The 72,089-nt window shown below is 37.9% G+C and overlaps 4 protein-coding genes across 10 annotated transcripts; 2 read left to right on the plus strand and 2 right to left on the minus strand.

Annotated features, from left to right (window-relative positions):
• Window positions 1-8,735: 8,735 nt before the first annotated feature.
• Window positions 8,736-15,582, minus strand: LOC110700152 (protein NUCLEAR FUSION DEFECTIVE 6, chloroplastic/mitochondrial-like). Of its 7 annotated transcripts, none has more exons than XR_002507144.1 (4): window positions 15,167-15,574; window positions 14,875-14,996; window positions 9,833-9,904; window positions 8,736-9,023 (listed from the first exon to the last, which is right to left on the minus strand). XR_002507144.1 is itself a non-coding variant. In XM_021877655.1 (4 exons), exons 1-3 carry the CDS (start codon window positions 15,307-15,309, stop codon window positions 9,478-9,480), a joined length of 273 nt encoding a protein of 90 aa, XP_021733347.1. In that variant the 5' UTR covers window positions 15,310-15,577; the 3' UTR covers window positions 8,736-9,023; window positions 9,435-9,477. The 7 variants fall into 7 exon arrangements, 6 of the variants coding, with proteins under 6 accessions (XP_021733347.1, XP_021733345.1, XP_021733342.1 ...); XM_021877655.1 differs by lacking the exon at window positions 9,833-9,904 and adding an exon at window positions 9,435-9,485 and having other exon boundaries at window positions 15,167-15,577; XM_021877652.1 differs by lacking the exons at window positions 8,736-9,023; window positions 9,833-9,904 and adding exons at window positions 12,864-13,241; window positions 13,530-13,585 and having other exon boundaries at window positions 15,167-15,576.
• Window positions 15,583-16,764: 1,182 nt separating this feature from the next.
• On the plus strand, window positions 16,765-32,008 carry LOC110700153 (26S proteasome non-ATPase regulatory subunit 2 homolog A-like). The gene is made up of 25 exons (XM_021877657.1): window positions 16,765-17,126; window positions 17,264-17,364; window positions 19,462-19,582; window positions 19,680-19,739; window positions 21,123-21,190; window positions 23,032-23,074; window positions 23,308-23,373; window positions 23,483-23,521; window positions 23,595-23,677; window positions 24,003-24,117; window positions 24,549-24,623; window positions 25,138-25,296; window positions 26,869-26,976; window positions 27,057-27,161; window positions 27,247-27,387; window positions 27,468-27,572; window positions 28,399-28,620; window positions 29,151-29,264; window positions 29,347-29,562; window positions 30,062-30,121; window positions 30,204-30,317; window positions 30,404-30,489; window positions 30,617-30,725; window positions 31,210-31,388; window positions 31,481-32,008. The coding sequence occupies exons 1-25, from the start codon at window positions 17,007-17,009 to the stop codon at window positions 31,554-31,556; spliced, it is 2,685 nt and encodes an 894-aa protein (XP_021733349.1). The 5' UTR covers window positions 16,765-17,006; the 3' UTR covers window positions 31,557-32,008.
• Window positions 32,009-32,570: 562 nt separating this feature from the next.
• LOC110700204 lies at window positions 32,571-33,251 on the plus strand. The gene has a single exon (XM_021877712.1). The coding sequence runs from the start codon at window positions 32,571-32,573 to the stop codon at window positions 33,249-33,251; it is 681 nt and encodes a 226-aa protein (XP_021733404.1).
• Window positions 33,252-50,783: 17,532 nt separating this feature from the next.
• LOC110700154 (protein E6-like) lies at window positions 50,784-52,220 on the minus strand. Its single transcript, XM_021877658.1, has one exon. The coding sequence runs from the start codon at window positions 52,115-52,117 to the stop codon at window positions 51,038-51,040; it is 1,080 nt and encodes a 359-aa protein (XP_021733350.1). The 5' UTR covers window positions 52,118-52,220; the 3' UTR covers window positions 50,784-51,037.
• Window positions 52,221-72,089: the final 19,869 nt, after the last annotated feature.

Genomic DNA, 72,089 nt, shown 5'->3' on the forward strand with positions numbered 1-72,089 from the left:
AGCTCAGTCGCCTGTATATAGGCGTCCGCCTCCATCCAGTGCCTCTTGGAGGGTAGCCACCTTCTTTTTGACGAGATCGAACTTGAAGGCCGACTCGTCCTTCAGACCTTTGAAAAAGTCTGTGTAAACTACCTCATCAGACAACCCTTGAATCTGAATTTTCATCAGATAGAAGCGCCTGATATATGAGCGCAGCCCCTCCTTCTCTCCCTGCTGTATGACACCTAAGTCAAGACTTGTCTTCTTTGCAGGGATATTCATTGAGAAGTTTGACGCGAACAGGTATGCCAACGTTTTAAAGTTATTGATGCATCCGGCTGGCAGGTTGCCGAACCATTGCTGGGCGACGCCCTTCAATGTGGCCGGGAAACATCTACACCAAGTAGCATCATCCAACCCTTGTAGATACATAAGGTTGGTGTATGCCATCAGGTGGTCCTCTGGGTTGGAGGTACCATCATAAGTGACTACCAACACATTCTTCACCTTGGCTGGCTGTGCGACCTCAGTTATTTCCTTGGAGAAAGCTGAAGGTTGTTCCCCAAGTTTGAGCAGTCGGGGCTGCCAATCCAAAGGCTGGATGTTGGGTGCCGCCTGCCCCCCGAAGAGGGTAGGCTGCATGTAATATGGTCCATACGGCATGTATGGTTGTTGAGGTACATACGGGGCCGCCGGGAACATCTAAGGACTAGAATGGGAGGACGGACCGCCTGTCTGGTCCTCATGGTTTGAATGAGAATACCTCAGCGAGGCATTCTGAAAACTGTCATTGAAGTTCGACGTGGAGGCCGACTCTGACAGTCGCATGTTCTTCTTTTGCTGGATTATCATCCGAGCATCGGAATATGTTTTCTTGGAGCCACCCGGCTGTATATGCCGGATGGCCTTCCTCTGCCCTGGCTCAGGGAACCGCAGTCCAGCCAGGTTTATCAAAGGCTTACGTCCCTCTCCTGGTTTAGGGTAAGGAGTGGCCTCTCGGTCTTTGACCAGCTTCTTCCTCCCAGAGTAAGAGGGTTTCTTGGTCGACTGTTCCTTGGTAGGAACAGCCGTCCGTTTATCAATGAGATCCTTTTATCTCCCCTTTGAAACTTGTCATGAGGGTAATGAGCTAATTTCTAGTGATGGGGGTGGAACGTTCGGCCGCCTGAGGCTGACCCGATGGCTGGCCGACTGTTTCACTGGGGCCTACCTGGTCAGTGTTTCGTTCCCTCCTTTTGTTGGGACGGATGCGCCGTGTCCTGAGTGACCCGTCAGGGGCCGTATGGGTGGCGACTTCATAGTCGTCATCCGTATCTTGGTCTGAGAAGACTTGGACGTCGGTCGTAGGCCGTTTCTCATTAAGAGGTGGTACAGGTTTTTGTGAAGTCATCTTTGAAGTACTCTCTCCACAGACGGCGCCAAATGTTTCGGGGTTTTTTGATATCCTTTGGGAGAGTTACAATTCCAAGACTAACCTCTGAACGCCTGTACCTGCAAAATAACGAAGACTCCGGTGGGTGGGAGCTCCGCCTCCGACGACCAAGTTAGAACGTGTTTGAGGAGTAAAGTGCGGAAAGTAAAGGGTCTCTCTCGGATTCCAAGAGAGGATCTGCAATGTGTAATTGCTCGATTTGGGGTGTCAGGTGTCTGACTGACTCTGATGTAGAGTTAATGTGTATGGAATTTTCTGAATAGATGTTCCCAGGAGGGAAGCATCTCCCTTTATAGGGTGTTGGAAAACGTGCCCAATACTAGGTTTTAATAAACCTAGGTCTGATTGGGCTTTGCCTGGAACTTTGGGCCGTAGGAGGCCACTTGCTTAGTTGGCAATTCTACCTGCCACGTGTCGTGGCCTGATTGGTCCACCTTGGACCTCTTACAAGGTGACACGTGGTGGACTCTGATTGGTCTACGTGGATGACACGTGGCAGGATATCATTGGTCCACGTGGCGGGAAAAAATCCCCTAATCAAGGATGGCATCCAGGTTGAGGCCGCCGACTCCTCTAACCACCTCCCTATTTTCAACGGAGATGGCTTTCAGCATGAACTTGGCCAGCTGTACAAGATCAAGCCTTTGAGAAGCATCTGCACATTCAACATTTTTTAAGTACTTGGTGTAAATTCGGCCAATAGACCGACTGCTTTCAGAGGTACTAGACTACTGCTGATTGAATTTGACCCTCAAAGGGTAAGGGAAAGGAAACAAGTCTTTGATACTTTCAGCAACCGTCTCCTTCTCCTTCTCCTTCTCCTTCTCTTTCCTAGGCCGACTGCCCTCAGGGACGGCTGGAGACTTGGGAGGATGGCTTCTCTCTGACCTACTGGCCACATGTTTCCTGGGTTTACCAAGAGTTGTCACGTCACCAGCCGCCTGTTTCCGAATCTTCGGATCAGGCTGTGAGTGAGGAGAGGGGTTGTTGGGGTCGCCCTACAACAAAAACCACAGAGTAAGAACCAGGCGACAACAAGTCAATCTTGGCTAATGAAGGCAAATGGAAAAGAAGTTCACCTTGTGTTCTTGTGAAGCAGGCGACTGTTCAGTTGGCCGCTTGCCTGGGATGGCCGAGTGGTATTGAGCAGCGTCTTTCTTCGATGCCGAGAGCTTCTCCATAGCTTTATCTACAAAACATGAATCAAATAGTTAGTTTGACACAAAATCAACCAAGTCTTACAAAACACCTGAACATACGGTCAACTACCTCTCGGCATCTCATCACTAAGGCCACAGGCGGCTAGATATGTCCCATCGTATAGCCAGTTATACTTGGGAATATAATTTTGAGGAATGAACTCCCTCGCCCCAGTCTCGGGGTTCGCTTGGATATCCACTTTGAAAAGGCCTTTGTTAAGGATCTCTTCTTTAGCTCTACGAGGAACAGGCGGCAGCTCAGTCTGCCTGTTAGGAAAGGTGGGTTCCTGTTCTACCTGTTAAAATTTTTATTCCTGATTATGTCAGGGCTGGAGACAATGTAGAAAGTGTTCCTCTAATCTTTCCACTTGTTCTCCTTCCCCAAAGTCATCATATAGCCCATGTGGCTAGACAACTAGTACCAGTCGGTCCCGCTTGTTTTTGGGGTCCGGCTGAGATAATGCATGTGGGCGAATGCTTCAAAGCTGGGGTCTACTTGGTGCATTTCACAGCCGGCAACATAGCCTAACATGTTGAACCAAGAGTTTGGGGCCAGCTGTCAGATACCCAGCTGGTATCCGTCCAGGATTCGCTCCATAGCTGGATGAAGAGGAAATCTTAGGCCAACCTTAATAGCCGCCTCATAGCAGCCAAAACATTTGTCCCCATAGCTGGACTTCTATGGCCAAACTACGGTGTCCTCAGCATCCGGCGTGCATAAGATATAACCATGCCCCATGACATGGTCAGCTCTGAAGCTCTCTATTTTGTCCGCCATCATTTTCCGCCTGCCTGCGGGAACATGATGATAGTAGGCGGCATATTGCTCTCGGTGGGTAGCAGACGGCTCCGCCCAATTTTCTCCGAATTCTACTGAGAGGGATTCATTCGTTGTCTCCAGCCGAGAGTGCCTTTCTCAGAGTCGTCAGAGAATTTGCTGGAAGTATTTGGCTCAAAGTCAGTGCCTGAGCTCTCGGACCTAGTGTCCGCCTAATGGGCTAGATCAATGATGAGTCTATTTTATATGTATTTTTATTCCCCGTCCCACGGTCATATTTGTGCTTATTTGAGCTCTACGGAGCTATTTTTATTACTAATATACGTTTTCTAGTGTTTTTGTAGAGTTGGTATTATTTTGTAGGAATTTGCAGAATGATGATAATTCCTGAGCTTATTGATCCACTACAAAGATATTAGAGTTTTATCGTACTTTATGATTGTATATTTAAAGCCCAAAATCGAGTTAAAGAAATTTAGTTCAGTGATTAAAGGCTCGAGATATTAAAAGAAGTCCAAAATTCCCACACAAAATACGGACTAAACAAGTGAAGAAACTTGGGCTAATAAACTCTAAAAGACCAAGTCCAAGAACAAAAAGGAAATGGAGCATTGAAGCCCAGCTCGTAGCTTCAGATGACCGGGCCCGATTGGGTGAGGCGTGGCCCGGTCTGGGCGGATTTCAGCACAGGCCACTTTAGCTATTTTCCTTCTTGGGCTTGTGCAATATTGGGCCTGCTGCCATGGGTTGTTTGATGATTTATTTGTTTTTGTCAATTAAGGTGGATTGTACCTAATTCACGGATGGAGAGTCCTAATTTTAGTGGAATTCCTTCTTTTCTTATAAAGGGGGTAGTAGTACGTAGAAGGGGGGAGTTTTTGACTTTTATATTAGTTTAGTTTTAGCTTTTGTTTTCTTTTCTTTTTCTTATCAAAGTTTATTATTATTATTTAGTTTTAACATTATTTCTTTGTTTTCTCTTTGGTTTAATTATTTTGATATTAGTTTATAATTATTGTTTTAATCATGCTTTCTTTATATGCTTTGCTTATTTTAGATTTAAATATGCGTGAGTAGTTTTATTTCTAGAGTTGTGGGGATCCGTGAATAATACGAAGGGGTAATTTATTATTGTCGATTATTGATGATTGGTCAATTTCCTATTAATTGATTTAATGCTATGCAATTAGATTTGCGCAGGTTTAATTGTATGAGTTTTACAATATTGATTCGAGATTCGAGAGATGAGAATTGATGTTTAGGCTTAGTTTCAATAGGCATGTTAATCTATTAATGGTTAGGTCGAGATTCGAGAGATGAGATTTAATACCAATAGATTAATTATGTGATAATAATACGTAACGACAGCCCTTTATAATCTGGTTAATTTATGCATTGATAATTGATTGTTATGTTTACCCTGGAGTATTATTTATTGGTGAACCTATACCCTAGAGCTCTTTATTATTGATTATTCCTTTGATTTATTTGCTTAGTCTTATTATTAGTTTAATCCATACAAATACAAATTGGTTACCTGATAATTTAGATTATAATAGTTAATTAGAAGTAAAAGAACATTGTTTCCCTGTGGATTCGACCCTACTTCCCTATCTATTTTAGTTAGAGGACTTAGGTAATTACTTTTGATTAGGTGATACGACTAGATCCTGTCAATCAACAAAGCCCGACATGTCATTTTGAACCTCCTCCCTTGATTCTTCTAAAATGGAATCACTAGGGGTGCTGGGGGCGCCAGGCGGCACGTCAAATAATTCACTGACAAGCGCATAGAAGGAGGAGCCGTCTGAGTTTGTCACCCTTGCAGTTCTCTTAGTTCTGGCCATGGTGTCCTGCACAGCACATAGACGGTCGGACTTGGGGCAGTTCGCAAGGGTGGTCCAACAAGGGGTATTCGGCACTCCTAGTTCTAGATTCAACCATCCCCGGTGACCGGCTGATCACTAACCTAGACCGTGTCGAGTGCTTTTGGGAAACCATTTTCAAAAAGAAAAAGAAACAAAGAGGAAGCACGAAAGAAAAACAGGCAGTTACCTTTAGTCTGTAAAGATGAAGGTGCTTGAAAAACCTGAAACAGCTGTAAGAGAAGGCGGTCAGCTAGCAAGCGACAGTCGTTCTCCATAAAGATGTCAAGGGCTAAAGTCCAAAGTTTGAGAGTTTCGAAATTCTAGAATGTCCAAAAAAATGATTTGGACATCCCCTATTATATGGGGGTGAATTTCAAGAGACAATAAAAAAAACGGTAAAAACCGTTGGCCAATCAAAGTGTGACATCTGTCACAGGCGCCACGTGGCAAGCCACGTCACCCCTGTGAAGGGAAAATGATTTGGGGATTTTAATCCCGACACGTGGACCAATTGAATTCTTCCACATGTCATCCACGTGGACCAACTAGAGTCTGCCATGTGTCACCTCGTGAGTGGTCCAAGGTGGATCAAACAGATTGCCAATTAGGAAAGTGGCCTTTAACGGCCCAATTCCTAGTAAAGCCCAATCAATCCTAGGTTTCTGAAACCTAGTACTGGGCACGCATTAAGAGACCCTATAAAAGGGAAATGTTCCCCCTGAGGAGCATCATTTAGGAATTATTAAAACCACGTGTACATTAATTGCATAGCATTAACTCCAGCTTTAATTGCACTACTTGAGAGCTAAGGCTCGGATTTCGAGGCTATCTCAGATAACCGGATGATCACTTCTCTCCTAAAAGGAGTCTGATCCCATCTACATTCCGCACTTTTTTACATCCGAACACGTTCTAACTTGATCATCGGAAGCAGAACTCCCACCCATAAGAGTCTCCGTTGTTTTGCAGGTACAGGCGTCCAAAGGCCAGTCTTAGTGTTGTAACTCTCCCGCAAGACATCCAAAAACGAAAAAGTATACTATTATATAAATAAGCGACATGATATCGTATGTATTAATATTTTACATTATCAAAAGCGATTATATGATCGTATTTAACATTCAAGCTAAAAAGTTTAGGACCGTGCATCGACCGGGCATAAAACTAGTATATATATAAAGAGGAGGTTTTTTCCAAGTTTTTAGAGAGCCGCGTAGGATTAAATTTTCTTAACGCACCATGTGTGATTATAAATGTTAGTTATAACCAATTAAATAAGAGATTTGAAAATTATTTTAGAATTAAATAATTCAAATGCCACATAAGCAAAATTGGCGAATGAGATTTTAAAGTTTAAATTAATTAAATATAAATTATTATCTTTTGATATTAGAAATTTTATCTAAATATATAATGAATGGAAGGAAATTCACAATTTATTTGAAATAAAAATATTAACCATACGTACAACGAATAAAATTTGTTTTTAAAAAAAAAAAACCGTGCATCGCACGGGCTTTATGTAGTCTAATCTAATATCATATCACTAATAAATAAAATCGGTTTCATAGCCAGACCACAAAACAGCGACACTCGGCTTTCCAGTTTTTCGCCAAGTGTCATACCACGTTGGCGATAAATAGGTATTATTGTGACACATATGAAGCTAAGTTTCTGAAGTTTGGATAGATTTTTAAAGATAAAAATGTTACATAGAGTTTTATTATCGATATACTTCTAATATATATATATATAATTCGTTTTAAAAAGTTCTTTAAAATAAGATTAATTTATAATACATTTAATTTATTTACAAAAATAATAGAGAATAAGTGAAAATAAGTTTTAATCCGGAAAATTAATTTTAGTTTTGGTAAAAATACTTTCAGTTCAGTAAAAATAATTTCAGTTCAATAATATATATTTCAATTCATTATGTCTAAATATTTAGCATTATCAAAAAGGGATTATATGATCGTATTTAACATTCATTAATCCAAAAGTTTATCCTAAACTTTTATCAACCATCTGGGTATCTCCCAGGCACAAAACTAGTATATATATAAAGGGGAGTTTTTTTCCCAAGTTTTTAAAGAGCATTTAATTTTCTTAGTGCGCCATGTAAGATATAAATTTTGGTTGTAGCCAATTAAATAAAAGATTATGAATTTCTATTAGAATTAAATAATTCAAATGCCACATAAGCAAAATGGGCGAATGAGATTTTTAAGTTTAAATTAATTAAATACAAAATATTATCTTTTGTTATTAAGAATTTTATCTACATATATAACAAATTTTAGCACATAAAAACAAAAACTAAATAATTAAAAACCTTAGATGTAAAAACCGAGCATCGCACGGGTTTTCATTTAATAATAATAATAATAATGAAAGAGCACACATTTTTTTTCTTTCAATTTTAATCACTCAAAAGTAAACTATACAAGGGAGTAATTTAAAATTAATAATTTCCTCCCTCCTACTTCACTTTTATGTTTCTTTGCATTCACATAGTTATCCGAACACTCATTAGGATGATTTGATTTTTTTTTATTTTTTTTTTTTCAATAACGAATTGAAATTTTTGTTAAATAGGACGAATTAAAGAATAAGAAAAAACAAAACCTCACATTATTTTTTTTCTTAAAATATTTTTAGGTGAAACCCTAGGCTTGATTAATGTAAGAATCTAATCCGAAATCTCGAGCTCCGAATGTTTCAGCTATCATGCTTCTAGCATCAATCCTAAATCTACTTATAAATAGTGTAACCCGTCAAATTGTAATTAAAGGTTGAGCAATAAATCGGCAGCGTAGAGTTTTGGGTAACCACTTCAAACTGCAAGGTTTGCTACACCAACCAGGTATAACAAAAATCAGCATTTTATCCTAATCACAAATTCCATTTATTGACATCTTCAGTAGGCTGGATCTATCTCAAGGAGCTAACTATAATGTTTTCCTGATCCATCCTTCCCAGATTAGTCTGCATTTTGGGATCACTAAGCTATGGAAATTTCATCCGACGAACAGCAAGGGACTAGTAGAATAGCATCTTTCCAAGTTTATCATAAACAAGAAATTGTTCTACTAGAATTTTGATGGAATAAACTCAACAGCTGTGTTTAGGCATAATTCAAAAGTTATCAAAGGAATGAGAAGGGCGAGAAGAAGCCATAGGAATTCACTCGCATATTACTTGTAAAACAGGTGGTACAAGTCTTACTACCGACCCAATACGATGAAATGGGAGAATAATAGAAATGAACAAAACATGATAGAGCGATTCCTCAAAAAAAAAAAAAAAAAAAAAAACCTACACAGAGCCTGACCTTGGATAATTTGCTAATATGTGTAGAAACATACCATGTACTTTGTATAAAGGAAAACATGGTTGGCTAAGACCGCTAAGGGTTTTGCTACACAAATTCCAGTTAATGACGGAGAACCAAATCATAGGAGGTTAATGCAAGCATATCAATACTAAAAAAGGTGATTGAATCAATATGCCTTGGATGCAGCTGTTCTATTACTCAAGCAAACACCAGCCAATGAAGTTGGTAGCGGAAAATTTTGCTACATGTTCACAGCATGCGACAAAATTCATTGACAATACACTAGAAAACATAGAGTACACATATCATACCACAATCAGTCCCCATGTCTTGAAACTGAAATTGAGACTTATTAGAAAAATATATTATAATTATAAACTAATCTCCTCGGCAAACCTCCCCAGCAGCTCAAAGATGATTAATTACAGCCCTATAAAATGAATAATATTGTCAAATGAATGAGAATGTAATGTCAAATTTTGAACAATCTCATGCCATTATTGCAGTAAAAAAGGAAGGTAATCCACATTTCTAACATGAGACTAGAAGCAACTTTCATACGTAAGTAAAAGAAAAGGAAGGGAAAGGGAATAGGATAACAAGACAGTGAAACAATAATAGGCAACAAGTAAACACTAATTACGGTAGGCAGCCTCATAATGATAACTAGGTTGGAGGAATGTGGCAGACGGAAAAGAGGGCAGATTATGGACATTTTATGCATAATAACATGTCAAATCCTTCGAAGGATGCCTAGAAATCACAATATTAACGGTCAGCCATACACCAAAGGTAGCAACCCAATTAAATGTAAACTAGAGACAGAGACAAACAGACTCACTTCAAGATGACTGCTGAAATTTTCACTTTTTCAAACAGCAAGCTTATGCACCTGGACCATCTCAAATAGATTGGATGCATTAGAAATTTATTTAACACCTTTACATCACATTATAATAGGAAAATTATTATCAATGATATTTAATAGCAAAATGTTCAGCAACTAATTCCCATCTAGCTTACTCTGATCTCCACTTTTATACGGAATTTTTTTTTTGCCTAAAACCCATTGATCAAACAAAATAAAGCATACAAGTCAAGGCTGCATATCAACATGATGATGATATTGATGATGCCACAAATCTATTGACTAAAACATTATGAAAAATATTGCAGTACATCTTGCATTAATTGATGAGGTGAAGGTATGATACAAAAAAATGAAAAATCAGCAGTTACAGTGTAACAAGGCGATTCTGTTCAAGACTCCAGTTGAATCTTCTGAGCATTTTCACACGTCATCATTGCAAGCTGATTGAACACGCATAGTCAGTCAGCCTGCTCAATGTTTATGTTAAATTTAGTTTGTAAATAATAGAAGCTGATACAAGATGCAAATATGACTCAGCAGCAGATGTTGCAAGACAGGTGAAGACTATCTACATAAACAGTAGGAAAATAATAGGAGCAGAAATTGTAAATTAAATTCTTAAATACCAAATAATGACTAACAATACATGCAGAGGTGAAACATTAATTGATCCCAAGACCTTATGGGCAATGGGGTAGAGAGTTATCGGTCATCTAAGTGGTGAAGAAGGAACAATGAAGAATAGAGATGTCAGCAAGACTAGGTGTGTAAAGAATTTACTTTTTTCCCATCCAAACTACCCAGAAGGAATTGCTTCACGATGGAAGAAATTACTACACTTCCAAGAGTTCCAACGCCATAGAAATTAAAGATATAGTGTATATGCTATCTCCACCTAACCTGTATTGATTTTCTAACAACCCTTGATGATTATATTACTCTAATTCTTCAATTATTGGATTTATATGAACGAACAACAAAAAAAAAAAAAAAAAAGACAACTTAAGCAATGACTTTGCTAATAGAATTACAATTCTAGACAAAGGACTTTTTTTTGTATAGATAGTCGAAAGTTTTTGGGACTATTCCTTTAATGAACCATTTATCAATTAGTTGCGTCAGACATAGGAAGTTCAAACATGGGTATAAAAACGTACACAACACTTCAATTACCATTTAGACACATCATTGTTTTGAACCAAATTGCAAGAAAGAAAGAGACCAAGGACAGAACATCATGTTAAATAGCTCATAAATATCAAATCGATGGAGCAACATCTCCATACAAATCCTTATCCTTTTGAATTATAGATCTTAGATTAAACAAAAGCAGGTTGGTTGAAGTGGAAAATTGCCACAGGGTTTTTATGTGATCCTAGCATGCCCCACAGAATGCAATGTATGTTACATTATTATATGATATAGAATGTTGGTTGTGCTGTATTGCCACATTCATAAAATAAATGTGGCGGAGATGCATATGTTGCATTAAATGTAGGGTCATACCAGAAAAGATCGGTTAATGAATGAGATAATTAGGAAGAAAGTAGGGAATAAATCTATTAAAACAAGATGAAAGAGAATTACCTAAGGTTGGTTGTCCATGTAAGACAAAGATTAAGTAAGGCTCTTTTAAGTAAGGTACGGAAGATTGAAGAATGTAGTGATGGGATTGTTGTGTGTGTGTGTACACTTTCTTCTTTTACCTAAGCTCATTTTCATATTTATTATCCTGAGTTAAGACTTTTTTAAAAATATTTTTATTTTTACTCGTATGTTTTTCCTCTTTTTTTAGCTAGGGACTTGCTTTGAATTTATAAAAGTCATAAGCTAATAGGTGACAAAAAGGATGGAGAATGCTAGCCAGTTATTTATTGACATATGGAACACAACTATATAGAAACCTAGTAGCTAACCATTAGAGTACAAATGAGCTAACAAGTAAATTAGCTTAAAATATTATGTGGCAAGACAAGTTAATTTTAGCCCTTGGAGATGCTCTTAACCCTCTTTCATAAACCTTTCTCAGACTTTAATGTTCTATCCTCTTTTAGGTTTTCACTCTACACCTTTGCTCACTATGATGTTTCTCACTTTAGATCCACTTTCACTTGGGCACTTTTCTTTCACTACCTATGACAATTCATGTTAGCTTATCCCACATCATTTGAGACCAAGGCTTTGTTGCTACTATTGTTGTTGGGTTCTTATTGTGGAAGTAAAGAAAAGAATATGAAATTACATAAGAGCATTGGCTTATTACATAGAAGAAGGATACATGTATTGTGTAAGGGCATTTTAGACAAATTGAAATGATCACTTAAATTGAAAACTCCTCTATAAGAGGAAAAAAAAAAAACCCTTCAATTTGTTATTTTTAAAGCTCGTAAAAATGTGGTTGCCTAGAAGTTAATGAGGATCTTAGAAGCTTGAACAAATATCTTTAAGTCCTAACATAGGAATACCTTCACAATGTTAAGTCCATACATTTCCCGAGGCATGTGTACTACACCAAAAACATGTCACTACATAGCACACAATCAATCAAATAAAACTACCACTATTTCAAGCAACACATTTAATATTTGTTAAGATCGTATCTTATCTTCTTTTTTTAAAAAAAAAAATTGAAAAGGAAGGCTTTATTATTGCACATTAGGAGGAACATCAAAACAATTTACATTCAAGAACCATGTCGGACTATCATTAACCTCTCTTATCTTATATGAACTTATTTGCCCTGTTCTTATCTTATATTCCTAGACCTTATTACTAGGCCTTTCTAGACCTTATTGGACCTTTATAGTCCTTTATTTATCTTATTTGAGCTTAACTTATTAGTCCTTATAGAGCTGAAATAAGCAAAAATAATGGGAGGAGAATAGATCCTTAGTCTAATATAGATCTGATTTTTCTAATCATGTTACAAGATCACATTTCAACGAACTATAAGACAAACAAGATCTTAAATGAGATAACCACCAGATCGCAAAAAAGCCTAAAAGCACATCAATTGTAGAAGAGCTTAGGATAGAAGATGCAAGAAGAGTAACATAAAGCATAAAAAGGAAACATGGAGACATAGGAAAACCAGCTATACTGGCATCACAAGGATACGTTTCAATTACAACCAAGCTACAACAAAATGCTAGATGCCACACTAAACCCTTCTGTGGTTATAATTGAATACTAGATTTAAAGATAAAAGAAAACAACAATTTAGAAAAATAAATAAATAAATAAAAATAAAAAAACTTCAAGAAGATAACATTTCTAGCACATAATTTTTAAAAACTAAGGTATTGGGAATTCTTCAAATGCTATGCATTCTTACAGCCACAACAAGCCTATGAAAAATAGTACAGAGTAAAAGTTAAGAGAGGCTAGAAACAGCATCGATAAGAAAAACACTTTCAAAACACTCCTTGAGTGTGGAGAGCATCACGATGAAAATCAATAAAGAGAATTCAAGGTACCATATGTTACCAAAAATGAACGTAATCTCTACAGCAATTTAGAGAATTCAAAACCGCAAAAGGGAAAACGATCCTTGCATCAGGCATATGGACCTTCAAAGGAACAATGAAGGAAAGGGAAAAAAAAGAATATATAATTATCCTTTGATGAAATCTATGGATCAACACCACTGCTTTTACAAGAAGCAGCACATAATCGATCTACTGAAAGATAAGACTATATAGTTATTTTAGGTGGACTACATAGCAGACTGTAGGCATCCTCCTTTGCTTTTGTCTCTTCATCTAGTCTTGATAAAGCCTACAAAATAAGGAAAAAGGAATTCTCTGAGGAGGAAAGAAACAATCGCAGAGTGATGTTGAGAGAATAGCAAGAATGGTGAAACATAGGAGGCCTCATCAACTAAGTCGGTTGAAAAGTAGGAAGTATAAGGTATGTGAATTAAGTGACACGACAAAAGCGTGTCCTGAAAGCCATATTTGAGAGACTTAAAATGAACTTGGAGTTCCGGAGAGGATATGTAGATCTACAATGATTTCTGAGATAATTTTTATGACTTAATTCAGCATTTGGTGGTTATTGACTTACCAGATGGTCCAAGGTAAGGAAAGGGCATCAAGGGCTCTAGAATTTGGGTTAGATACCTAATTCAAGAGAGAAGATAAGAATCCATTAGGAAGCCTTATGTGGAGATTGATGCTTTAGAATTTTTAAGTCAAGAGAATAACCACATAAGGACATGTAAAAACACTTTCCCAAACCTTTTCACTTGGAAGGTAGTATCACCTAAAATCTTACAAAAGGCAATTGTGAAAATATTAAGCTAATATGAAATATAAGTTTTACACAACAAGTGAAAAGGAGAGTGATAACTATTGAAGTGAACTTAGTTGCACCTACCAATGTCAGATTAGCCAACTAAAATAGGTAGATTTACAAGGAAAACCAGAATATTGGTCAACAACTTCACATATTCTGATAATAAGATTACTAACATAGATCACATGAGTGAAGGAAACACTTTTATTAGGGAGTAATAAGTAACAATAGTCTTATAATGTAATATGAGTGACTAACTATTTAAAAGTCCTTATGAAGGGAGAATTAACCTTAATTGTCAACCTCCCCACTCCAAACTCCTCCTAACATTACTCTTAGTACTCTATATGGCATGCAATTCTCGCCAGCGACCTACCACAAATGAATGGCTTCCAAATAAATATAGTTTCAAAATATCAACCCTAAAACCTTAGTCCTCTTATGAATACTATAGATTAAATTCCGTCAAAAAGCCTGCATTTATAGATGACTTTCAGATTTTCTACTCTTGAATTCTTGATATCAAAATGGTAAACCAAATATATATAAACTGATATTTACTATACTTACAATTTAAGATTTTCAGTATTGTAATTTATTTCAACTTTCTTTAAATGATACTTCTGTGTCTGAACCTTCCAAATGTTCAGTGTAGATCCTCTGAAAATTCTAAAAATATACTTACCCCTAGCTTGCAACCACATAAACACATAAAAACTATAAAACTGAAACACAAATCCACATCACTAGATGATTCTATGTAGCATAATAAAGAACATTACCTATCGATAATGTCCTGAATTGATGTCCAAAACTCAATTACTTGGCCAAACTTCTAAATACATAATTAAATGCATAACGAGCAGTGCTAATACTAATGACAAATCAACAGCATACATATTATTGATTGGTTGCTGTAACAGCATAATTCATTTCAAAGAGATAATTTCCGGAGAACATCAATATAATAGCAATCAAACCCACTTAAATCACAGATTGACAGTCCATCACTCATCAAATACACTTAATTCACATCAAATATACCATATACTGCATAACCAATATTCTGCACACAATCCATTGAAATATGTACATAAAATTCAACCGAACTTACCATCAGGAACCCAACCATAGCAACGGGGAGATATCGAAAGCATCGAAGTCATCAACGCCGAAGCAGTTGCAGTATGAAACGGCTGCATTGTCTCCAAACAAACGCTCAATTCAGCAGGGCACCTACACGAAACAACCAAATGCTTTTTAATAGTTCTCCCAAATAAACGATACAAAAATCCAAAATTTTAAGCACCAAAATTTCCGAAACAACACTAAAACGATTCCTTCAGATTATGATTTAAAAATATTGACGATAAATATTCTGTTCAATTGGAAGAAATGAGACATGCCTGAAGATGCGCTGAGAGAGTGAGTTATTGACGGGGGAGCGAAAGGCAGAGCGAGCAGATTTGGTGCCAGAAGCGAACTTAGCGGCGGCGCTGCGGGCGGAGGTTGATCGGAAAATGGATCTTGCGGCAGCAATGGTGGCCATTTCGCCTTGTCTTCTTGTTTTGAGGGAGTATTTCAGTTTCTCTGTTCGTTCAACAGAGGTTTTATTTTCGAAAGATTTGGAATACAACTTAAACCCTAATTCGTTTATTAATTACACAAAGGTCCCTTCGATTGGTTCAATGCTATCACCAAGCCCCTCTTCGTTCCGCAATGTGTGACTTTGACTTTTTTTTTTTTTTTAACAAAAGGCTCATATAACGAAAATTTGTGGTATAATCTAAACACAAACTAATATAATAAACACATAACAACCAAGTAAAACACTATGTCACGAGAACCAAATAAACAAAACGCTCTATCAAAAAACATCTTCTTTCGCAGGAGGTTGTAAGAGTCATTATTTGCTGATGAAGCTCACTTACGTTTGCAACCCACCTTAACCCTGAAAAATAAGAAACAATTAGGAACGTGCCACATAAGTAATGACATGGCAAGCCTCATAAAACCTTTCATATAAGCTATATTATTATATATTGTGTCTATTGAAGCACTCTAATATTAAATACCTTTATTTAGCAATAATTAACAATAAGAATTAATAAAATTTATTCTACAGGAAGAACACTTCATATATTTAACCTTTCAATTTAAACAATTATATATCTATTATATGTAAACAACTTGGTCATTTTCATAGCGTTGTTTATTCAAGAAATTTCATTACAAGTTACATAATATCACTCATGATGTTATATTAAAACATTTAAGTCCTTTTCAAAAAGAAACATGTGCATTTAATGATAAAATTGTGGTTATAGAGTACGAGATATAATATCAATAGTATGGATATCAAAATAACAAAGATGTATGATTCATTCTATCGATGCAAAATTAAGAAAAAAGTTATTTTTTAATCATTCACCTATTAATATTGTTGAAAATCAACCCCTTTAAATTTAAGTTTGATCAAACTCATATGATCATAAATTTATAATGATTCGGGGCATTGCTCGAGCCAATAACTAGTTCATAGATGAAAAGAGGAGGGGCTTGGGCATGCGCGAAGGGTTGGGGGGTGTAGGCAATGTTCCCTGCCATGGGGTGTAGGCAAAAATTTGCATGTACCTACATTTACAAAGTTGTAGACCTGACCAAAGTAAGCCCGATACGCTGGCCCGACTCAATTTTGGGCAGAATTTTCCGACTCGGCCCGATTTTTTAATTTTTTTTTACTGAAGGACTTGGGAATGAGATTTTATGCAATTTTAGTTATTTTTTTTTGCCCGCGCCGAAAAGCCCGCACGGCCCGACTAATTTGGGCACATAATTTTCAGCCCGAAACTTAGTCCAACCTGGCTCAAAAAACGGGCTGATTTTTTCAGCCTCGGTCGGCCCTGAACCCACCTCAGCCCGCCCAATGATCTCCTCTAAAAAGTTGCCACTTTCGTTTATATCTAGGTGTAAATTTGGTGCTTGCTAGTGATAGGACTTGAAATTTACAGTTTATACTTTATAGCAGCTTGAGCAAAAAGAAACCCGAACTCCGTACCTATTAATTCCGCCTCTTTCCCAATTTCTCGACACACACTCTCTCTCTCTCCTCCCAGACTTCTGAACTCGATAAAGTCTAAAGAGAGAATCTAATCGAACTCAAACTCCTCAAGTTTCCTACGCTCGCAATCTTTTCAATTCGATTCGAACCCTAATTTTCTCTCTCCTAGGGTTTCACTCGCAATCATGGACCCTGAGCCGAGCAATACTGGAGCCGGCAACCCTAGCGCCAATCGCAATGAAGCTTCAACCAAGGTTCCATCGAAGGACCCCAAAAAGAAGGATGACAAGAAGGAGGAAGATCTCGTAATTTTCTTTCTTCAATTGTTGATTTCGCTCTAATTTTGTGTTTTTGGTGTTTGAATTAATCGACAAGTTGTTTTGGGTATTTGTTTTTGTTGCAATTATTTGATGTTGCTGTTGGATGTTGCTATTGAATGTAGTCGGAGGAGGACTTGGCTTTGAAGCAGCAGTTGGAATTATACGTCGAGCGAGTTCAGGATCCCGATCCTGGGCTGCAAAGAGTAGCTCTAGAGAGTATGAGGTAACTTCCTTTTACAAATTGTTATGTAGTTTTCGGGTTCTGGTAGTCGGTACTAGTGGAATTCTATGGAAGTGGAGAACTATGTTTTGAAGATATTATTGATTTCATTGTAGTAGGTGTTGTGCTCAAGGATGGATCGCGGGTTTCTTTTGAATTAATTAAATTAGGTAGCTTCAGCGAAAACAGATTGTAATATGAATGTACAGGGAATTTTTGTTGAAATGAAACCGAAGGAATTAGGTTAATGGTTGATTTTGTGGGAATGATGGTGTCTTGATGGACAGTTTCAGCACTGAATTGTCCTTGTAATGCATCGACACTACAGTCATTGATGACATAGAAGCATTATTGTGGGAGAAAGTGGTTATTGTTGGGTGTCATGTAATCATGTCTTTTCTACCTCTGTCCCAATTGAACATATTAGGAATTAAGGAAATCAAATAAAGAACTGTACTTCTGTTAAAGTTAGATGCTAAAATCTAATACATTTCTTCCCCTCTTTTAATTGCAACATACGGCAAAAAGAACCCATGTTATGATGACCCTGAGTTCATCTTTATCAATTCTAATAATTTTTTTTTATCTTAGATTCTCTTAAGGTAGACTCCTTATAAATCTAATAGTTCTCCATTTATTAGAATTGTAGATATAATGAAAAATTGTCATTAAAAAATTTTATTTTAATTTCAATATGAAATCAATCAATCAATCAATATGAAATGAATTTGAAATTCATAGCTCTACTAATAGCATGCTTGGTAAGGTTTTTTTTTTTGCTTGGAAACTGATTCAATATACATTACCGTTTCCAAGTGTTTGGTTAGAAAGCTTGAGTTACAATTACCATCAATTAGGGGTAATGGATTCCACAATTTCCACCTATTTGTTAGCTCTCTAAAACCTATGATAACAACTACCCTACCCTTCTCAAACAAAAAGAAAGAAAGTTAACTGATTACTCTCTGTGGTTTAATCAAACAAATGAAAAGCTTAGGGTTAAATGTTATCTTTCCCCCCTTTTATTTGTTTCCTTTCCATTTCGTTTCCAATATTCATACCGATCACCCCCTAGCGCTTTGTTTGGATAGCAAAGAAGGAAGGAAAGGAAGGGGAGGGAAAAAGGAGGAAGGGAAGGGAAAAGAAAGGGAGGGGGAGGTGAACTCCATTTTCCCTCCAAATCTCTCCAAATTTGGAGGGATTATGCTTATTAAAGAGAGAGGGAAAATGGATCTCTCCCTCTCCTTCCCCTTCCTTTCACTTGTCTTCTTTTCCTTCCATTTCTTTGTATCCAAACAAAGTGTAAGTGTGAGGAGAGAATAGAGGGAATCCATGCCCAAATTTAGTAATGTTGTTATTGTTTGAAACTTCCTATCAAGGAAGTGTTGTATTATATGTATAAAAAGAGAAACGTTCATATCACTTAAAAATTGTAGGTTCTGAAAGTAGCTGGGAACAATAATATCATCATCTAGAAAAGAGGTTCTATGTGAATATGTTGTAGCAACTTTCTGTAAATGAAAGTGTTGGAGAATGGAGGAAGTATATAGCACCAATCGATTTTAGAGTCATCTTCTTTAGATAGATGCTTTTGAAAATAACCGAGAACAAGAAATATCTTTATCCAGGATAAGCGGTAGTCTGTGAATATGTTGTAGCAGGTGATGATTGGGGAATTCATTAAATTTTGTATTGTTGGGAATTCACTATATTTAGTATTGTTTTACAATTAACCTATGGTAAGGTTATTTTTATTAGTTATGTGATTAAATTAGAGTTATGCTTTGTTCTATATTTTGAACATATGATGTATGGCTTCCAATTTTGCAAGGTTTCAACTTTGTTTTTTTATTGTAATGGTAATTTATTAACTTAAACATTGCCAACATTAAAGTATTACTAGTTACTATCTTTAATTACCGAGTAAATTACTAAATTATATTGAGACAAATATAACTAGATCCTATGTGATCACATCATAGTGTAGTACACAAATAATGTAAAAAGTGAGTATGATGCCACTAAGCAAAATGGAAGAAGCATATGTTGACAGAATTTTGTGATAAGTTATTTGATCTATCTGAAATTTCACTTTTGTAGGCAGGAGATTCGATCCGCGACAAGTTCTATGACTTCTGTCCCAAAGCCTTTGAAGTTTCTCCGCCCACACTATGGGACTTTGAAAGCATTTTATGAAACAATGAGTGGTTCTGAATTGAAGGTACTGCCCTATTGAATCTTCGTAGGTCTTTCTTATTACCTGTATGTAGCCTTCATTCTAAAATTGAATAACTTTGATTTATTTTGATGGAACGCAGGAATTTCTAGCTGATATACTATCTGTTTTGGCATTGACCATGTCAGCAGAGGGTGAACGGGTGAGTGGTTTCTAATCTTTTTTCTTAGTGTTTTGTAAGCAGGGACTTGAAAGCTCTTGGCTTACTAAACTTGTCTTAGGTCCCATTATGCATGGATGTTGATCCATGAGATCATATACTGTAAATTTGGCTTTTGTTCTAATTGATATATGTAAGCACACACACACTTTATTAAAACCAATTTACAGATGTTGATTTAAGAAGTTTTACGGTTTTACCTATTCCTGAAAGTTCTTTACACTTAAGTTCTACTCTATTTTGGCAGATTCCTTTTACTACATTACCTCCTTGCCTCACAATATTTACACCTTTCCACTTACTTTCTATTACTTTTTCCATTTTGTTTCTTACACCCACTTAACACATCAACACTCTCTCTCCAATTGCCTAAATTTGTGTGCACCCCTTTATATATATATATATATATATATATATTATACAATTAAGCAAAGATTTCAATAATTGAGCGATACTATATCTTATATTCTCTTCTTTTGGATTAGTCAGAAAGTAATATGGCTCATTGGAAGTGAGAAATATTTATTTGACTGTTTTGATTTATTATACTTTTTCTTTTTAAATAAAATAAAAATGAAGCTTATCATTCTTCCTTTGTATTAGTGGTTTATGTATAAACTTTCAAACTACAAAAGTGTTGGTCAGAACATTAATTTTCCCTTCGTTATCCTCTTGGCTTGGAATCTCTTAGGCTGTATTTTCTATATCAAAAGATAATGTTTATTATAATCAGTTTCATTTGGTTTATATAAGTTTTGATAAGTAAAAATCAATTTAAATCAGTAAAAAAATAGTCTAAGATCAATAAAAGCCAATAACTCAAAATAATAAATTACAAAGGAATAAGTAAAATTCTATTTTAACCAGTTAAGTTCAGTTCTAATCTGTATAAATCATTGTTAATCAGAAAAACTATTTTAAGTTATGTATGCCTTTTGTCAAGGTTGTACTAAGGCTATGCCTTTTTAATAGGGTGTTAGTGGTTGCTGATTGATTCATAAAGTTATGAACTACAAAAGCATAGGTCAAAATATTGATTTCTCCTTCTTTCTTTCCTTGCCATGGAATCCCTTGGGTGGAAAAGCTGATTTGGGTTTTCAATTATCCATGGGGTGTGTCATAGGGTAGGATGCCATATGGCAAGGTAGTACTGAATGCAATGCTTTTTAATAGTATAATGTAGAAACAGGTGGCGGCGTGGCACCATCTGACTAGTAGTTTATTATTTAATGGTTTTTCTTTTTTCAAAGCATGCTTGCAAATGGACTTTGTATTTAACGAGAGAGCTTATTTGATTTCTGATAATGATGCAATGTAAGCTTAAATTGAAAGTGTTGAGATTTATTTGTTCTTTTATTCTTGCAGGAGAGTTTGAAGTACAGGCTATTGGGATCTGAGGGTGATATTGGTTCATGGGGTCATGAATATGTGAGGTAACATCTTTTGTTTTAATATTTTTATTTGGTTAACTAGAAATACATCTCTTAGACTGATTATCTAGGGGCTCATGATCTTTGAGCATTTACTATTAGAGATGTTAAGTTTGCTGCTCATGTTTTGGTAATAGCATTATTTTCATACATTTTGTGTTTTATGTTGGTGTACTTGACTCTTCGTACATAACATTGGTTGATGTTGTATTTTGACTTGGAAACTTTCATGCCGAAGAAGAAAATGTAAATACTAGAGATAGGTGCAAATGTTTTATTTCAAATATTGTGTCTTCAAACACCGCAAAAAAAGCTCCATACCTAGGTTGTATCACAATCCGGTATGAAATACGGCTTGGACAGTTCATGTCATTGTTACGAAAAACATGGATCGAAAATGCAGGAAAGGAAATCGGGGATAAGTGTAAGCTGTGATGCTTGGACTTGGCCCACCTCCCCTCTGTACTGGTGTCGACATGACACACATGACAAGTGTGGACATGAAGTCCGGGTCGAACCCTTTGAAGAGAAAGGGGACTCGGTAGTTATGAACCCTAGCTATGAAATAGAATGTCGGATTCAGCAAAACAAGAGCCGAAACCTTAGGTCTTATGATCGGAAGGGATATATGACCACCAAGAAGACGTCGGTTTTTTTATTCAGGCAATGGGATTATGAATTCTTTGATATTTCTCCATTTTCAATTGTGCGCGTTTACATTTTTCTTTATTTTTTACGTGGGTGGGGGTAGGTGGAGGAAGAAACACAATTTTTTATGCGGGGTGGGGTTAGGTGGAATACCTCACATAGTTCTCTTCACATTATTAATCTTTTGTCAACATTAAATGACAATTGGGAAAGGCTTTCCTTTGACTTTTTCTACTTTATTTACTATCTGATGTAATTACGTAACAACTTAATTACTCTTTTTTTTTTTTTTTTTTTTTTTTTTAAAAAAAAAAAAAAACAATTTAACTACAAATTCTTAAGTTTGCTTTTACACATTACCGAGTCCACAAGTCCATATCTAAAATTTGGACTCTTTAATAACATGTCCTGTATCCTCAATTTATAAATTTCCGAGTCTGACACTTAAACCTTTACCCGAGTCTGAGCATCCTAGAGTGGAAGCAACTCCATAGAAGTCATTTGTAGTTCTTTTGAACAACAAGGCAAATAGGGGAAAAAAGGTGGGGACTGGGGCGGGTTGTAACCCTGAAGTTTATTTTATTCTCTTAAGGTTCACATGTTATGGATTGGTTAGTTGGGGTGGGCTGTGGGTTTTGTACAATTTAAGGGGTGATGGGGCTTGGTTTGGGGGGGGGGGTGGGGGGGGGGTTTCTTTATATCTTTATTGTTGTATCTACATTATGTGCCATGTCAAGTGAAGGCGGTTTCTGTGTCTAAAATTCTGGAATTGACGTACTGGATACTCGGATCCGTACCCATATCGTATCCTCGTTTTGTAACATAAGACTTCACCCCTCAAAGTTCAATTGGTTCAGCACTCTGGCCCACACCCTTTGCATTTTTCAACTGCTTAACAATGAGAAACACTTGTCATCTATGGTCTGCTTCATGCTTTTGGTAAACAATATTTCTAAATATCGTATTTTGCCTGGAAACATTTAAGCCAAAGAAGAGTTTGTAATTACTGGAGACAAGTGCAAACATTATATTCCAAATAATGTTAATTTTGTTCAGTGTTCAGTCCCAACTTAATCACTCTTTGCACTTCACCATTGCTTAACAATGAGCAATCCTTGTCATCTGCAGTCTACTTCATACTTCTATGATCTTTTGTTTAATAATATCTCTTTGTGTTCTTGGTGTTGTGTGTGCAGAAATTTGGCTGGAGAGATTGCACAAGAATACACAAAGCGTCAGGTAAGCTTCTTTGGTTTAGTAATTATCTGATGGTGTGATCTCATACTTTGCATTATAAATTTTTTTGAATTTTTGATTCATAATGGAGTATACATCTTATTGGCTAGTGTGATATCATTCTGTTCATTCTGTGGATTTTCTAGCTGCCCTTGTTATGTGGTTTTTAATTAAGGAGCTTCCTGTTGGTGTTTGTGAGCTTGGTGAACTTAATGTTAATGTGTTAATGGTTTCAGAATGAGGATGCCCCTATTGATGATCTCATGGATCTTGTTCAACAAATTATTGCTTTTCACATGAAGGTATTTTTCTGCATGTTTGAAGAAGTATATTTGAATTTGCTATGGCATTTTCTTCAGAAATCCTTTCTAAACATTTTTTTACTAATGATAAATCTTCATTGTATTGCAGCACAATGCTGAGCCTGAAGCAGTTGATCTTCTCATGGAGGTACATGTTTATCTTGTTTGGATTTGAAGCTGTGCTTGAAAACATTAATACAATGTCCCTCTGTAATGTCTAGGTGGAAGATCTTGATTTGTTGCAAGAGCATGTCGATGATAAAAATTACAAAAGGACGTGTCTTTATTTGACTGCTGCAGCCAAGTAATATATTTACACCTTCCTCTTTAGTTGTCTCCATACGATTTTTGTTTTGAGAGTCTGATCATATTCCTTACAATATCGTCTATGAATGATCAAAATGTTGTTTGTTGGCTAGAATCATAATATGTGAGTTGTCTAAACTGTGGTTTTAATGCTATTTAATTACCATTTGAGTGTATCGGTATATGTATCACCTTGGTCCTTAGATTTTGCTTGCACAGCTCCATTGGCCCATTAATTTTGCCTGGATTATGTATGTGCTGTGGACGTGCTTTTATACATATTTTATTTACTGCTGTTCACATTTATGTTGCTACATTGGCAGATATCTTGCTAGTCCTGATGATATGCTGGTCCTTGATATTGCCCATTCTATATATATGAAATGTGAAGAGTATCCCTCTGCACTCCAGGTTTCATTATTCCTGGACAACTTGCAGGTTTGCCTCCCTTTCCTATCATTTCAAAAATTACTCTCTATTGCCCCTGCCTTTTTTTTCGTGAAATAGAAAAATCATTGATTAATGCCAAACTGCCCATAAAATTACAATTAACCTAAATAAAAAGTATTTCTTACACTGCAAATTAACTCTTATCAATGTGGATATAAGTGGAAAAACTTGGGCCTTAATTAAATGGCTTGGACTTAGTATTGTGCAACTTATTATTGGGTGCTCATTATTTTCAGCAGTCCTTGTGTTTGCTGGTGAAATGTTAATTTTGATTAATCAGACTAGCAAACTATCAAATCTATATAGGGCCTTTTATGTCTTGACTGTTTTTAACCCTAAAAGTTGGTATAAGGTTGGATGGCGTATTTGTGTTCCCACTTCGACTGTGTATAGACTCTTATGTTCATTTTGTCTTGCAGTATGTTAAGCAGATTTTCACATCTTGTGAGGACCTCCTGCGGAAGAAGCAGTTTTGTTACATCCTTGCACGACATGTAAGTGTTGAATTCTCCATTATCTTGAAGGCCTCTATTGGCTTTTGTCTGTCGAAGGCATTACCGCTCAAAAGAGTAGTCCAGTATTAGTCTCTTATTTTGCCAGTGCCTTGTATCTGTGCTCAGGTCCTTATCAGATTCTGTTCCTTGCACACTTCTAATTTGATGTGAATGTCTTGAGTTTTGTACACATCAGATATATAAGATCAGTGGATATGTTACTGATTTGGTTTAATTGCTAATAAAAATAATTTTGTGTCTTGGTTATTTTGGCCCTTTTGACATCTACGAATGTGCTCTATGGGTTGTTTTAATTTTGGATTCTGTTTCCTGATTCTGTTGTACGGTGATTGTGTAGCAATTTTATTTTGTCTTGTACAGTTTGCATCTCACCTATGTTCTTTCTGTCATTGGTGTTTAATGTGGAGTTAGTTGATTATGATGCGAGGATACTTATGAGCCTCTTTCAGGCTTGTATATTTTCTCTGTTACTGAGCAACTTTTTATCATGCAGGGTGTCTTATTTGAGCTCGATGATGACATGGTTTCAGATGATGATGAAAGGGAGCAAATGCAAGATATAATCAACAATTCTAAGTTGAGTGAAGGTTATTTGACCCTTGCTCGTGATATAGAGGTCATGGAAGCCAAATCACCTGAGGATATATATAAGGTAATATCTTATATGTGCTTTTACATCCATTTGATGCAATACACTCCATTCATTCCTGCTTTGTCTTTTGCAGTCGCAAATGCACGTCTTTGACCATTTATATTTTTAATTACAAAAAGTGAAAACTTGAAATGTTGAAATTTTAAATATTTATATTGAGACGATTCTAATAAGATCCCACATTTTTATTTCCTTTGTTAATATTAATCATAAAATGCGGTCAAAAGCCTTAAAGCTTATACTAATTAATTAGTCATATGGATTATTCTCTTTCTGTCTTGTGCTTATGTTTTTTATAACTTGTACGTTTTAGGTTGCTGCTTCTTATTTATAAAGTAAAAGGGTTCTGGTTAGAGGATTAAATGCATTATATTATATGTAGTAAACAAAAATATTGTGATGTAAATTAGAAGGATTCCTTTTAACCAAATTGTTTAAAAATAATGAGGGTATGTGACAAGTTGGGGAAAATTAATTCTCAGTTTGACAATTTGGTAATAAAATAAAGCTCGAGTGACATAGGTAGAAAAAGTACTAGCGATGGAAGCCACAAAATGGGCCAAAAGTGAGGTTATATGTCAGTTGTCTTTTTTGTTTAGTAATTAACATTATTTCTTACAACAGCTTCACACTTGTTAGTTGTTATAATGATGTGAATTCAATTCACTATTTTAGTGTAATACATTATTTCAGTTGTGGCTTTCTCTAATTCCTTTATTTATTTTACAAAAACTTCATGTACTATTGGCTACTACACTCGTATGGCATTGCAATTACTTTTATTATATCACATCAGCTGTTTGTACTCATCAATATACCATAGTTGCTATTTTTTGAATTTATTCTTGAATGATCCAAAATGTCCTCAATCGGCTGCTAGAAATTTTGTTTATGGTGAATTAGAAATCATCGAAGTTTTTTATTCCTCATGTCTTCTTCAATCATTGAAGCCATAAATCAAAAATGGGGAATAGGGGGTTAATGTAAGAGCTTATTGACATAAAAGGGTGGGGTGATAAATTTTTTACTAAAAAACAGGAAAAAAGGGAACACACGGTTTTTTTTTTTTACATTTATTTTTATTTATTTATTTTTTATTTTTTTTAAATTTTATTAAAATATAAAATAATTTTTTTTGTCAAATCTCTTGAATCAACACCTGGCCCAGTTTTGGCTTAATTGTCACCATCAATATATGTTTCCGGAACTCATATTGTCTTTCTTACCAATGTCACTGAAAAATGTGGTAATCTACCCCCTTTTTTTTTTTTCCTGTAACTAATATGTCGTTTGAGGTTATTTTATTTGTCACTTACCCTTTTCTTAACCAATTTTTTATTTGAACAAATATGTTGATATTATATCATGTCCTTTTATTCATGCTGTTCAGTGCTGCTCTCTGATATGTATTTTGATTGTGCTATCATAGCATTGTGTGTGTGTGTGTGTGCGCGCGCGTGCCTGTCTATGTCTTAGGAAATCTATACATGCATATTTTGTCGCTCTAACATTTCTCTGAATATTTGCTTAACTGTAGTAAATGCTGATTGTATCCAATTTTTTGGCTGTTAGGCTCATTTACTTGATGGCCGTGCTAGTGCTGGTGCAACTGTTGACTCTGCTAGACAAAATCTGGCAGCTACATTTGTGAATGCTTTTGTAAATGCTGGTTTTGGACAGGTATTGTATTCCATTATTTGGTCTGAACAGCTTTAAGCCCTATAAATAGTGCTTAAGGCATGTTTTGGTGGTTGCTACAGGACAAACTGATGACTGGCCCTGCTGATTCCTCAACCGGGGGTTCTTCTGGGAATTGGCTATTTAAAAATAAAGAACATGGGAAAACTAGTGCTGCTGCGAGTTTGGTATGTGCTTTACCTTTTTTTCCTCTTTCTTTATGCATTTTTTGCCATTTTTCTTTTTTTAATTTAAAAAATTCTTGTATGGCAGGGTATGATCTTGCTTTGGGATGTTGATTCTGGACTTGCACAACTAGACAAGTACTTCCACAGTACTGACAATCACGTTATTGCGGGTGCATTACTTGGTGTTGGAATTGTGAACTGTGGTGTAAAGAATGATTGTGATCCAGTATGTTTAAGCAGAATCATCATTATACTTGAGCAACTTTTGAAGTATCTGCTGTTTTATGATATCCATTTTTCTTGTAGGCTCTGGCGCTTTTGGGGGATTATGTTGATAAAGAAGACCCAGCTATTCGGATTGGTGCCATCATGGGTTTGGGCATTACATATGCAAACACTCAGAATGAACAGGTATGTTCTGTGTGCGTTCACCTGCTGTATTAACACGGAGAAAGAAATAGAAGACTAAAGGTTGTTTTTGAATTGATGGATTCAGGACATGTACTGAGTCTTAGTGGCTTACTGTGTTGCAAACAGAATTAGATTTTCTTTCTATGAAAAAATAGAAATGGAAAAGTCTCATATTGCATCAATGTTGATCATATTACAAAATGCAAAACTACTTGTTCCTTCCATCCCTGCTAATGTGCTTATAATTTTGGGTGTTACAAGCTTGTATTTAAAAAATGTGCCTTGTGTGCACCTAGAGGTACCTGCTTTGTGATGTATTTCGTTCGCTGGTGTCATTCATGTAAGCAATGTGCACCTGACAAAGAATATGGAACAATGGATTATCACAGTTTACTAATATGCATTTCTTGGGATGTAATCATCTTTTTTTTTTCTTTTTTTTTTTTTTTTTTTTGGGCATAATTCTTAGACTAAGAGAATTGCCTACTCCAATATAGCAATACTTATCAGAATTTCACAGCAGCGGCCAGTTTACCCTACAGTTCATGAACTGAAGCGGGAAATAGAAATGTGGAAATTCGAATCTAAAGAATAGAATAAGAGTAGACTGGCAAAAATTGTAATAACTCATTACCAAGAACGTGCTGACATCATAGTTGTCTAACTCGTTATGGCTGTCTGACAGGATACAGGCTGTGGCAGTAATGCTGTCTGGTTGTGATATTGTAGTTGTATTTGTTAGTGTGTCATAGTGCCTTCTATGTATTGATGTGCTTTTATCTATGCTTTAATAATAAATATCTGATGTTATAGTTGCCATCTGCAGATACGCAACAAGTTGACTCCAATTCTTGGGGACACAAAGGCTTCTCTTGATGTTATCGCCTTCACTGCAATTTCACTTGGTTTGGTTTTTGTTGGTTCCTGTAATGAAGAGGTTGCACAGGCAATTATATTTGCATTAATGGATAGGAGTGAGTCTGATTTAGGGGAGCCACTTGCGAGGCTTCTACCTTTGGGCCTTGGTCTTTTGTATTTAGGGAAGCAGGTAACTTTTAATTAGTGCAATTATAATTTTAATTGGTCCCCCTCACCCCTTATACTGAGTAGATACCCACCAGTTTAAACATTCTCTTATGGCTGGTTTGATACAAGGTTACAAATTAAGGTGATTTTGTGTTTAATCTTTAAATGCAACACCCCATGGAAAGATAATAGCATCTTAAAGCCCAGGTAGGTAATGAATGGTAGTAGCTAGTAGAAATAAGTTTAGAAAGATATTACTCCCTTCAGAAGTTGATGTTCTTTATGATTGTCATTGATTTATATTTCTAAAAACTTCACTCCAATTCCTGACTGTAATCCAAAGATTTATGATTCAGTACCAAATGAGCTGTTAGAGCATATATCTTTGATTATTGCTTCGTAACAATTGACATTTTCTTGAGGACTCGTGTTCCACAAAATTTCACACAATCCGGACTATAATTCCAAGTTTATGTTTCTGTACCCGTTCTGAATATCATTAATGACATTGTTGACTCTGTTTGATCATTTGCTTTTGTATCTCCTATACAGGAAAGTGTGGAAGCAACAGCAGAGGTCTCTAAGACTTTCAATGAAAAGATCAGGAAACATTGTGATATGACTCTTCTTTCTTGTGCCTATGCTGGAACTGGAAATGTTCTTAAGGTTCTGTTTATAGACATGGCTTCCATTAGCTGTTGTAATGTGTCAAATAGCTTTCTCAATTTTGTTGTTTTCCTTAGTGCAGGTCCAGAGTCTGCTAGGTCACTGCGCACAACATCTTGACAAAGGTGAAACGCACCAGGGACCAGCTGTTCTGGGAATTGCCATGGTAGCTATGGCAGAAGAATTGGGTGTTGAGATGGCAATTCGTTCACTAGAGCATCTGCTGCAGTATGGAGAGCAGAATATCCGTCGTGCAGTTCCATTGGCACTTGGTCTCTTATGCATATCGAACCCTAAAGTATGCTCTATTAGTTTTGAATTTTTGATTAAGTTTCTGTGTCGTGAGATTCTGAAGTATCCCTATAGTATAAGCAAACTCTTGAGGTGTTAGGTGTCTACCTAAATATCTGAAATGTCCTTACTATTTATGTGCTCTTTAACAGTGAATATTGTACATGTTTATGAAATTTGAAGCATGCATTGCTTGCATTTGAATTTTGTCTACATAAGGTAAATTGGACCTGTAGTAATTTTCTGAAAGATGGAATACCAAAGAAATACAGACCTCGAGATTTTAATAAGATTTGATATTGATTATACTGGTGTGAGTTGAGGGAAAACATGTATAATTATAGAAGGAAGATTAGCCTTGGAATTATTAATTCTAATAATTGGGGATTCTTTTCCATCAGAACACATTATTAGCACTTAATATCTTTTCCCAAGCATTTTTTGTAGTACATATGAAAAGTTTTTGCTCATGTTACTGATTTATCTTTTAATTACCTATGCTGCAGGTAAATGTTATGGATACCTTAAGTAGACTGAGCCATGATTCTGACTCAGATGTAGCTATGGTAATTGGAAATTTTGTTTCCTGTTTCTTTTCAAGTGTATACTTCTCATCTTGTCATGTCTAATTTAATTTTCACCATGCAGGCTGCCATTATTTCGTTGGGATTGATAGGTGCTGGTACCAATAATGCCCGAATTGCTGGGATGCTAAGAAGTTTGTCCAGCTATTACTACAAGGATGCCAGTGCTCTCTTCTGTGTAAGGCCTCTTAGCACGTCTACCCTGTGTCAAGAGTTATGTCGCTGCTGTTCTGATTGGATAAAACTTTTTTGTGATTAATGCAGGTTCGGATTGCTCAAGGTCTTGTACATATGGGGAAAGGTCTTTTGACCCTCAACCCATATCATTCTGACCACTTCTTGTTATCCCCGTAAGTGTCTGTTTTTCATATTTGAAATCAGGTCTAGCAACAGACGCTTGCTTTGCCGATTTGGTAAAGCTTTTGCCTGCATTCTAATTGCTGGTTGTAATTATGTAATGTCACTTTGTTTTAACAGGATGGCACTTGCTGGTTTAGTAGTAACGCTTCATGCATGTCTGGATATGAAGGCCATCATCTTGGGAAAATATCATTATATGCTTTACTTTCTTGTCCTTGCGATGCAGGTTGGTTATTTATATCCACGTTCCTTTAGAAATCTTTGAATTTAATTTTACCATGTTTGTTTGAGGGGTGAAAAAACTATGTACATGTGGAGACCTTGTATTTACAACTCCACCATTTAGTTTTCCATATTATTTCTTTCAAATACAGTGGAAAAACTGTGTGGTAATCGTATTAAATTCAAAATTTTCTTCATTAAAATAACCAAACAAAAGCCTACTAATACTTTACTTCAAGCTTTGCAGACCTTTGCTCATTAAACAATCAAACGAGTGAAAATCAGTAATTTTTATAGTTTTTCTTTTCTGAATACTATTTTCTTTAGTTTTACTTATCCATATGTTTCTTCAGTAATTAAATTTCCAAACAAGCCATAATATCAGGATGCATTTCTTTTTTTCGTTTGGTCCCACTCTTTCCGGCCTCTGCCTTTTTTTTTTTTTTTTTTTGAGTGGTGTACTTATCTGTTTGTCTGTGATTCTGCAGCCAAGAATGTTATTGACTGTTGATGAAAACCTTAAGCCCCTTTCAGTACCTGTCCGGGTTGGTCAAGCAGTTGATGTTGTTGGCCAGGCGGGTCGGCCCAAGACCATTACTGGCTTCCAAACTCATTCAACCCCAGTTCTTCTTTCTGCTGGTGACAGGGCAGAACTTGCCACGGAGAAGTAAGAGATTTTATGTATATATGCTTTGGCCATCTATTTTTACTCTGCATGTGCTTATTTTTCTTTTTTTTTTTTGGTTGGCGTTTTATTAGGTATATTCCTTTATCATCCATACTCGAAGGCTTTGTCATCTTGAAGGAAAACCCAGAATACAGAGAGGAGCATTAACTTGTCAGGCCAGCAAAGTCATGAGTAATCAGTCTATTCACGATTAAGCTTTGCCTCGGAGAGGTGGGGTTTAGTTTAGTTGTAGAGGCTGGAAGATTTTCTTTGGAGGTGAAAATGGGCGTCAAGCTGCTACTGGTGCCCTTGAACTGCTGACGAGGCTGTTACTATGTGATTGTCCAGCCAGAAATTCAGTAGCTAAGACTTAGCATAGCTGCTGATGAGGATCAATTGATGTAATGTTGTGACATGCCTTGGAACGTTTTTTGTAGAAGAAATTAGAAGTAGATAGTCTTTAATTATGAAATGAAATATATTGTGTTTTTTCGCGTTCCATATGCTTGTTTTATGCTCTTTTGATATTTCCCTTTAAAACATAAAAGGGTGTGGCTAGTCTATTGAGATGTCTTTACTTTTTTAGGATAATCAATCCATCCATTTGTTTTACCATTGCACATGTTAAATGCTCAAACAATTTACCCGTGTAGTTTTCATAGAAGCTGTAGGTTGACTTGATGCAAGTTGATCTGACCTGAACTAGAATGTGTAGCACTTGGAACAACTGGCCTAAGTTTGAATCATATGTCCGCTTTTTCTTTTTTTTTTTTTTTTGAATTGTACTATTTGGAGTTTCATCATATAAAGCATAAATCAGGATAGATTTAATAAGATGGCACTTAAAATAAAATTTTCCTAAAGAATAAAACACAAAAGGTAGTCAAAGAGGGGTTTGTGAATTGTTAAAAGTCCAAATGATACGATTAATAAGAAAAAGAGGAAATATAACCTAAATTTGAGTCGTATTCGAAATTGAACGATAGAAGGTGCTTGGAACAAACTCAGAATATATAATGCTACAGCTCAATGTATTCTTTCGGCAGAGCGGCCTTAGAGTCCGATGGATGATTTTGTTAACTGGAAGATTACACCGGATGGTCAATTTTCCACCAAATCGGCTTATTCTTTGTTGGTTTGTCATTCCATGCATTCCGTTGTTAGTGAACCAGCTCCTGCCCCATGGTGGAAACGTTTTTGGGTTTGCCTCTCCTTCCTCGGTTTAAGATGTTTTCTTGGAAGTTTCTACATGATGCTTTACCCCTATCATCGACTGTGTGTCCGAAGGGTCTTCCGGTAAATCCAGTGCTTATTTTCTGTCACAGTGATTTAGAGACGGTTTCTCATCTTTTCCGTGACTGTCCGTTTATAAGTCCACTTTGGGAGCAAGGTCCTTTGACACTTGATGGTCGTCTGCTGCAAGCAAAACCATTTAATGAGTGGTTTACGAACTTGATGTCGGATTTTCAGCGATCTAAGAATTTTGGAGGTCTTGTGTCTTTTGTCTCCTTCCTTTGGGCTATTTGGCTTATGCGTAATCAATGTATTTTTAGGCAAGCGGTTTGGTCTCCTTCAATGACCTTCCACCTCTCTGCGGACTGGGTTGCTCGGGTTACTCAGGCTGGAGTTTTTCAAAATCAACTCTCCTCCTCCTACAGGATTCGATCTCCCCCCCTCGAGAGCTTTATGTCATTGCGTCTGAGTGGTGGTCCTACTGATCCTCTTGATCATTGTCTACTTTTTGATGGTGCCTGGAATTGTCATGACAACAGTGCAGGGGCAGGGTGCATTTTTAGGGAGATTCATTCGGATAGGGTGCTAGGTGGTAGTGCTAGGGCCGGTAGAACTATGCCTGGTCTTTAGGCGGAGCTTCAGGCTTGCTATCGCCACTCTAGTTTGACAGATATTTCCTGTGCATGGCTAATTCAGGATATAAAGGAAATTCTCCCTCAACTTTTTGCTTGTAGGATATGTAAGGTCCCTAAAGGATGGTTTCTCCCGCGCACTGGCTGGTTGTGTGCCCTCGACAACGACATTTCCTTTGTTGGTCTTTTTAGGGTTTTTTTTTTTTTTTTTTTTTTTTTTTTTTTTTTTTTTTTTGTTTGACAAAGATCACTACAAACAAACAAAACAAAACAAAACCAAAAAAAAAAAAAAAAAAATCTCAGAAAATATCTATGTGCTAGGAACAAACTCAGAAAATATGTGTAGAGTGACTTACATCTCACCATTAGCTGATTTCTGTAGGGTTTCGTAGTGAACCGACACTACGCGGAAGGAAACCCACCAAGACCCGCCCCTTAATTAAAGCAATTAACAAGCATAATAAACTTAATCAAACAAGATTAAGATCAAGAATTATACCTTTGACGCGTGCTTCGCTCCTAAAGAGCTCTTACTTTAAAATCCCGAAAAGACGAGATCTCCGACAGATCGTACCCTCGATCCGACCCGAGCGTCCTAAGTCTTGAAGGTTAGTCAAGACCCGGACAAAATAACTATGAGTTTTACGAATCAAAGGTTTACTCTTTCTTAGAGTTGCCTTTTTAATTCCACTCAAGGTTGTATTCTCAAAATCCCAACCAAGTGGGTATTTATAGAGAATGGGGACTTGAAACCCCTTTTCATGATCAATGTGGGATCATGTGCAATTGCAATAATTTATTTAATTCCAAAATAAATAATTAGACAAAAGCAATCACAAGCCAACAAGTGGCAAAAGGAGAGAATGGGTTAGGTGAGGACCATATCCCATGGGGGGGACCATTGCCTTGCTCCCCAAGGGAAGCTTGGTGGCTTTGGTCCCCACCTCTCCTTAAACCGCCACTCACAAGGGGGTGCTGGGCTACTGCCAGCTAGCACGCCAGCTAGCATGTGCCAGCTAGCACGCCAGCTAGCATGTGCCAGCCAACCCAGCCAGCTAGCATGTGCCTGCCCAGCAGCCTCGCATGCTTGGCGCTAGGCTGTGCTAGGCGCTGGTGCTGGCCAGTGCTAGCTGCTGGGCGCTGCTGGCTGCCTAGCACTCCCCAACGCACGCACATGCCTCGCATTCCCAGCATGCGTGCTGCTAGCGAGCCACGCATGCTGGCCCCCTTTGCCTCGCACACCACGCACACACCTTCGGAGCACCTCTCGCACTAGCCACGCACCATGCGCAGCGTGCATTGGCCTCGCACCACACGCACGCCCACGCATCACACAACAGTCTTGGTGCGTGGTGATGCTGGGCTGCTGTGCGTGGCCTAGCACTATGCTGGCGCCCAGGCCCTCGCATATGGTGCGATGCTTGGTGCTTCCATGCGAAGGCTAGCACACAAGCCAGCACACACATGGTGCGCCAATGCTAGGCAGGAACCCATGCTAGCACTTGGTGCCTGCGATGGTGCTGCCATGCCAGGCACGCACGCACGCAGCACCCAGTGCCTGCGATGGGTTGCTAGGTGTGCCTGGTGCCTGCGATAGGTTGCCAGGTGCGCCTGGTGCCTGCGATAGGTTGCCAGATGCGCCTGGTGCCTGCGATGACTTGCTAGGTGCGCCTGGTGCGCCTATTGCTTGCGATAGGCTACCAGGCCGCGCCTAGGCTGCGATAGTGCCTAGCACACCATGGTGCGCCTAGGCTTGCGATGAGCTAGCCTAGCCTAGCTACGGCTACGCTCATACTTGTTGCTTGTGATTTTGCGACGTTCGGTCTCGACGCCCTAGGCTCGATTTCCGACGTCTGTATTCGTAAAACTCTGTCGACTCATTAAATCCTTTCGGATCAATTCGTCGTCTCGGATCGGTGATTCGATTGGGTTCGACCCAAAGGGTTTAGTTAAGATTAAGCTGTAACATCAATTGCACATTGATATTACTGATCGGAAGCGGCCTCCACCTAGGCATTCCGATCACTTGACCTTACTGAAGAATTAGCTCCGTAATAATTCTGAACCCACTATCGGAAGAATACACTTGTTGGAAGGACACCATTCCTTTCAATTTCTAATTAGATTTGGAAATGATACAAACATTTGCAACCACATGTGTCCAAATTGAAAATCTTCTCACTTGAATGTGACCTAGGTTTACTTAATATTAGGCCACATTACTTGTATAGTTGTATTGAATTATTTTAGATAAAATAAGTGTTTAAAGTGAAACTAATACACGTCAACTCCAAATGATAAAAATGCCAAAATTACCAAATGGATTAGGAGTTTACCGCACAAAAACGACCCAATTTTTTATTCAACCACCCTTTTTAAATTATTTTTTATTTTTATAAAATTACTACCCCTTAAAAAAAAATTGATCTCATCACCCTTTGCTTGATTCTGGTATTGATTCCAACCGAGGGGCCCATATATCAACTAGTTTGACCTTTTCTATTTATTACCTTTTCCCCGCGATTTTTTCTTGTATAACTACTCCCCTTAACTTACTTCAAAAATCACCCAAATTCTCCAAATTTTTGTAGCAATTCGTGAAATTGTTATAAGATTCATTTGAAGAATTATTTCCATTTAAATACATCATGTATAAGTTCCTTAGGAACTCTCTTTATTTCCATGATTCATAATATGCTATTAGATCAATACTATATACTTCTTTCGCAACCATTAGTCAAATTCTCCTTTCATACATCTCTATCAATGATATACAAGTGAATCTTACTATAGTTTAAATTATGCATATTTAAATACATCATTATTGTAGTTTAGAAACTTGTGCATGCAAAAATTGATTTGACTTGATCCAACTCAAGGTATATCTTCGTTTTGTTATTGTGTTTTAGCAAACCAAACTTAACTCAACTCGATTTCATGACTCAAATTTGACCTGAGCTAAAAAATGAATAGGCTGATTTTGATTTAATTTATCCAAACATGCTTTGAACCGAGTCTAAGAATGACCCGACCTAAAGTTCATCCTACTCAAATTTTTTTGCTTTAAACTTTTCGCTAACCCGACTTGATGCAAATCGTACCCAACAAATAACCAAACCCAAAATTGACTCGAATCGAAATTATTTTTGTAACCAAAAAAATATAAAGCCTGTTATAATTAACTAGAATCGAACTTGACCTAATTCGATCTGTACTTGACTTGGAAGTTTGAAAAACATGGCATGATCCGATTGAATATAACTTGGTAGCCGGCATGACATGACATGTGTTTCGGGTTTTTTTGGATGTCCCGCGGGAGAGTTACAACACTAAGACTGACCTTTGGACGCCTGTACCTGCAAAACAACGGAGACTCCTATGGGTGGGAGTTCTGCCTCCGACGATCAAGTTAGAACGTGTTCGGAAGTAAAGATGCGGAAAGTACAGGGGATCAGCCTCCTCTCGAAAGGGGAGTGATCATCCGACTGTCTAAGACAGTCTCGGAATCCGAGCCTTAGCTCTCAAGTAGCGCAATTAAAGCTGGAGTTAATGCTCAGCAAGTAATGTACGCGTGTGTTTAATGATTTCTGAATGATATTCCTCAGGGGGAACATTTCCCTTTTATAGGGTCCGGAAATATGTGCCCAGTACTAGGTTTTCGGAAACCTAGGACTGACTGGGCTTGCCTAGGTATTTGGGCCTTTAAAGACCATTTTCCCAGTTGGCAATTTGCCTGCCATGTATCGTGGCCTGATTGGTCCACCTTGGACCTCTCACGAGGTGACACAGGGCAGGATCTGGTTGGGCCATGTGGATGACACGTGGCAGAGTTTAATTGGTCCACGTGGAGGGAGAGTCCCTTAATCATTTTCCCCTCATAGGGGTGACGTGGCATACCACGTGCGCCTGTGACAGGTGTCACGCTATGATTGGCTAACGGTTTTTACCTTCTTTTTTTTTACTGTCTCTTGGAATTCAACCCCCCTATAAATAGGAGATGTCCAAATCATTTGTTTAGACATTTCCAAAAATTCCAGAGAGAACTTTTGAGAACTTTGTCTTTTTCTGAAAGAGAACGACTTCCAACTGCACCAGACCGCCTGCCTTTACAGCCGCTGTAGATTTTCAAGCGCCTTTATTTTCACCGACTAAAGGTAACCGCCTGTTTCTTTTTCTTCTTTCGTACTTTCTCTTTGTTTTTCTTTTGAAAATGGTTTCCTAAAAGCACACGGCACGGCCTAGGTTAGTGATCAGCTGGTCACCGGGGACGGCTGAATCTAGAACTATGAGTGCCGACAGCCCCTTGCTGGATCACCCTTTGAGAACTGCCCCAAGTCTGACTGTCTATGTGTCTGTGCAGGACACCATGGCCAGAACTAAGAGAACGGCAAGGGTGACAAATTCAGATGACTCTTTCTTCTATGCGCCTGTCAACAAATTGTCTGACGTGCCGCCTGGTGCCCCAAGCACTCCCAGTTATTCCATTTTAGACGAATCAGGGAAGAGGTTCAAAATGATATGCCGGGCTTTGTTGATCTGGCCCACCAGGCGGACACCAGGACCGAGAGCTCAAACAACGACTCTGAACCAAGTACTTCTAGCAAATTCTCATATGAATCTGAGGAGAGGCACTCTCGGCTAGGGGTCGCGAGAGAGTCCCTCTCTGTAGAATTGGGAGCAGATTGGGCGGAGCCGTCTGCTACCCGCCGAGAGCAATTTTTCGCCTACTACCATCACGTTCCCGCAGGCAGGTGGAAAATGGTGGCCGATAAAATTAGGAGCTTCAGAGCGCACCATGTCATGGGACATGATTACATTCTATGCACGCCAGATGCTGAGACACCGTAGTCTGGCCAGAGGGGTACAACTATGGGGATGAGTGTTTTGGCTGCTATGAGGTGGCTGTTAAAGCTGGCCTAAGATTTCCCTTACATCCGGCCGTGGAGCGGATCCTGGACGGATACCAGCTAGGTGTCTGGCAAATGGCCCCAAACTCCTGGTTCAATATATTGGGCTATGTTACCGGCTGCGAAATGCATCAAGTAGAGCCCAGCTTCAAAGCATTCGCCCACATACATTACCTCAGCCGGACCCCAAAAGCAAGCGGGATCGGCTGGTTTCAGTTGTCTAGCCATAAGGGATATATGATGACTTTGGGAAGGAGAGCAAGTGGAAGGATTGGAGAAACACTTTCTACATCATCTCTTGCCCTGATCCCACCTTTTCTTATAGGCGGTTCGGAGCTGCCGCCTGTTCCCCACAAAGCAAAAGAAGAGATCCTTGACAAAGGACTCTTCAAAGTAGATATCCAGGAGAACCCCGAGACTGGGGCGAGGGAGTTCATTCCCCAAAACTATATTCCCAAGTATAACTGGTTATATGATGGGACATTTCTGGCCGCCTGTGGCTTTAGTGAAGAAATACTGAGAGGTAGCTGACCGCCTGTTCAAGTGTCTTGTAAAGTTGATTATTTTTGCGTCAAACTAACTCTCTGATTTATCTTTTGCAGACAAAGCTATGGAAAATCTCTCGGCCTCAAAGAAAGCTGCCGCCCAGTTCTGCTCGGCCATCTTGGGCAAGCGATCAACTGAAGAGTCTCCTGCTGCGCAGGCGCCCAAGGTGAGCTTTCAACTGAACAATCTCATTTAGCTTTTCAGCCGCCTGATTCTTACTTATTGTGGTTATTTTGCAGGGCAACTTAGCAAAGCCTTCTTCCTCCTCCCAGCCGGATCCTAAAGTTAGGAAACAGACGGCTGGTGACACAACGACCCCTGGGAGAGCCAAGAAACATGTGGCCTCAAGGCAGGGAGCAATTAACCTCCTAAATCTCCAGCCATCCCTAGGGGCAGTCGGACGGAGAAGGAGAAGGAGAAGCAGGCGGCTACTGAAGGTATCAAAGACTTGCTTTCTTTCCCTTACCCTTTGAGGGTCAAATTCAATCAGCAATCGTCCAGCACTTCTAAAAGCAGTCGATCTATTGGCTGAATTTACACCAAGTACTTACAGGGTATTGATTGCGCCGATGTCTTTCAAAGGCCGGACCTTGTCCATCTGGCCAAGTCCATGCTGAAAGCCGTCTCCCTTGAAGACAGGGAGGCGGTCAGGGGAGTCGGCACCCTCAACCTGGATGCTATCCTCACTCTTCTCACTGAGGTATACTTGTAATAATTTTCCTTTTCTATTTATATAACTTTTGAGCCGCTTGTATCTGGCGTCTGTTTTTGGCCGGGTCCAGTCTATGCTGCGAGTACACGGTCTTCGCAGGCCCATAAGTGAGAAGACGAAAGAGGTAAAGGATGCAAAGGCTCGGGTCGCCTCTGTATCTGACAAAGCTACGTTCCAGATTACCCAAAATGAACTTCTGACTAATGACATACTGTATTATCAGGCGGCTACCAACTTGCAGGTCAAAACGGACTTAGAGGCGGCCAAGAAGAGGATCTCAGAGCTGAAGTCGTCCTCGAAGGACCTCAAGGCTGAGCTCGGGCCTCTTAAAGAGGCGGAAAAAGAAGCAGCCGACCTCCGCACTAGGGTGGACAAGCTCAAACTCTGCCTGCAGAACCAAGAGACCCAGCTTGCCAAGAAAGACCTCTCAAGGGCTAATGAAGAGAAGGAGGCCCTAGTCAAGGACATGATGGACGATTGCAGTGCCATCATGAAGAGGACATAGGGGGTTCTCTTCCGAGAGACCAATTATGAGAAGTGGGAGAATCAGTTTGCCGCTTCCACCAAGGAATACAATGATCAAATCCTGAACCAAGCCCAAGAGGGCGAGGAAGAGGAGGAGGAGGAGTCGACTGATTCTACTTCTTAGGAGTCAGGCCAGGAAGAGGAGAAGGAGGAAGAGGTTGATGAAAAAGAACAGCGGCCGACTGGGGACCAGACGCATGCGGCTGTTGATGTACCCCTCCGGCTGCTTAAAATTTTCCTTTTTTTATCAACTTTTCTTCGGCTTGCGTGCCGTTTTTGTTGTATCATTACCCGACCAAGGGGTCGGAGTTTATTAACAAGTTCAACCTTTTGTCGGTCTCATGGCCGACTGTTTATATGAAACATCCGACATTTTGTCGGATTTTCCAATTTTCACTTTGCTTTTGAATTTTTGCATTTCATAATTTTTCCAACTATAGCTTGCCTTTTTGTAAGAATGCTTTGACTATTTTTCAAAATGCCGATTGTTTTGGTATACCGACTGTTCTTGCCCTTGGCCAGCTGTGCACCTGGTTTTCTAAGGTTGATGGATTGACTTAGAAATCTTTGATACTTTGAAGAGTATGGCTGATTTCTAGGTCAATCAATTGCTAAGGTGGTTGCCCCAAACCAGGCGGACAGACGACCATTAGATAGACGGTTATACAGTCAGCATGATCTGGATCTCGGCCTCAATATAATTCTTTAGACAAACCATACTTTGCCACTAAGTTTTGTACTTAGTTTTGTAAATAGTCCGTTTGTTTGGTACTTATACAGAACAGGCACCAAATTGGATGTTTTTAATCAAAGTAGCAATCGCCTGTTGGGTTACAGGCGGCAGCTTCAACTGTTTTGCTAACCTAAATAAGAGTGGCCGAATGTCGTCTGTTTATTAAAAGGACAGGCGGCTTCATTCGTACCTTTTAGGTTCCATTATAGGTTGGTTGAGTGACTATGAGTTAACCTTTGGCGTTAATCAGTCTCCGTCACTTGAACTTGAGTGAATAGAAGAAATAGTCGGCTGTGGCCGCATGTAGTTTTTCCATTTGCTAAGTTAGACTTAGCTTATTACCCAAATAGTTGCCAAGTTTAGAACTCAGCTTATGCCGACTGCATTGTCCCAAGCAATAGTAGGCGGTTTCTGACTTAGATTTTAACTGTCTACTGCTGGTTTAAAGTAAGCGGTACGTTTATCTTCGTCTCATGTCAAACGACTGCGAGGTTTCCTTAGAGACATTCGGTAGGACCGTTTGTTTTAGGTTTATAGAGCAATGTGCCACCCAAATGGGAGATGCTCTCTGCGACGAATTCACCCGGATGGATGTCACTAGACGCCTGCTCAAGTTTGGGACAGAGGTATTAGTTTAATTTTACTAGGATCATCCGGCCATGGGCCTCAAGTTGATCATCTGGCCTTAGGCCTCAAGGTGATCATCCGGCCATGGGCCTCAATTTGATCATCCGGCTGTGGCCTCATTAGGTTTTTTTAGAAAAGAACATAGTTGCTAAGTTGTCTAGACTTAGCATTTTTACTCATGTGAGAGTAGGTGATTAAAAGAAATAAGGCCGACTGTGTATTGCACAGGCGGCTTGCCCCGCTAAGGAGACTTGCAAAAAACTGAAAAATAAATTGCAAATTTTATTTAATATGCTTTAATGTACAAATTATTAACAAATCTCGAAAGTAATACTTTTTCAAGTTATCTACGTTCCAAGTTCTGGCTAGCTGCCTGCCGTCTGGTGCTTCCAGGCGGTAGGTGCCGCCTCTAACTTCTTCATAGATTCGGTAGGGACCATCCCAATTAGGAGTCAGCTTTCCCTGTTCGTTGGCCCTACCGACTGCTTCCATTTTTCGTTACACAAAGTCCCCTAATTTCAGGGGGCGCTTGTGCACTCTTTTATTAAAAGCTCTCATCATTCTCAGACGGTAGATCTCATGACGCAAGGCCGCATTGCCCCTGCGTTCTGGAAGTGAGTCCAATGCTAGCTGTATGGCCTCCCTGTTAGCCTCTTCGTCATAAAGCATGACTCGAAGAGTCAGCTCATAGTGCTCAATAGGGAGAACAACCTCTACCCCATAAACTATGAGAAATGGAGTTTCACCAGTCGCCCCTTTTTTCAGTTTTCCTGATGGCCCACAGAACATGCGGTAGCTCGTCAGCCCATAGGCCGCCAACTCTTTCAATTTTCTTTTTGATGCCATCAGAGATTAACTTATTACAGGTTTCAACCTGGTTGTTTGCTTTGTGGCGGCCGATTGATGCAAAACAATGAGAGATCCCTTGATCTCCCAACCAGTTCTTGAGAGCAGGCGTCTCAAATTGAGGACCATTGTCAAAGACCATAGACATGGGTACCCCATACCGGGTGATGACATTTCTCCAGATGAAGGAGATAACATCCTTTGTTTTGATGCCTTTGACCGCCTCCGCCTTTACCCACTTGGCGAAGTAGTTGACAACAACCAAAATATATCTCCATCCGCCTGTAGCAGGCGTGTATGGACCCAGAATGTCCATGCCCCATTTGGCCGAATGGTACTGGGCTATGGATAGCCGTCAGGTCAGTGGCCGGACGATGGATGAGCTTGCCAAACCTTTGACACTTGTCACATTTTTTCACCATCTCCATAGCGTCTGCTTCTAGGGTAGGTCAGAAGTAGCCTTGTCGCCTGGCTCTCTTTGCTAGGGTCCTGCCGCCTATGTGGGAGGCGCAGAAGCCCGAGTGCAGGTCTTCTAGGACCTCTCGGCCCTTCTTTGGTGTGACACATTTCAAAAAAGGTTGTAGATAGCCTTTATTAAAATGCTTTCCATTATGGATTTCAAAATTGACCGCACGTTTTTTCATTGCGACCATCTCTGGGTAAGTATCCGGCAAGGTGCCGTCTGTTAAGTATGCCCGGATGCCATCCATCCAAGCTGGGCTTCGATCTAGGATTCCAATGGGCTCCTCTTCGATGCTCCTTTTTTCCATCACCTCCCAGAAAACTGATCTTGGTGTGTCACAAGAGGCGGATGATGCCAATTTGGAGAGAGCATCCGCCTGGTTATTCTCAGACCTAGGTACCTGACTTAAATGAAATTCCTCAAGCGTCCCAGCCTCTTCTTTGACCGCCTGTAAATACTTGATCATAGCTGGATGTGTGGCTTCATAATCACCATGGTATTGGCTAACAATCAATTATGAGTCAGAACAGGCGTCCACTTCCTTTCCCCAGCCGCCTTACACATACGGATGTCGGCTAGTAGGGCTTCGTATTCTGCCTCAATATTTGAGGCTTGGAACTTGAAACGTAGTGTGTACTCATACTTGTCTCCTTTAGGAGACTGACATATGACGCTTGCACCACAACCGTTCAAGGTGGAGCTCCCGTCCACATATACCTTCCGAACCTGTTCAAGGTTTTCAGGATCAGCCGGCTTGGTCATTTCAACAATGAAGTCAGCAACTGCTTGTCCCTTCACCGCTTTCCTTGGCTCAAAAGTAATTTCCAGGCTTTGGATTTCAATCGCCCATTTGATCATTCGGCCGGATGATTCCATGGTTGTCATTGGCCGCTTGATTGGCTGGTCAGTGTAGACCATGACCGGATGCGCCAAGAAGTAAGGCTTTAACTTCTTGACTGCCATGAAGAGGGAAAGTCCAAAATTTTCAACCATAGGGTACCTCAGCTCTGCATTCCGAAGAACATGACTGATGAAGTAGACCGGGAGCTAGGTGCCGCCTCTTTCAGCAAGGAGAACAACACTTAGCACCTGGTTAGAGACGGCTAGGTACATGTACAACAATTCTTTTGGCAAAGGACTGACCAGCCTTGGTAGAGAGTGCAAGTGTTCCTTTAACTTTTGGAAAGTCGCCTCTACATCCACCCCCCATTCAAACATAGTCTTCTTCTTAATTGATTGGAAGAAATAGAGGCACTTGTCGCCTGACCGATTGAGGAATCTCCCCAATGCTGCCAGACAGCCTGTTAATTTTTGAACTTCTTTTACAATACGGGGCGACTGCATGTCTATGACCGCCTATATTTTTTCCGAGTTGGCCTCTATCCCCCTTTGATCAATCAGATATCCGAGGAACTTCCCAGACTCAACACCAAAAACACATTTCTTGGGATTGAGCATGACTTGGTGCCGCCTAAGTGTGGCAAATGTTTCTCGGAGGTCTGTAAGATGGTCCGTTTGTAGTTTGGATTTGACTATCATATCATCAATGTACACTTCCACATTCCTTCCAATTTGATTAACGAAGACTGTATTAATCATTCTCTAGAAGGTAGCAGGCACATTCTTCAAACCAAACAGCATCACAGTGTAACAGAATAACCCTTGATCAATGATAAATGCTACCTGTCTTTTCTTGATCTTTCTTCCACAGAGGTATCTGGTGAAATCCTAAATAGGCGTCCATAAAGCTCATCAAGGGATGGCCGACTATGGAGTCGACCAGACTGTCGATCTTTGGGAGAGGATAGCTATCCTTCGGACATGCCTTGTTCAAGTCTGTAACACACATGCGCCAGGTTCCATTCGGCTTCTTTACAAGCACAATATTGGCAACCCAATCAGGGAAATAACATTGCCGATTGAACCCAGCATCTAACAAAATTTTCACCTCAGCGGCTGCCACCTGGCTTCGTTTTTCTCCATGATTCCTCTTCCTTTGTTTCACCGACTTCTTTTTAGGATCCACAGCAAGCTTGTGGACGGCTAGATCCGGGCTGATGCCTGGCATCTCGTCCACCTCAAAGGCAAAGATGTCTTTGAATTCTTTTAACAAGTTATGTAAGTCTGCACCAAGCTTAGAAAAAGCAGCTGTCCCTACCTTAATAGTTCGTTTAGGACGAGAGTCATCCAGAACGATGTTATTGTGCTCACCAGCCGGCTGGGGACGAAGTTCATCTGGCCTTTTACCGGTCAATGATTGCTATTGCTTGTCTTTTTTCTCAGCCACCATTTGGTTGGCCTTTCTCTTCTTGCCGGCTGCTGTGGCAGCAGGCGCGGCTTCCTTGATTTGCTCAAGGACAATAATTTCTCCACTGGGGCCGGCTGCGACCACAGTGGGTTTGACATCAGAGAGGTAACACTCCATGGCCATCTTTTGGTCTCCCCGAAGGGAGCCGACTATTCCATCATCCTTCTCAAACTTGAGGAGAATAAGAGAAGGAATGATAACAGCCTTCGATTCATCCAAGGTGGGATGCCCCAAAATCATGTTATAGGCCGTCAACTCTTCAACAACTAAGAACCGGACCACCATGTGGCGTCCCTCCCCTTTTTTTCCTAGACGAATGGGTAGGTCTATTTGACCTACCGGATGTACCACACCACCTCCAAATCCTACTAAGGGATGAGAGACCTGGTGCATGTTCTCGGGCTTGTACCTGAGCTTGGCTAGACACTTGTAACTGATGAGATCAGACAAGCTCCCAGTATCAATGAGGGTTCAGCCAACTCTTTGGTTGGCCACTTTGCATTCGATGACAATAGGGTCATCATGCGGCCTCTTGACTTTGCCTCTGTCATCCTCAGTAACCACAACTTCGGGGAAGGAGTCCTTGGACGCTACGCCTCGTCGACCGAGTTGACGTCGAGCCGTCTGATGTAGTCCTTGTTACCTCTGATCGTTGGGCCGCCTCCAGCAAAGCCGTCTGCTATTGCATAGATCAGAGCTTCATCAGTGTCCGAACTATAAGCAGAATGAGGCTTCTTCTTAGACGACTGTCCATGGTTAGTTTGCAGGGTAACCTTGGACCTTAAAATATAAGATTTGAGAACTCCTTTATCAGCCAGACGGTCCAACAACCGCTTGAGACTAAAGCATTCGTTGGTGTCATGGCCAATATCCTCATGGTAGTGGCAATATTTATTTTTGTTCCGATTTTTGGCGGAACCTTTCATAGCAGTCGGCTCGTCAATGGAGACCCGGTCCTTAATTTCCATGAGGATGGAGTTACTGTCTTTATTGAATTCGTACTTTGGAGAGTATGTTTTTGTTTTTTTTCTTTTTCTTCTGAGACGGCTGTTCAGAAGTATCAGCCACCCAGACTTCTTTTCTTTTCGTTTCTTTTTTATCCGGCTGTAATGGCCGACTCTCTTTTTTGTCAAACCTCTTTGAGTCCGACTGTTTACTGATGTTGCATAGCTCGGTCGCCTGTGTATAGGCGTCCGCCTCCATTAGTGCTTCTTGGAGGGTAGCAACCCTCTTCCGTACAAGGTCGAATTTGAAGGTCGACCCGTCTTTCAGACCTTTGAAAAAGTCTGTATAGGCACCTCATCAGACAATCCTTGAATCTGAATTTTCATCAGATTGAACCGCCTGATTTATGATCATAGGCCCTCCTTCTCTCCCTGCTGTATAGCTCCCAAGTCAAGACTTGTTTTCTTTGCAGGGATATTCATTGAGAAGTTTGACGCAAACAAGTATGCAAGCATCTTGAAATTATTAATGCATCCGATTGGCAGGTTGCCGAACCATTGCTGGGCGACGCCCTTTAATGTGGCCGGGAAGCATCTACACTATGCAACATCATCCAACCCTTGAAGATACATAAAGTTGGTGTATGCCATCAGGTGGTCTTCTGGGTTGGTGGTACCGTCATAGGCACCTACCAACACATTTTTCACCTTGGCCGGCTGGGGAGCCTCTGTTATTTCCTTGGAAAAAGCAGAGGGTTGTTCCCCCAGTCTTAGCAGTCGGAGCTGCCAATCCAAGGGCTGGACATTGTGTGTCGCCTGCCCCCCAAAGAGGGTCGGCTGTATATAATGTTGTCCATACGACATGTATGGATGTTGAGGCACATACGCGGCCGTATGGAGCATCTGAGGACTAGAGTGGGCGGACATTCCGCCCGTCTGGTTCTCTCAATTTGATTGTGAATACCTCATTGAGGTATTCTAAAAGTTGTTTTGCAAGTTCGACGTGGAGGCCGACTCTGACAGTTGCATGTTCTTCTTCGTCAAGGGCCGTGTGTGTGTCGACCTCACAGTCGTCATCTGTATCCTGGTCTATATAGACCTGGATATCGGCCATGGGCCGTTTCTCATTAAGAGGCGGTACAGGTTCTTGTGAAGTCATCTTAGAAGTACTCTCCCCACAGACGGCGCCAAATGTTTCGGGGTTTTTTTTGATGTCCTGCGGGAGAGTTACAACACCAAGACTGACCTCTGGACGCCTGTACCTGCAAAACAACGGAGACTCCTGTGGGTGAGAGTTCCGCCTCCGACGATCAAGTTAGAACGTGTTCGGAAGTAAACATGCAGAAAGTAAAGGGGATCAGGCTCCTCTCGAAAGGGGAGTAATCATCCGATTGTCTGAGACAGTCTCGGAATCCGAGCCTTAGCTCTCAAGTAGCGCAATTAAAGCTGGAGTTAATGCTCAGCAAGTAATGTACGCGTGTGTTTAATGATTTCTGAATGATATTCCTCAGGGGGAACATTTCCCTTTTATAGGGTCCGAAAATATGTGCCCAGTACTAGGTTTTCGGAAACCTAGGACTGACTGGGCTTGCCTAGGTATTTGGGCCTTTAAAGACCACTTTCCCAGTTGGCAATTTGCCTGCCACGTGTCGTGGCCTGATTGGTCCACCTTGGACCTCTTACGAGGTGACACGTGGCAGGCTCTGGTTGGGCCACGTGGATGACACGTGGCAGAGTGTAATTGGTCCACGTGGCGAGAGAAATCCCCTAATCAACATGAACCCGACTTGAATACCCGATTTGACACCTCTAGCCTTGTACTCCCTCCGCCCGAGGTTATCTGCAACAAAGGACAGAAGTTCGGACTCCTAGGAAAAACTTCTTAAACAAGGTTATTGAAAAGTAAGAGGAGAGATAAGGGATAATTAAACTAAACTAAAATAAAACACACAATTAATGAATGGAGAACAACTACCCCACAACCACCGCACCACCCACGAACCACCAACACCCAACCCACAAACCACCACACCACCCCACGAACCACCAACACCCAACCCACAAACCACCGCACCACCCCATGAACCACCCAAATCACCGAAACCACCACCAAAACCCACGAACCAGCACACCACCCCACAAACCAAACCCACGAAACCCCCCAAACCACCACCAAAACCACCACCCCCCAAACCAAACCCACGAAACCCCCCCAAACCACCACCAAAACCCACCACCCCCAAACCAAACCCACGAAACCCACCATGAAACCCCCCCCAAACCACCACCAAAACCCACCACCCCACAAAACCAAACCCACGAAACCCCCCCAAACCACCACCAAAACCCACTACCCCACAAAACCAAACCCACGAAACCCACCCGAAACCCCCCAAACCACCACCAAAACCCATCACCCCAGAAAACCAAACCCACGAAACCCACCCGAAACCCCCCAAACCACCACCAAATTGCGGACGACACGAATTGCGGTGGAATTGCGACGAATTGTGAACGAATTGCGGTGGTGCCGGGGCGAAGGTGGCTGGGGTAAGGTGGTGGAGAATTGTGCGATGAATGACAGTGGTGCTGGTGCTCTGGGCTGGTGGTAGGGGCGGCGAAGGTGGCTTGGGTAAGGTGGTGGATTAGTTGGTTAGTCAATGTAATTAACAAATTGTAAACAAAGTTGAAAATTTTAAGTAAGGGTAAAGTTGATATTTTATTGCTAAAAATTTACCAAAAGAGGAAATAAAAAAAATTGTTGCAGATAATAGAGAGCACCTAGTTTTAGTAAATGTTGCAAATAATTGCGGGCGGAGGGAGTACATAAATTCAACATTATCTTTTTCATTGATTTAATTCTCTAATTGGAAGATATTATTCATCATTTCATCTTAAGATAGTTTACATCCTTATCATAGGAAACTACAACACTTATCTCCATTTCGTAATAACTGCACATTATGATGCAAAAACTAAAGTCTTAGAAATTTGATATGGTGTGGACCAAAAGAGGATTATAAAGTATATAACTAACATGGTCAAATTTTGCACACGTGTCGATGCATTAATCTGACTTTTTTTTTTTTTCCCACGTAAATGAACATTAATTAAAATTATTAAAAAAAAGTTATATTATGAAACTTTGTATCAATTCCTATCTAACAACATATTTTATGATGAAATATGTTGTTATAATGTTAATAAAAAATTATAGTCAAAGTTTAATTTATTTTTGAATAGTGAAAAAAAGTTTAATGTGTCATTTATTCTGTGAGAGAGGAAGTCGTGAATCTCTATTCATTTCACCTTACAAAAATAATATTCTATAAAATAATTTCGGTTTAGTAAAAATTAGTTCAGTTTAGTAAAAATAATTTCAGGTAAGTAAAAATAAGTTCCATTAAGTAAAGATTAGTAATTTCAAGGATGAAATATAATAGAGAATCAGTAAAAAGAATATAAGTTCAGTAAAAATAATTTATGTTCAGCATAATGAATTAGTAAAAAAGTTATGTAAGTGGAGTTAGTAGAAGAGGAAAATATTGTAATAAATAATTGTGAAAGTGGGATTAGTGGAAAGAAGAAATAATACGGGATAATATAATAGTGCGTCTTTACCAAATAAAAAAGTGTTGCAATTATTATGAAACCAGCGTAAAAAAAATTAAAAAAAAAAAAATAAATAAAAAAGTGTTGCTATTATTACAAAACAGAAGTATCATTTTTGTTAGCATTTAAAGATTATTGGTTAGCCTTGAAGCCTTTGATTGGCAAGTGTTGAAAGTTGACATGAGCATGCCCTTGTTTTGACGAAATAATAATAAAGCAAAAGATACAACATTTCTACTCAGTAGTATTTACTCGCCAAGGTAATTTATCTTTCTCTAATTATTATTGAGGAAATTTTGTCTAAAAATACACTAAAGATTGAGTCATTTGTAAACAACTATCCTTTTTTTTATTTGTTTAGAACTACCCGTAAGTTATGAAACATTTGGATAGCACTACCCAGTAATGTTTTCCGTCCAATTAAGACGTTATTGGGGCCCACCTTTTCACTTTTCCCACCTAATTAACTCCCCCCAACTACCTTCTCTCTCCTCCCTAATTAATTTTCCCTCCATTCTTACTCAAAAAATCCGAGAGAAGATAATCAAGCAATTGAACGCAAATTCTAGAAATCAAAACCCTCAAATTTATTTGAACCCATAAACCCTAGAAATCAAAACCCCCAAATTTATTTGAACCCATAAACCCTAATCTAAATACTAATTTAAAATCTAATTATGTTAATTGCATTCAATTAAAATTTGTAAACAAATACAACAAACAATGAATTAAAAGAAAAGTGTGAAACATTGCTTGAATTACTGAGAATTTGCGTTCAATTGCTTGATTATCTTCTCTTGGATTTTTGAGTAAGAATGGAGGGAAAATTAATTAGGAAGGAGAGAGAAGACAATTGGGGGGAGTTAATTAGGTGGGAAAAGTGAAAAAGCGGGCCCTAATAACAACTTAATTGGACGAAAAACGTTACTGGGTAGTGCTACCCAAATATTTCATAACTTGTAGGTATTTCAAAACAACAACAACAAAAAAAAAAAAAAAAGGGTAGTTTTTCACTAATGACCCCATCTTTAGGGTAGTTCTAGATCAAAATTTCCTAATTAAGGTTGATTTTTGGGAAATCCACTCTTTATTTATTGTTAGTTGTTACTATTTCATTCTTACGTATTGATTGAACTTTTTTATATTTTCTTTTAGAAGTCAAGTTAACATTTCCCTTCCATTTTTTTATACACAAAATTGTTAAATGTAAAAAACAAAGATTTAGGAGATTAGGACGGGTAGTGACTGAGTGAGTTTAATAAAGTTCATGCTATAACACTAATAACTAATCAAATGAAAAAGTATTATTGTTGCTTTTATAATCCGTGAGAATCGTTTTTGATGTTAAATTTCAAAGTTGCATTTCCAACATAAGAAAAATACGGAGTACATAATTTTGGCTAATTTTAGCTTACACAAATAACTAAAAGCTAAAATTGCCAAACAAGACTCATACATCTTGATAACTTAAAAAACAAAAGTATAACAAAAAACTATAAACCCTTTTGATCTTCTCAAACTAAAATCATTTTTTCTTAGACATAACTCTACTAAATTTTAATCATGGTACATATTCACCTTCATGACCATTAATGTACCCTTGTTCCCTATCATATTCTTCCATTGTATCATACTCACTAGGAAACTTCTTGGGTTTATAACCTTCTCTTCCTTCTTTCACATTATACTCATCATTACCATGATAATAATTATAACCCTCTCTTCCTTGTGTTTCATACTCATTGTTACCGTTCTCATACTCATTCCCATTCCTAGAGAAAGTATTGGCAAACTCAACATTATTGTTGTTGTGAAAACCAACATCATCTCCAACTCCATGATCATTCTTGGCATCATAGAAGTACTTCCCATTCTCCAAAAACCTCGTGTCGCTCATCCCTTGTTTCTCCGCGTTGTTAAATTTCTCGTTTTTGTTGTGATTTTCATCCTTGAAGTTGTTCGTGTTGAAATGACCAAATTTTTCCTCAAACTCCTCGTTCTCATTCTCGTTCTCATTCTCATTCTCATTCTCATTTTCATAGTTGTTAGTGATGAAATGAGCATTTCTACCCTCATTAATTCTACTTTCTTGATTAATATCATGAAAATACTTCCCATTCTCCAAAAATCTAGTATCACTCATTCCTTGCCTTTCAGTCACATACTCATTCTTATTCCCATTGAATAAGCTACTTTCATCCTTAACATCTTGATTAACATCATAATAATACTTCCCATTTTCCAAAAATCTAGTATCACTCATTCCTTTCTTCTCATTCCCATTCTCATTAAAGTTGTCATTGGAATAACCCATTCCAAATTCCTTGAAGTTGTTCTTGCTCAACTCTTCACTAGAAACAAACTTCTCTTGACCAAAATTTTCACTTTTTGTAGGGTTTGTGGTTGTAGGAGGGTATTGGTAAGTCTCCTGACCGTAAAGCCCGTACCCATGTTCGACAACATCGGGTTCGGGCGACGGAGAAGGAGCTAGTGTTGGTGATTGTATAGGAGCAATACTAATGGATTCCTTGTTTTCTTTGCTTACTTTGCTAAAGAACTTGCTATCTCTAGCATGAGTTTGGAGACAAAAGGCTAAGGCTAGGGCTAAGAGCAAGAAAAAGCATCTTACATTGGATGCCATTGCTAAGAAGAAGAAAAAAAACAGAGGAAATTTAGGGAGTTGTTTTATTGAATGTTGGTTATAGTGTATTTATACACCCTTAGATTGTTTGGTATGAGTGGTTCCCTCTCTTTGTAAGTCAAATATTAAAAGGGTAAAAAGAAGAAAAAAGAAAAAAGAAAAAGAGGAAAAAGAGGCGGGTAATGATGCGGGGATTGAGGGGAGAATGAATTGAGGTCTAAGGCAATTTGTAAAATGGTGGGGTTTGAGAAATTATGTCATTTAGTGCATGCTCCATGTGCCCTTCAAAATGTGCTCAAAGTGTAGGGTAGCCTTATTTTAAGTTTTGGTACTGATGAATATAAGAAGTATTTTGTTTCATAAATATTATAAACCTTTTTTTTTTAATGCAATAGTTTGACCTATGCAGATTTGTTGTGTCAAAAATTATTGACATAATTTGACCTTTGTTTTCTAAATAACTTTTTTTTTTTAAGAAAAAAAAAACTTGTTTTCTGAATAACTAATGTGAATCAAGAGGCTAGTTCTTTTAAAGGATCTAATACATTTTTAGAAGGTCTAAAGAACTCCATTATAGGCTGCCCAAACAAGGAAATAAACAAGGAAAGGTTCAATAGCTTAAATGGGAAAGGAGGAAGCATGATTTGCAAAGAAGAAGAAATGTCACATTTGAATCCACGACTCCGGCAGCCACTTGTCGTTCCAGCCACCACGCGCCGGCTCCCTAGCTCTGGCTTGGACTCTCCGTGACGGTGGTCAGGCGCGTGCCCCTCCTTGGTGGCGCGTGCAACAAGTTTCAGCTCCGAGATGAAAAGAATGATTTTTCATACTTAGTTTTTCTAGAGTTTTGTTTGCAAATTTTTAGCTATCACTTGAAAGGTTTTTTCTTGGTTTAAACACTTAGGATAAGTTTTAATTTATGTTATTTAGATACTATAAACTTCCTAAGGTTGTTAGGAAAGTTTTTAGTTAGTTAACACTAGTAGAAAAATAAAAATTAGCACCGAAGAAATAGCACCGGTTATTAAAAACTGGTGGGCAAAAATACAATGGCACCTGTTAACCGATGCTATTTGTTTTATAAAATGGAAACCAAAAAAAAAAAAAAAGAAATAGCGCCGGTTAACTGGTGCCAATTGCAATTTTATAAACCTTTTACCCCCTCTCTCTCTCTCTTCTGCCTCTCTATTTCATTCTCTCCTTTTCTGGGTCTGCTCTCCTTCTCTCTCATCTCTGGTTCTGCTCTGCTCTCCTTCTCTCTCATCTCTGGTTCTGCTCTCATCTCTCCTTCTTTCTCATCTCTCGTTATGCTCTCATCTCTCCTTCCTCTTTCGTTTTGCTCTCATCTCTCCTTCCTTTTTCGTTCCCATCTCGTTATACTCTCATCTCTCCTTCCTCTTTCGTTCCCATCTCTTTTCGAGCACCGAGCTGCAATACGGTCAGACGTCCTAGAAAGTGTGAGGTCTTCGATTTTCGTTCGAAATTTATTCGAATCTTGTTCGAGTAAAAGCAAGTGGTGAACGGGATTCTTTGGAGTTCAAGCAAGATGTTTTCGTTCGAATCTTGTTCGAGTTCAAGCAAGTGGTGAACGGGATTCTTTGGAGTTCAAAGAAAAAGGTTTTATTTTTTGAATTTTTTATTTTGATTTAGTTTATAATTTAGGCTTTTGTTTGTTTAACTATTTTAGGTTTTTTTTTTTATTTTTTTTTTATTTTTTTATGTTATACTTGTAATTTTAGATTGTAATTTTTTTGAGTAAATTATGTAAATTATTTTGTAAATTGTATAAAGATCTAGATTTTTAATTTAATTTTCTAATTTTGAATTTTTTAAGTTTTTGCCTTTTTTGTTGGATGACGGTGGTGGTGGTGTACGATGGTGGCTAGATGACATTGGTGGTGGTGGTGGTGGTTGGATGACGGCTGTGGTGGTGATGGTTGTTGGATGACGGCAGTGGCTAGGTAAGGTCGGGGGAAGGCAGTTGGGTTTGGACATTTGGGTTAAGTTGTGGTGGCTGGTTCTTAAGTGAAAAAAATCATTTTTTTATTTTTATTTTTTTAAAGCATAATGGGCACCGGTTAACCGGTGCTAATAACAACAAATTGGCATCGATTAACCGGTGCTATTGACAAATATTACCACCGGTTTTGAACCGGTGCTAATTTACTTGGCTTTTGGCATCCCTCAAATAACCAATGGTTCAAAAACGGTGCTATAGAGGGGTTTTGAACCGGTGCTAATTTCTATTTTTTCTTCTAGTGTAATTAGAGTTTGTTTAGGATTAGTTTTCCTATTCTAATTAGAAGTAGTAATTCTATTCTAATTAGGATGCTTGGAGCACAAGGTTAGGGTTTGTCCTAATCCTTGTAGGAGTAGAATTAATTGCCTCCTATGTCTATAAATAGGGGTAATTTTCGTGGCTTTAGATAGATAGAAAAAATCAGATTGTTTTAATACAAATTGTTTAACTTTGTTTAAACTTTTCTTTGCTAGTTTTCAATTCAAGGAGTTGTTTGATTACTAGAACGTTCAATTCTTAGTTATAGGATTAGTTTAAGTTTTGATCATCAAAATACTTAATTCTAGGAGTAGTCTAAGTAGTTTGAGTAGGCATTGAATTCGTTCCAGGAGTACAGTGGTCGTTTTCAAAGTCATATCCAGTTCGTTGTTCTTAAAGTGTTCGATTTTCTTAGGAAATTCGGAAGGCTTGTGTTACTTGTGTGATTTTAGATTCTTTATTAAGTTAAGGGGTTTTTAATTCACATCAATAACTAATATAGCATGAGAGGGGTGCTAATCGAGTTCAGCAACTCACGAGCAACTCAAAATTGACTCGATCAAAACTCGGCTCAATTTGGCTCAGTTCGAATTCGGCTTGACTCGAGATGTTAACGGGCATTAGTTGAGAAAGCTCTAACTCGACTCGATAAGCTCGTGAGCAACTCGATAATAAATCTTATTAATATATAATTTACAAATAAAGTTACCATGTTTAAAAAAATTTGACACTTAATAAGAGTTAATCTATATTATCATAAAAGACACATTAAATATTTAATAATAAACAAATAAAAAAGAAAACTATATAAAGTGAACAAAATAAATAAAGGCCTAAACTTTTAGAAGGATCAAAACCTTAACGAGCATATCGTGAGTTATTCGACTCGACTCGAAACTTTAAGGAGCACGAATCGAGCAAGTTTTTTTGACTGAAAACTTTAGCGAACATGAGTTGAGCACAGGTAAAAAGTTTTCGAGTCGAGTTGAGCACTCCTTAGCTCATGATCAACTCGCTAGATTAGCATCCTTGATGACATTTTGAATAATTCATTTAATTTGTATTTCCATCATTTTTGACATTATTCATAAATTTTGTTTTGACTAACATTTGTGATTAATAAATCTTAAAAATTATGGTCACGTGGCATCTTGTTAGATACGTTTCATTGTGTTTTTAATCGAAATTCAATTTTTAGTATTTTTTACAATACTTTAATTAAATATATGTTTAATTGAATATTGATTACATTAACAAACGTGATAAAATAAACGTGTCATTTAATTTCAAACAGATGAAGTATTAACTTTGACGGTATGTTTATACATATGCAAAGTATAAAAAAAATATATAAAAAAAATATTATCATATAAAATATTGTTAAATTTAATATTATGTATTTTCATCATATAAACTTTATTTTATAATTTTTATAAATGTATAGTTTCATAAATTAACGGACATCAAACTCATTAGTTGCCATGGGCTTTTTTTTATACTGAAGGGAATTGTAGGCGGAAAATGACTCCAAGATGTTGTTGATGTTGTCCATGAGACCACGAGTAATTGAATCAACCAGGGCCAGGGGCAAACGAATTCTCCCTTTAAAATATTAATAACTTATTTACATCATCACATCATTTTGGTATACACTTTATTGATAAAAGCTTTCCGTGATCTAAGCAGGAAATTCTAAAGCGTAAAGTCCTTAATTAGTCCACAATGCAAAGTTTGTTGTTTACTCAACATAATTTAAAGTAACCTATCTTCTAACTATGTAAGTTATTGATTTACTATATATTCAATAAATATCCTTATTGAGATCAAAGTTTGGTTATTTACATCCTAATATTCTTAGTAGTGCAATTATACATAAACTTGTGCTAATATAGTAATATTATAGACTTCCATTACCACCCAATATTACCTCTCAAATGGTTAATAAAAAAATAATTATCTCTCAAATGATAAGTATATGTATGAAATTCTGTGAAGAAAAAGTCACAATTTGGGATGAATCCATTCTTACAAAATATTCATAAATTCATTCTCATACCTACAATTTATTACCACTTACCAAATGAGCCGTTAATTATGCTTTTCTATGCTTGTTTCTTTGTGTAAGCTTTTTCATCATCCCATAAGTTCAAAGTTTTAATGACGATAACGAAGTTTGTGCTTTCACAACCCGATAAATAAGTGTATAACAAAGTGTTGCAAAGTGGGAATTCAACATTAATTTGAGACTAAATAAGGAAAGAAAAACAAAGGGCATAATCACATTAACCAGTGTACATATAACAAAATCTCACTACATTTTCAGCAAGCTCAATCGTGTGTCTCACTATCAGTGTTTATACTTAAATACCAGGCACATGCAGTCCTCAATTATGATCCCGATATGTAACATCCTAAATCTTTGTCAGTATGTATTAGAAAATAAAATAAAAAAAAATTGAGCGTGGTTGTGTTAATCTCTTTATCAAAATTTTGTCTAGGAATTTAGAGGGGTTGGCATAACAATATCTATGTTTCTAGCACTTTTTAATGTACATGTATCAAGTATTTGTGTAGGACCTTTGACACTCAAACATATATAAGACATTTTGACATTTTATTTTAAATTAAAATCCTACAAAATTTTAACAAAATAGTCAAGTCGGACACTTAAACACGTACTCGTATCAGACATAGGTATTAGAGTAGCATATAACAATATAAATCCTATATTGTGGGGCTAATATTAATTCAAATTGTAAAAACAAAGTGGTATTTTGTTCATAGTTGAAAGAATGGACAAATCTTAAATTTTTAATCGCCAACCAAGGGCAAATTTGTGGGCACAAGAAGATTGAGTAATTAAAGGGAATGGTCAAGAAGCTATATCAATAGATGGTGGCCAAATATTCAGAATTGCAGTTGAGAGTAGTTGAGTTTTTATAGTATATTTTTACTTTTTGGTAATCAAAAAGTTTGGTTTTACTATTCTTTGACTTTTTTAATTCTTCTTGAAGTCGGGTGTTAGTGCTATTATGCTATATGTTCAATTTTTCGTGGAACATATGCTTTAATATGGCTTTTATATGTGTTGGTGTAATAGTTTCTTTCGCTTCTAATTAAATTGTTTTCATTTTTCTGCAGTATGTATTGTCCTCTCTTCCATTCCTTAAATTCACTTTGTAATTGGCTTTCTGCATAGTCAATTTAAGGGGGTCCTTTCACCTACAATGAAGTAATATCATACATTCATACTAGTGTCAGTAAGAAGGTTGTGTCTTGTATTAGTGTATTACGAGTATAGTCAAGGAGGTCCTGCACGTCTCGTCAAAATAAGTCAACAATCACTTATGATGAACTACTTACTATCAACTACTCCAGAATTTGGTTTATAGTTATAACTCTTATAAGGATTGCATTAAGGCTATGGGATCAATTCTCTATGGGGATACTTTAGGGGTAGAGTTTTACTCTTCTCTATCCACTCTCAAAGACATTGTCGAATAACTCAAATTAGGTTGACCAATACAAATTATCATACGTGTTACGACACGTTATCCATATCTATCCATAATAATAATTCATTTCCAAAAAAAAAAGTGAATTTTTAAAAACGAAAAATTATTTTTAATAAGTTTGACCAACAAAAAAATAGATCAAAAATCAGTCAATGAAAATTGAGTATATTTGTAATCATTTTAAGGCCGGCAAATGTAGAATTTTTATTTAGATTTAGGAAGATCTTGACTAGATCTTAATCCTCACGGTTATTCAAAGTTAACTCTTTATCATGTAAATCAACATTTTTAAAAACCGTATAAATTATTGATTTTTTCTAAACCAACAAAATTACTCGTTAAAAAGATGAATTATACTTCAAGACATACATTCGATTTGGGTATAAATAACTGAATAAGGTCTTATCGTTACAAATCAAGGGGTTAAGAAAATACATAATTGGCGGAAAAGGTGTGTGATTAAGACCAAGATTAGGATTTAGGAACCATCTAGTACATGTTGGGAGCGGATTCCTAGCAACCTGCAAATTAGGAAAAGATCGATCAAAGGATCAATTACACATAATAAGGAAACAAGGTGAAAAAGGAAACATGCATAGTCAAAGATATTAATAAAATCATAGCTCATCAATCAAAGGATTTGATTGATTCAATCAAGAAGTCAACAATTAATTAAAAATCTTATGAAATCAATCAAGACTATATAATAAGTCAAATCAAGCTAAATCAGGAAAGGAATAGCTTGATTGACAAAATATTGTTCTCGCAGTGGTCCTAACTGAGTTCGGACAATACGGATTTAACTGCACATTTCTGAGAAAGGCAACTTCCCTTCAAAGGTCAAACCATTTGATGACGTGTAATGAAGGCTTGGGCAGCAAGCACGGTTAACCCTTAGCGCATAGCTGCTATTTGTTAGCAAACAAATAGGATGGAAAAATGTACCACTACATGCATGATAAAGTGACATGTGATAAGTATTTTAAGGAAAAATATTCAACCTATAGGATGGAAAAAAGTACTACTACATGCATAATAGTACACAAAAAGTACTATTAAGAGTTTTAAGACAATTTGTACTTTGGTGGTACATTATACATGCATAATGGTACATTATAATGTACCATTGTAGAGTCAGTTTTTTTCATTTTTAATTCTGAAACTTGTCAAATTTACATATTTGCCATCTTATATGCATTGTAAACGCATAGTAACTATGTGCTGAGATGCACTCAGCAAGCACAATTACATCCCAAGATTAAGGGAGCAATTCAAGGAAATATTAATCAGCAAGTCAACATTTCCTAAAAAATGAAGATGCCAATCAATATTGTCAACATTATCATAATAACGAGGATTCTTGAATACTTACCTTTATTAGACTTACAAATCATTATAAATAGGATGCTCTTTGTAATAAAATTCATTCATACATTGTCTAATACAATTTACTACACTTTTGTACTAAAAAATCTGATTTGTGTCGTCCTTACTGACATCATTTCGTCCTTGCTCAGAAATGTCTCTCTTACTTTGATATTTGTTCTTCGATTTATACTTATATTGATAGTTCTATGATTTTATTGCTCTTGATTCATTCATTTGGAGATTGTGTTTATTTAATTTTCTTTTAGCAAATTTGATTATCAATACCCTTTAAAACCTTTAACAAATTCCTAAAAACTCGTTTTTTAAGATTTGTCCAAAACAGTACACTATAATAACCTGATTAAATAACGTAGTTAACTTTTGTTCCCCACATTAAACCATTCATCATGTAGCACTCATAATTACAAGCACCCTAACTCGAGTTAGTTGTTGCACATCACAAATCATATTAATTAAATAACCATCCAATATAAAGAAATAATCGATACCATACGAAAGAGGGCAACAGGTTATATAGGACAGCATTCACAGCATAATCGTCATCGACAATAAATGTGTCATTCATGACACTTGGGTGCATGTCCTTTTTAATGCCAGCACTATCCAATAAGCTTTGTTTCTTGGACCACCTTGTACCAATTTTTTGCCCATAACATTTAACACATATTTGAGTTTGTTTTCATCTAAATTTGGCACACACTGATAAGATAAAAGATTTCCCCCTCCTCAAACCAAATATTATATGCATGTATTCAAATTCTGCAGATCAGATTTCATAAGCTCCTAAGTTTGGAGGAATATGCGAGATATATATGACTATATATATTGTAATTTATTACATAAAAAGATGTATGCATTGGATCTATTGGATTTGTAAAAAAATTTGTGTACACGTGATTTATAATAATATTAATGTGTTAAAGAATTAATTCAATCAAAAATTAAAGCCGGCGGTTATAGCTCAAGATCGCTTTATATACACTATCATACCCCCTCACATGAGAAGTCTTAGGGCTTGAAATGTGGATGCAACATAAGCCCTCCGCATACGCTGCGCAAAATAATGCACCAAAGTTGCATATATTATGCACCAGTTGTAGTATTATTTTGGGATAATCAAAAAATCGTTTTATTTTTGGAAGACTGTCTAAAGGTTGTTTTATTGTTGAAAATTTTTCTTTTAATGCAATATTTACAACTACTCCCTCTGTTTTTAAATTACTTCACTTTTCAATTCCAGCTGTTTTTAAATACTTGCTCCATTACTTATTTAGAAAGCTTTTACAATATTTAATTCATTTTTCTTAATTAGTGGACCCAACATAAATCATATTTTATTAATTTTATATTCTCTCTCCTCTAATTTTTTGAAAATATTCTCTCTCCTCTAATTCTCTCAATTACTTTTGCTTTTTACAATTTTTTTTAGGGTAATTATCACTAGTACACTCCAGCTTCTGGCTTTTATCTTAGGTACACCTACTTGACTATTGTTTATCAGTGGTACACCCAAGGTTTCACACATTTATTAGCGTTACACCTACGGTACCCTTTTCGTTAAAAAAAGTTAGTTTTGGCTTTTTTTTTCGATTTTTTTTTATCAGTGGTACACCCACGGTTTCACACAGTTATCAGCGGTACACCTACCATACCCTTTCCGTTAAAAAAACGTTAATTTTGGCTTTTTCGATTTTTTAACTTAAAAAAATTAATTAAATATTTTTAACTTATTTCTCTAAAAAAAAAAAAAAAAAAAAAACTTCTTTCTCCTTCATCTCCCTTCCATGGTCTTCCTCCAACCCCTTCCACCACCTAGGCCAACAACACTGTGTTGCCACCCTCACCACCACCACCACCACCACCACAAACCTCAAAACCCCCACAACTTGACAACCAACATATAACTCGACCACCCAACCACGACCTTACAATCAGACCCCAAAATAATCAGATTCCCCTCCCCCCTTTCACCTCCCATTTCCTTTCGTTGTGGTGCTTTGGATTGGTGGTCCGTAGGTGGATTGGTGGTCCGTAGGTGGGTTGTGCGTAGGGTAGAGGAGGTTGTGTCGGAAAAGGGATGGGGAAAGGGGGTTGCAAAAGGGATCGCTGGCGGGAGGAGTGCCGGCGGTGTGATTAAGGGAGGGCGTCGTCGCCAGCGGGATGGGGGTCGAGCGCCGAGAAAGAAAAGGGATGAGGGCAGGGAGGGAAGGGGGTGGTTGAAGGCCAGGCTGGCCAGCCATGAAGGGGGAGGGCTTTTTTTTTTTAATAATAATAATAATAATAAATAGGAAAAATTAATTTAACTTTTTTTTAAATTATATTTTGTTTTATTTTTATTTTTTAGACCGATCACAAGCCGTCACGTGTCAGTTTTTTAAGTTAAAAAATCGAAAAAAAGCCAAAACTAACTTTTTTTAACGGAAAGGGTACGGAAAGACATCGAAAATCATTGCTCGCGTCAAGCTTGAAGCGGTAGAGTATGAGCTTTGCCAAATACGCAAATTAGTTATGATTTTGATTGTAAAAGTTATGATATTTTCTCTAAATATGGGTTTACAAATCTTTATTATTGTAGATGCCGTATGGCTATTATTTAATGATATTATTACTTCCCGTTCAAAAAACAAAAAGTGTACCGCTGATAATTGTGTGAAACCTTGGGTGTACCACTGATAAACAAATCGAAAAAAAGCCAAAACTAACGTTTTTTTAACGGAAAGGGTACGGTAGGTGTACCGCTGATAACTGTGTGAAACCTTGGGTGTACCACTGATAAACAATAGTCAAGTAGGTGTACCAAAGATAAAAGCCAGAAGCTGGAGTGTACCAGTGATAATTACCCTTTTTTTTTTTTATATTTCCACTTACCCCACTACCTCCCTATTTTATTCCAATAATTCTCCACTACCTACCAAAGATCTCACATAAATATGTTTTTCCTTACATATTATTCACAAAAGACGGTGAAATAAGAGGTGGTGAATAGTGTAAATGTCAAAGGGGGTCAAGTAAAAAAGAACGGAGAAAGTATATATTAACTGTTAGTTTGACCTTGGAGGTCATCATCCTACACTTAAAGCATGCACAAGACTATTAGGAGCATTTGGAGCAAAACACGACCATTAAAAAAAAAATTGAATGGCTTTCGCAAATTATGTTCAACTTCAATTTTTTGAAAGAAAACACTGAGCTTTTCATTAAGAGACATCCATTTCCGCAAGCCGTAAAATGCCTTCCGGGAATGGTTCAAAACATACACTTTCTGTAGAGTTAGCCACACCCGATCTAGCCACTAAATGGGCAACAGTATTCCCACCCCCTTTTACATGGCTACAAACAAAAGAATGTAACAAAGAGATCAAGTGCAAAATACGATCAACGAACAGATGAAGATAATTAAACCCTTGCTGCTTCTGCTTGACCCGTTGTACCAGACCAAGAGAATCACTTTCAACCCAGACATTTCCATAGCCAAATCGGATTGCAAGCTCAAGACCATACTTCATTGAGGCTGCCTCTGCTAGTAAAACATCCCACTTTCCCCTGAACTTTCGGGCCCCTGTGAAAATGACACTGCCTACATTATTTCTAGCAACAGCCCGGTTTCTCACCTCTTCCTCATTCATTATCGTTGTATCCACGTTAATTTTGATTACTCCTTCACCTAGTTTTTTCCATGAACTGCTACTCCTAAATCTGTTTTGGCAGGCAATGGTCATAACTCTGGATGAATAAGCCTGGTAATCTTGTACGTACCTCACAAAACTGGTGGCAAGCTGTTGTGGTACGTGGGTTCCCTCCTCAAACACCGACTTGTTCCTGCTCGTCCAAGCAGCCCACGCAAGGGTAGCGAATAGGCAAAAGTCAGAGCTGGAGAGACCTTACATCATATTGGCAAGAGTTTCATGGAACACTTCACTCAGCCTTATCTGAATCTCCTCCCATATGTGGCAATGAACCCATATCTCCCTCACTTTTTCGCAGTTGAACAATGCATGAGCTATGGACTCATCAACGTTGTTACACCGTTGACATGTTTTTGTATCTCTGATATGCCTTCTATGGAGTTCGGTACCAACAATTAGAGTGTTAGTACAAGCACGCCATAGGAAGTATTTTAATTTCGGAGGACCAGCTAGGTTCCGTACGCCTCTCCATACTTTTTCATTGATTACACTGCTCACATTACGATTCCCTAACATCCCCAACCAATAAGCTGATTTTACAGAAAAACACCCCAAAGAAGTCAGTGTCCAGAATAGAGAGTCCGGTTCAGCAACATCAACCAGTGGAATCTCCTTGACAATTTCAATATCATCCTCTGTCATGTGTAATGCCAAGGATGTCTCATCCCAACTACCCGTACTCGAATCAATCAGCTCAGAAACTAACAAGTCTGTATCATGGAGACCGTTTGGAGGGGGATCAGGAGATCTCATCACACTACTACTCGGCAGCCAGCAATCATGCCAATCCCGAATGCTCTTGCCATCCCCCACTCTCTAGCCCAATCCTTCTTTTAGCAAAGCTCTAGCCCCCCAAATACTCCTCCATGTGAAGCTGGGGCAGTACCCGCAGTGAGCTTCTAAAAACTCTGTATTTTTGAAGTACCGGGCTTTTAAGACTCGATAGAGTAGTGTATCCTTCCTGTGAAGAAGCCTCCAGCCTTGTTTCGCCAATAGTGCTTGATTGAATATTTTGAGATCCCTAAACCCCATACTACCTTTAGCTTTCGGAATGCATAAATCCTCCCATTTCTTCCAATGCATCTTCTTCTCCGCACCATTACCCCACCAAAAGCGAGCCAAGATAGCGTGAATTTCATCAATGAGTCCATCCGGGATCTTAAAAATTCCCATCAAGTAAGTAGGTATTGCTTGTGCTACAGCTTTGATGAGAATTTCTTTCCCGGCTCTTGACATAAGCTTTTCTTTCCACCCTTGCATTTTCTTCCAAATGCGATCTTTCAAGCCTGCGAAGATACTCTTTTTGGATTTCCCTATCACTGTTGGGATGCCAAGATACCTCTCATGTTTATCCACTTCTCTAACTCCTAGCAGATTACATATTTCCTGTCTCCGGCTACCAGCAACATTTTTGCTGAAAACTTCTTCTGATCTATGAAAATTTATTTTTTTGCCCCGAAGTACGTTCCTAAATCTGTAATACTTGAGCAATTTCTGAACATTCCGCAACACTGGCCCTGGTAAACAAGATGCTGTCATCTGCAAAAAATAAGTGAGAGATACTAGGAGCCCCATTACAAATTTTCGCCCCATGGATAATACCTTCTGTTGTTGCTTTTGATAACAAACAAGAGAATGCATCGACTACCAGTAAAAATAAATACGGGGAGATGGGGTCACCCTATCTGAGTCCTCTCTAGGGTTTTACATCACCTATCATTTCTCCATGCAGTTTAAATTTGAAGGAATAACAGGTTATACAGTTCATAATTTTTTGAACCCAGGCATCACTAAAACCGAACTTCACCATAACCTTTTCCACAAATCCTCACTCTACTCTGTCATAAGCTTTCATCATATACAGTTTGAGAGCTACATTACCATATCTGCCCTCCCCTCTATTCTACATGGCGTGAAAAACCTCGAAAGCCAACAAAGCATTATCAGTAATTTGACGCCCAGGGACAAAAGCACTTTGTTGGGGGGAGATAAGCTTGGGCAGCAGTGGTTTTAGGCAGTTGGCTAGGAATTTTGATATTATTTTATAGATGACATTGCATAGGCTCTCGGTTATTTTTTTTGGATCATGACATTTTGGGATAAGTACAATGCAAGTGTTACTAATACCAGAAATGTCCACTTGACCGTGCCACCTACTAATAATAAAACTCACAACATCATTCTTAATGATATGCCAAAATTTTTGGTAAAATAAAGCATGCATACCGTCAGTTCCCGACGCCTTATTAGGATGCATATCAAATATAGCTCTTTCCACCTCATCCGCCGTCGGGACCATGCATAATTCATTGTTCATTGTCTCTGTGATGCCGTGAGTAATGCCCCCAAGAGCCTCATCAAAGTCAACAACTCCCTCAGTAGTAAAGAGTTGGGAAAAGTAGTTTGTGACTACCTCTGAAATTCCTTTCTCGTCTTGAATCCACTGCCCATTACTATCCTCCAACCCCACAATCATATCTTTTGCCTTTCTTGCACTTGCCTTGTGGTGGAAATAAGAGGTGTTCTTATCCCCATCACGAAGTTCATTCGTTCTAGCCCTTACATGCCAATACGATTCTTTGGGTAATTGTAAATGATCAATTTCCTTCGAAAGCTTTCTACATTGTTCTAATTTAGTGTTATCCATGATACCCACTTACTCTACCCGTAGCTTCTCCTCTGCAATTTTCATTCTCTTCGCTATATTACCAAAAGACTTGCCTGCCCATCTACCTAGGTCCGAAGATAGAGAGGCTATTTGCTCCGGCACCGAGAGAATTGCATCCCCTCTCCATGAAGCTTTAACAACTCTTTCACACTCTGGGTTCGATAGCCATAGAGACTCAAATCTGAAAATTTTCTTTTTCTCCTGTTTTCCTCTCGTACCCCTGCTTTAAGGATAATAAGGGCATGTTCAACTTCAATTGAAATGCCCAAATATTCTATGTACGTATATTTGTACGTGATTTTAACTAGAAATCAATGTTTATCTTGAGCGCTTTCTTGAGACTAGCCATATGCATTTTTAGGATCAACAGTGACAAAATAATTGTATTTATATTACCTTTGGAAAGTATTAGTTGCAATTTTGAAATTCTCACAAATATATTTCAAAGTTTGCAACTAATACTTAACGGAGGTAGTAAAATGTTAAAGTTTAAATTAAAGCAAAAAGGCACCACTCTTGTGCGCCCGACTCTTGTTTCCGATCTTCTTGATCTGCGTTCTAACGCGTAGGACTCCTCTAAAATACTTCGGCTCTTTGATGATCCTACAACTTCATGTATTTTGGCTATGGATCGGCCTCTTCTACCGATGGATGATTTTGTATATTGGAAATTTACCAAGAATGGCTAATTTTCTTTAAAATATGCATATGTGATGCTTATCCGACAATGTTCCCTGTTGTTCCTTCTATTTAGGTCCCTTCTTCATGGTGGAAACATTTTTGGGACTTGCCTGTTCTTCCTAGATGGAAGATTTTCGGTTGGAAACTTTTTTATGATGTGTTACCTTTGACTCCTGAACTGCCGTCCAGACCGGTGGACCCTATTTGTGTTTTCTGTCAACGGGACCAAGAGTCCGTGTCTCATCTCTTTAGGGTTTGTCCTTTGTCAAGCCGTTTTTGTGTTTGTGGTTTATTGGGTTTCAGCCAAATCTCTTTACATTCTGAACCTTTTCTGGTTTTGTTTCAGCCGAATCCTCTAAGTACTAGGATGGTGTGGCTTGGTTTTTTGGTCAACTTTGGGCGATTTGGTTGGTTTGCAATGTCGTTCGGTTTAATTTCGTCGGTCTTCTGCTTCTCCGGATGTAATATTGCAGACAGCAGCAACTTGGGTTGTTAGGAATTGTCAGGCCTTTGAGGTAAAACAAAAAAACCTGTCTTTTGCATCGTGTTAGGGACAGCTCTCCTCCAAATTATGGTCATTGTCTTCAGGGAATACCTTTGGATTGTGTGGATTTGTGTTTAATTTCCGACGGCGCATGGTCTTCGTCAGATAATTGTGCCGGTATGGGTTGGATTCTTCGAAGGATTGATTCTTCGTAGGTTCTTGGAGGTGGCGCTAGGGCTTGTCACTCAGCTTCGGCTCTCCAGGCGGAATTACAAGCGTGTCTCTGGGCACTCCAAATGGGAATTCGGAAAGGTTACAGTCGTATTCTCGTGTACACCGATTGTTCTACCTTGATATCCCTGCTATTTGGTTCAGGTTCTATTCCTATTTCTGCAACTTGGTTATTCTGTGATATCGATCCAATCTGCTATTTTGAGTCTTTTTGTGTGCATAATTATTAGAAAGGTCCCTCGTTCTAGGATTACCCCGGCTCATTGGTTGGCCACGACACAAGACACCGTCAGCTTTTATATTTTTCTTTTTGAGTTTTATCTGTTTTATAGTTCTTCTGTTAAAATAAAAAAATTAAAAATTACTATTTTTATTTATTTATTATCTTTGTGTGTGTGTGTAGAAACTACTCCTACACAGGAAATTTGATAATTTAAAGAATATCATGTAATATTAATGAGAATTTTCTACTCTTATCTTTTTTTGAAAAAAAATTTGTTTTGATTACATAATTCATTTATCAATCACTTTTTCCCTTACTTATATGTTGGCTTTCATAATGGCCTTTTTTTTTATTGTAAATCATTTATTGTGCATTTCTGATCTTACAATACTGATTAGTTTTATCTATTGCTTCATGTAATAAGCAGTTGATTGTTTTTTTTTTATTTTTTTTATATTTTTTTTAAAGCGGTACGGGATTATATTAATATAGGTTAATGTCCGTCAAAGTCAATAGACTTTGAGGGAAAGGTCCAAAACAAATATACTCATCACACCTTTTAATATCCCATCTCGCAATGAGATGAGCCAAAATATTACCCGACGCTTTACATGAGAACAAACAAACATATCAAAAGACAAAGAAATAGAACAAATATCATCTAATAGTAGGTGGAAGGGAGAAAATCCAACAGCTTTCTTCTTCACTCTTGCAATCACATTGCTTGCATAACTTTTCATGTGTTCTCTATTAAAACCAAGAGCGGTTGATTGTTTGAACTAAAGCAATTTATTATGGATGATTTGTAAGTAGATCTGATACTCACACAATCACTATGCTTAGATTATACTTCTTCCATTTCTTTATAATTGACACGTTTCTTCAGTCACGTTTGTCTATGCACATATTCAATCATTAATATCTTTCATTACCGATAAGCAAAAATTATAAAAAGTTGATATTTTGAAAATACATATCGTGACGAATCTAACAAGATTTCACATGACTATATTTTTCATTATGTATTAATCACAAAACACGGTCAACGGGAAGTACATGAACAGTGCTAAAGTCAAAACGTGTCAATTAAAAAAACAGAGGTAGTAAGAATTATGAAGGAAAAGGAAGGGAGGGTGTTAACACATGTCGTAAAAAAAGAAAGTTCCATTTACAAGTCCAAGAAAGTTTCATCTCCAAAACCATATGGTAATAGGAGTAGCCTCTTAGGCTTATAAAGTGTTTTAACTCTCTATTCTTTTCTCAATGTAGGACACTTACATGTGTTATTTGAGAAGTTTACTTGAGCGCATTTTTCTACTCCCCTATAGCTCACATGGATAAGTTTGCCCAGTAGACTCATTCTCAAGGTCCCAAACTATGGGCTTGGCTCTAATAGTCTAATATTATGTTAAATGCGTATGATACACACTTGCCACGAGTGTCCATTTTATAAGTCTACAGAGGTTTCACCTTAAAACTATATGACAATAAGACGAGAGCTTTATAAAATGGACAATATTTTTCCTCTTCTTCAATGTGGGATTCACATCCCCTACTCACTCTTTCTTTATACACTCGTTCAATATAGGACAATACTTCCAATCACATGCGGGTTTGTTTATGGGTTCAACAGTCCCCTTTATATGTGAGTTGTTTATTATAATAGCCCAGATCATAGCTCAACCCAACTTGGCTTTAATATGATATTAGAGGACCAACTCAACAAAGGCTTAACCTGATAGTTGATGTAGGGCCTAGATCGATTATTACACTTTATCAAACCCCTGTCACATGAGAGTCCTCTGGGCTTGTAATGTGAATGCAACATGGGCCTCCTCATACCTATTGCAAAATATTCTATTTAAATTAAAAGAAGGAGTGGATGAAATTTGAACCCTTAATCTTCTTGTTACGTTTGCTTTTGATACCATGTTAAATATGGACATGAGTTGCACCCGTTAACAAGAGAGAGAGCCCACTTTACAATTTCAAGGAAGTTTCATCCAAAAATCATTTGGCAATAATAGGTAAAACAATTCCTTAGCATAATAAAGCGTTTTACTTTATCTTCTATTTTCTAAGCGGGACACTTACCTGAGATGTTTAGAAAGCTAGAGTTTACACTTCAATAGAGAGAAGAAGTATAAATAAGGGGAAGAAAAGGAAAGGGAGGGAGAGAGTGAACAACTAAAAAGAACAATTTTAACCAGGCAAAATTAGTCTTAACATCACAAAATTTTATTAAGGTGCACGAAGTAACATGGACTTTGACTAGTAGTCGTAACAACACAAATATCTTCATCGGTGCACAAAATATCATAAATGAAACTCGACACTGGAGATTCTTTAGGAGACGAGGGATCTTTATTAATTTATTATTATTATTATCAGAACTTGAATTGCATGCCTCGATTTGCATGCGGGAAAATTCAATTAAGGTTTCAAACTTTTAAGGGTCAACTTAGCTTTAACCCTTAAGGATTAATTTTGAGATCAAATTTAGTAAAAACTTACAAATAACGCATTGATTGTGTGCTACAAAACGTGTCGGTTATAGTCTTAGGGGTCAATTTAGACATTGAGGCCAAATTTGAGGTCAAAATTGGCAAAAAAATATTTCCTCTATTTCGTAATAATCACAACACTTTAATTTTACATCTGATTCATACTAATTGCAACACTCCTTAATTTTCCTATGACCCACTGTTATCTTACCATTTCTCTCCCCACTATCCCCGCTTGCATAAATATTTTATTATTTCTCTATCCTACTAACCCCTTTATAATTATTTTTATCTTTTCTCTAACCTATTAAATATATCCCACTAATTATACTTTTTAGATAATAAAATTCACTCTATGTTCTATACCTATAAATCTCTTAAAAACTTTGTTCAAGACTTACTATTGCGATTGTTACGAAACATAAGGTAATAAAAATATTAAAGATTCCTCGTCTCTAGCATAAACTCTAATGCTGGATTTTAATTATGATAGTTCGTGCATCCAACTAAAAAGTTTGTGTTGCTAAAGGCCTACAACTACTAGTCAATTAAAGTTCATGTTGATAAAGTGCACCTTGTTAAGACTTGTGCTCTTAAAGCTAATTTTGCCTTTTAACAACAACAACAATGACAATGGCAATAGGTAAATAAATTCTCTAAAAGAACATAACCTATTTGTTGGTTAACCAAAAAACAGTTAGTACATTAATTATTGGTTTGCCAATGTTATTTGGCAACTATATATAATAAATATTATATGAAATGTAAGAAATAAAAATAAAATTACAAATTATATGATTAAAATAACTAGATTAAAAGTAAAAGATCATTCTGTAAATTTATAGAAACACATGATTCAAATTAAAAAGACATTCCCTATCTTCACGCATAACAAACATTACGAGTATGTACCCAGAACCTAAGATAACCATTGAAATATAAGATTCACATAAGATGACCAATATATCTCGGTATTTTTTTTATAAAAGCATAACGGGTATGTACCAAGAACTTCTCATGTCTTCTCGAAGCATTTATATAGATACAAAGTGAGTATAATCTAAGTTGCGATAAATAATTAACTACCTAAGTCTTTGTTATAATAATACCTATTAATTAAAAAGTATCTAGCTAATCATAATAGTAAGGAAAAATTGCTTGAAATAATCCGACTTTTGCCTCATCCGTCCAAAATAATCCCACCATTCGATTTTTTTTTTAATAATCCGACCTTTAATGTCAATCCGTTTCAAATGTTTCGAAGTAACCTGTAACCGATTGAGTAGGTAAATTTTTATATTATGTTAAATTTACACGTGTCACAACGTGAGTGGTCAAAAAATAACTTTTAATTTTAATATATTTAAGAAATTATTATTACTAATTAACATTAATTATGTATTTTAAAATTCCTCAAAAAAAATAATTAACTATTTTAAAACTAACTTTTTAAAAAATTAATTAAAAAATAATAATAATTAAAAATTACAACCACCACCAAGCCCAGCCCCAATCACCTTCCCGCCCCACCATCGGCCTAGACCAGCAGCCAACCCGCCGCACCCAGACCCCTTATCCCCCGTGTCGGTTGCCGCCCCTCCCCTTCCCTTTCCATCGCCTCTAAACCAGTGGTGATGTGCGCACTGAGAAATCGGGAGCGAGAGGGAGTAAGGGAGGGGGCCGAAAAAGGGACAAAGGAAGGGGAGGAGGTCAAAAATGGGGCATGCAGGGGAGGGAGGGAGGGATCGGGACGGGGAATGGTTTTTTTGGAGGGTAGTTGGTGATTCAGGGGGAGGGGGTCGACGGTTCAAGGGGGAGGGTGGTCGGCCCGGTGCGGCGCTCTGGCGCTGGGGCAAGCAGGGGATCAATGCTGTAAAGAATGTTTGGGCTGGTGGGGATGGTTTTTTAATTTAGTTTTTTTTTTCTTCAAATAAATAAATTTATTTATTTATTTTTTACCAATCAGATGTTGACAAGCGTCATGTAATTTGCTATAACAAGTTAAATGATTGGTTAGGACCATTTAAAGCGGATTGACATTAAAGGTCAGATTATTAAAAAATAATTGAAAGGTGGGATTATTTTGGACGGATGAGGCAAAGGTTGGAGTATCTCGGACAATTTTTCCTAATAGTAATATCTATGAAGGAAAAAAAAAAGAGAGAGAGAATTAGCTTAAGACCTTATAATAAGAGAATGAGATAATATGTACTACCTTTGTTATATATTATGTGCAATTTTTGGTATTTATAAGATATAAAAAAATTCAAAAGTTACAAATAATATGTAATAGAGATAGCGTGGTAATAATCA

This window comes from Chenopodium quinoa, unplaced genomic scaffold (genome assembly GCF_001683475.1).
Source record: "Chenopodium quinoa cultivar QQ74 unplaced genomic scaffold, ASM168347v1, whole genome shotgun sequence".
Classification (NCBI taxonomy): Eukaryota; Viridiplantae; Streptophyta; class Magnoliopsida; order Caryophyllales; family Amaranthaceae; genus Chenopodium; species Chenopodium quinoa.

Coding starts and splice junctions, on each gene's coding strand:
- LOC110700152 (XM_021877650.1), bottom strand. CDS start 15,309: ATGGCCACCATTGCTGCCGCAAGATCCATTTTCCGATCAACCTCCGCC. Junction 14,997..15,166: donor CTCTCTCAGCGCATCTTCAG/GCATGTCTCATT, acceptor TGTTTCGTGTAG/GTGCCCTGCTGAATTGAGCG. Junction 9,905..14,874: donor CTATGGTTGGGTTCCTGATG/GTAAGTTCGGTT, acceptor GTGTTCAATCAG/CTTGCAATGATGACGTGTGA.
- LOC110700153 (XM_021877657.1), top strand. CDS start 17,007: ATGGACCCTGAGCCGAGCAATACTGGAGCCGGCAACCCTAGCGCCAAT. Junction 27,162..27,246: donor CTAGTGCTGCTGCGAGTTTG/GTATGTGCTTTA, acceptor CTTGTATGGCAG/GGTATGATCTTGCTTTGGGA. Junction 29,265..29,346: donor GAACTGGAAATGTTCTTAAG/GTTCTGTTTATA, acceptor TCCTTAGTGCAG/GTCCAGAGTCTGCTAGGTCA.
- LOC110700204 (XM_021877712.1), top strand. CDS start 32,571: ATGGTGGAAACGTTTTTGGGTTTGCCTCTCCTTCCTCGGTTTAAGATG.
- LOC110700154 (XM_021877658.1), bottom strand. CDS start 52,117: ATGGCATCCAATGTAAGATGCTTTTTCTTGCTCTTAGCCCTAGCCTTA.